At 37.3% G+C, this 72089-nt stretch overlaps 1 protein-coding gene and 2 long non-coding RNA genes across 4 annotated transcripts; all 3 read left to right on the forward strand.

Moving 5' to 3' along the window:
* The first annotated feature begins 10834 nt into the window (after positions 1 to 10834).
* On the forward strand, positions 10835 to 22248 carry LOC125776025 (uncharacterized). Of its 2 annotated transcripts, none has more exons than XR_007421459.1 (3): positions 10835 to 11109; positions 19202 to 19374; positions 22105 to 22248. It is a non-coding gene; the product is annotated as an uncharacterized LOC125776025 (long non-coding RNA). The 2 variants fall into 2 exon arrangements; XR_007421457.1 differs by having other exon boundaries at positions 19216 to 19374.
* Positions 22249 to 42183: 19935 nt separating this feature from the next.
* Positions 42184 to 52408, forward strand: LOC125776006 (uncharacterized). Its single transcript, XR_007421451.1, has 4 exons — positions 42184 to 42389; positions 42542 to 42745; positions 43594 to 43730; positions 52280 to 52408. It is a non-coding gene; the product is annotated as an uncharacterized LOC125776006 (long non-coding RNA).
* Positions 52409 to 68500: 16092 nt separating this feature from the next.
* LOC125777264 (uncharacterized) lies at positions 68501 to 69689 on the forward strand. The gene is made up of 4 exons (XM_049451648.1): positions 68501 to 68654; positions 68731 to 68924; positions 68982 to 69164; positions 69235 to 69689. The coding sequence occupies exons 1-4, from the start codon at positions 68615 to 68617 to the stop codon at positions 69517 to 69519; spliced, it is 702 nt and encodes a 233-aa protein (XP_049307605.1). The 5' UTR covers positions 68501 to 68614; the 3' UTR covers positions 69520 to 69689.
* The last annotated feature ends 2400 nt before the right edge of the window (positions 69690 to 72089 follow it).

Here is a 72089-nt window from a genome sequence, read left to right on the forward strand (position 1 = left end):
AGCCGCAGGGCGTTCAAGCGACGTCACGTGACTGGTAGAAAGGAAAACAGCAGTGCCTTTCAGTCTGCGTTTCCCGCTGAGCGTGCAAATATATTATTAATTATTATCATGCTGTGAGCACTGACTTACACACGTATGTATAGTATGCCGGCTTTAGCTTTTGTTGTAATTCAATTGGTATTTGTTTTGCAGTTTTAATTGCGAATACTTAATGCTTGAGTGATTGTTTTAAGCCGATTCAAAAAATTTCGTTGTATATATGTATGTACCTACAATAAATTAAGCAATATGGAAAATGTGAAAATTTGTCAATTAACATGTCATGGGAGAAATGCGAAATTTATGTTATACATTGTTGATACACAGTACAAATGTAGAGCAATTAAGTCGAATCGGCATATGTTTTAAAACATCAATTACAAGGACTGGGAAAGTGTAGTGGCATAGTGTGATACATAATAGGTAATTAAACTAAAGTAAAATAATAAATAAAGTATTAGGAATAAATTTAAAATCAAGTTAGGTGAGTTAAAAGTAAATTGAAATACATCGGAATATAACAGAAAAATATGGAATAAAACTTAATGTTTGTTTGTTAATCGTTTCAAGTGCGCGTTGAAATCTAATTTGCTTGAATATAAAAGTTTATTAAAGTGCAAAAAACCTTATAGATAGTGTTGAATTGTTATCCCATTTTTCGGACTTACGAGGGTTGCCTTTCATATTTCATAATTAGGGAAGAAAAAAAGATTAACCATCGTTTTCTTGTATTTCATGATATTCTTCACAAGGATCTATACTCTGATTGAGCTATCTCCAAAATATGAGTTCTTAAGCGGTTACATGGGTTTTCTTCGGTAAAAAACAGCATTTTTCAACAATTTTTTCATATAAAAAATTAAATATTTTATTAGAATTTTTTGTTGTTAGAAACGTACACTTTGGAAATAGATTTTAAACTCTGCCTTTGCGCGTCATTTCCGGTGAACCCTAGGAAAAAAGATGCGTCTGTATTGGCAGCATAACTCTTTACAGGATCATCTACATTGAAAAATACGTATTTTAGTTGAAACATTAACTTAGGACTTGGACGAAGAAAAAACAACTGAAAATTTAAATTTTGCAGACATTTTTACAATAAAATGAAAATACACGATATTTCATTTTCAAATAGTTGTAATCGAAAAAAAACATTAGTCCTGATTGTCAAAGACCTGTGTAAAATTTCATGAAGTCGGTTGAGCAGTTCTTGAGAAATCTTGCCAACCGACTTCAAAAACACTGTTTCGAGAAAAATGCTTTTAACGGCGCACTTAGCCTAGCTAGCCTCGAGTGCACAAGTTCTCAAGGGTGTATGTCTGAAACAATTACACGGATCAACTTGAAAATTTAGGACAATATTCTAGAGGTCTTTTAGAATTTTACAACAAAATAAAAAAATCGAGTTTTTGAAACCCATGTAACCCCTTACCACACCTCTCCTTTAGGTGTCAAAAAACGTTGACCTTCTAGTTTACTTTTAAGGTGCGGGATTAAAAAGGATTCATTCGGGGCCAAGTCAAGACTAAACGGAGGTTGAGTTGTGAAATCGATGTTTTGAGTGCTCTAAAATTCAGTTGCTTCTGTCGATGTGCGAGAACTCGTAATGCCATGGTGAAGAGTGATCCGCTGTCAACGATTTCATTTCCAGATTTCTTGAAAGACAACTGGCAAACAAATGATTAGGACTGACAAATTGAACCAATTTTTTACAGCCAATTTATGCAATACTGAATGTATTCTTGTTCCACTTACTTTTAGTAGTCTCGATCTCACGATTGGTTACACGACGATCTTGCGGTATCAGTTTGGGCACAGTATAAATAGTTTTCTGAAAAACAACTAATTGTAGATGACCTTCACGAAACTCGTCCGGAAGTGATCTACGACCCCGGTTGAATTCATCATACTATCGACAAACACTGCTTCTTGATGTGGAATCATCGGCAAAAATGCAAATAAGCTCATCGATGCTCTGTTGCTGTTTTAATCCATATTAAAGTTGTGAAAAATAATTATGCCAAAATATTTGCAATTTCATTCCATTTTTTGTACGAGATGAATATTACTGTAAATAACCCAAGCAGCTACTCTTATGTCAAAATGTTCTGACTCGTCAAAAGTTACCGATTTTACGATAAAGTTCACCAAAACGCGAAATATAAAGGGCAAAGGCAACATATATATTTTTATATGTGAAAAAAAAATGCAAAATAGGGGGTATAAGTAAAATTAGAGTTAATATATTACCAAAACAACTGTATTTAATTTAATTTTATAATTTTATTTATATGATAAACTTGTCAAATAGGTTAAAACGCGCTTAGGAAAAATTAATAAAAATTATCTTAAAAACTTCTTGACGAGCTTGCTCAACCTTTGAAAATAGTGTCCAGGGAATACAATTATATAGTGTGAATTATTTATTCTTTTGAAAAATCATTTAGAAATTCTTTTGGCGAATAATGCTGTTTATGACTAGATCCATTAAGGCTTGAAACTGCGGTTAGAACTCAATGAGCACTACTAGACAAAATTATGTAACAATTTGCTAAGACCAATATACCCAAAGGGTAGAGTAATATACTACTGTGGGAAAAAAGAGTAAGACTTTGTAATTTAAATTTCGCACGAAAAGCCATTCTTCGAAATATTTCAGAATGTTTGAAAAAACCTTCGGAGACGGCTATCAAAATCAACTGATGATCGTCACGTCAATAAAATAAAAGAATTGGTGCTTCAGAACCGACGATTAACAGTTACAGATCTTACTGGCATCATTGAAATACCGGAAGAATCAATGAAAACCATTTTGAAAGATCATTTGTGCCAAAGAAAAGTGAAAGCACAATTGGTTTCAAAATCACGAGCAGCTGCGTCGCGGTAGCGTCTTTGAAATATTGCTTTCCTACTACCAGGATGTTATGAAACGTATTATTACTGGCAATTAGTCTTGTATCTATATATACGACCCACAAACAGAGGATCAATCGGCCGAATATCGTGGCAAAGGTGAGCTGAAACCGAAATTTTGACAATTCGATTATCGAGAAACAAGGAGTACTATTTGAATGTTATGTGTCGTTTGCGCGAAGCTTTCCGTAAAAAAGGCCGGAATTATGGGCTGAGAACTCTTGGTATTTTGGACCACGATAATGCATCGTCGCATACTGCATTGATTCTTCGTGAGTTTTCGCCAAATTTTCACCCAATATCGTGTCGCAACTACCGTATTTGCCTCAGTCCGTGCGACTTCTTGCTTTTCAAAAAACAAACGACCGCTCCCGAGAAATCGAGTCAATTGAAAACATTATATAGAGGTAAATGAATACGCGCATCGAAGGGTATTCCGGAAATATACTCTAATAACTGTTTCGAGGATTGGAGAAAACGTTAGCACAAGTATGTAGGGACCAAGGGGAAATACTTTGAGGAGGACAATATAGATTTTGAAAAATAAATTAAGATTTTTAAAATTATGAACAAAGTCTTACTAGTTTTAGCTCATAGTAGTATGTGTTCAGAAATACATCGCAGTCCAAGTGCGATCTTTGTGATACACCCAAATAGATACTTGTTCTACTTGTAGTTCAAAATGTCGTGAACAAATTCAAGTACTTACGTTTTTCTATCTTTTAAGTCTCTTTGATATGTGAATATAAAATGTCAAGTGGTATCATGGTCATATTACTTAAATATTTTTTATGCCAAGATGCAGGTTTTCTAGATACATTTCACCAAATTCGCATTACAGTTTTAGTATTATTTTCTGGGCCATATGCAAACTCAGAACTGGATTGTGATATCAGTAATTGAATTGTTGACACCATACTGTGTGAAATATTACTCAAATGTGCTCGTAGGAGATTTACAGTTTTTTTGCAGCTGCTTAAAATTAAAATTGAGGACGTAAGTATGTGCAAAGATATGCACATTGTTAAGCAAGCTACGTATACAAGACTAGCATGTCCTTTGTTTGTCCTGCAAGGAAAAATTCACGAAAAAATAAAAAGATGAGTTGCGCTTAAGGTGAACAGGGGAAGCACATTTTGCACGTGGAATTGTAATAAATTTAATAAGCGCACAAATACATGTTCATACATGTCTATATTCTTGTGTGTGTGCGGACACAACGCACAGTGGCACCGCTCCATACATTTCTTGGAAAAAAATAGAAGGAGTGGTCGTACAACAATGAAACTTTGCAGACTTCTCTGGACTAAACTAAGAAATTTTGAAAAAATCTTGTAAAACCGCCCACTGCCACACCCACCTCCCATATAACTGCAATTGCCAAAATTTTTATTTTTGGACCTAGGGACTTGAAATTCGGGACACTTCTTAATTGATTTCTCCTGATGAAAAAAAATTAAACTTAAACGCAAAGTGACGTTATTTATACCTTTATCTTGATAAAAATCCAATATAATATGCAATGTTTTAAATGAATATGTAACAGGCGAAAAATTGTGTTAGTTTTTTATTTGTAATATTATGCAAGCACCATATCTTTAACAATGGGATCTAGTTCTAAGAAAATTTTGTTCGAATGACGCCTTAAGCTACTTATGTAAGCATCCGAAGTTATAAGAAGTCTGTTGAAGACATCAGTATTTGTGGAAATTCGATCACACTTTCTCGAAAACATCAATCGATACTTCCTGTTGTCTTTGTTTCTGGCTTCCTCGGCATCCTCTGAAAGCATTCCTATTCATTATACGGCAGCATCCATTATATCCTTACCATGCATTAGTACTTTGTGCACAGTAACAGGCATATAAAACCAACTATAATTTTGTACGAACAGTTTCGCAGTGTCCGACGTATATAATTTAAGTTTGTCACTATCAATTTTTTCACCACAATTATTTTAAGAATTATCTTGAATCGATCGATAAGGTCTTCATTGATGCCAGTAATATCCGCAACCATTTGTGGGCTTAAAAAAAAAAGCCTTGACGTGTTCCCGTCATTAGAAGTTCCTGTACCTTGTTGAACAAAATCAACTCGCAACCGCATTTTATCTTTAAAGGCCGCTTGTATTTTTAATTTATTTTGTATTTTAATTTCTTTTCTTTTTGGAAGGTTACAGCCCATTTCTGAAATGGTAAATAATAAGCTATATGGAGAATGCATTCCATAAACTTGATTCTAGCATGTAAGGATGAAATTCCCAGTTCACATGCCTCAGGTTTAATTGTTTTCATGGAAACTAACTCTAAGTGGTTCATTTCAGTAGGTTTCGCTCCATAAATGTAGCATACTGCTGCTGCAGTAGTATGTGTCACTATCTGAGCGGTTTTACTATCCAGCATTGTAAAAAGGAGCTTGTGTAATACATTAATTTCCTTGCCCTTTACATGAGAGCCTGAAAGTATACAACATTTTTTGTCATATTGACCATTTGTATGAAATATTGGAAGTGACTTTTGAAATTAAAATCGATGTTACTAAAAGGGACGGTAATTGGCGGTTGTTTTTTTTTTTTTTTAATTGAAGGTACAGACTCGGAACTTTCATTTGTTTATAGTAAGAGGGCTAAGCAAGGCAAAGCACATAAAGTTTTTTTCCATCAAAAAATGAAAAGTTGATATTTTTTAGTTTAATTTTTGAAAAATTATAAAAATTAGCATACTTTGCCAATTTCAATAAATTTTTTTTTATAAACAAGTAGGTGCTATATTTTCACTTAAAAATAAAAGAAAAGCCATAGTTGTAAACTTACACACAAAAAAAAATCTTTATTTGGACAATAATTTTATTCTGATTTTATTAAATAACTTTCCGTCGACTTCTGTTAGTTTTTTTAACTATAAAATTTCACTTTTTATAAAAAACCTTATTGAATTTTTCTTATCCAAATATTTCTTTACAAAACAAATTCATTAAAGTTTTGAAATAGAAAGGGGAAAAATCCTATTTTTTCCGCCGAAATGCCACTGTGCAACGCTCATATGTGTGAAAATGTGTGCATTTTATGTGATTTTGGTGAAAAATGCCTTGTATTCAATTGAGTTGCCGTTTCCATGCAAAGAAGCGCTTAAAAGCTGAAGAGAAAGCATACCTTGATCTGCCTATGTACATCGCAATTGCAAAGCTCTTCAGTTCCATATACGGAGATTTGTTGTTTGGCAACCTGCTGTGCCAGGCTTTGTGGGTAGCGTGGCAGTTAGGCAATTTTAAAATGTGGCGGGCAAGCCTCGAATGGTTGAATGCCTTTTATGTGTCTCTGTGTTCTGTTTTACGGTCTGAGTTGATGTGTTTACACACAGAGGCTTTCTGTGCCAGGCAAATATCGAGAAGAACCCAGCAAAAAGTAAAAACACATTATATACTATAACTGGGCCACGCTACGTTGTAACCAACACTAGAAGTGTTCCAAATATGTATATGGAAAAATAAAGTTATATTAACATTACGTTGCTCTTGGACCCGACTTCAGTAAAAATTAAGATATTGATATAAAATTTGGTATGCGGGTTCCCTAGTACAAAAAAAATACGAGTTCGTACGTGGGCTTAATGGGACTATAAGTAAAATTGAGTTATAAATCTCGAACATAACACAGTAGCAGTAGCAAAAGGCATCTGTGGGTAAACACTTTTAAACAAATGAGCTTGGTCCCGCCCTTTGATATGTTTAAACTTCATATCTTCTAAACCAATAAAGCTACAACAATCAAATTTGCTCAAAATATTACGAAAACTTTTACCGACAATGTGAAAATTGGAGTATAACCTCGTTCACGCCCCATATAACTGTACTGTTTAAAACTAATAAATAAATACGCCAGAGACATTCAAATTTTCCTCCGAGATGGTATGAGACGCCTTTTTGGAAGCCGGTGTGAAAGTAGGATGATGACCAGAGCACCACCCACTTTTTGGTGAATTCCCATATCTCAGGACCCGACAGACCAATTTCGATAAAATTTAGTATGTAGTTTTCCTCTCATATTCCTATCCTCTCGTTGCGAAAATGAGCGAAATCGGACAACAACCACGCCTACTTCCCATACAGCATTTCAAATTCCACTTTATTCTTTCACTTTCAAGTTAAATGGGATTAAAGCTGACGAAGTGGGGGTCTCTAAAAATTTCCACGTGGCCATACCCATCAACCCTCCTAGTTATCTGAAACCAAAAAGAAAAAATGATTATTAATCTAGAATAATGTCGCATTGGCCGGAACTACGGAAAAGTGGGAAAAAAATGTTTCACAAAATGGCGACTGCCTGAAAAAAAAAAAGTTTTTTTCGATTACTTTTTCTGACTATTTCGAATTTTTTAAAAATAACAAAAATAAAAATTTCGGGATGTGGCTAGTTCCAACCATAGACAAGCCTATAAAGAAGACTCTATAAAAATTTCAGGTAAATCGGTCCAGTAGAACCTGAGAAATCGTGGGTATCGTTCCGAAGAAGTCAGTTTTGAGAAAAACGCGTTTACAGTTTCGCGTTCCGGCCGAACCAGTTTTAATGCCGGGTCAGAAAAATGCCTATATCTCCGAAAATAATTTGAATTTTGAAAAATCCGCTTGTACATACATATATTCTTGAATAGTTAAACTTTGAAAATATAAAAAAAAATTTTGATTCTTTTAAATTTCTAGACTAGAATACGCCCTTAAGGGTACGCGATATTGGCAAAAATAGATAATATCGCGTCGATATTACCCCAACTCCCATGTACCACAAATAGTGATTTTTATTTGCCTAACGCTGACCGTCAGCAATTCCTTAATTGCTTTATTTGACTTGCTGATTATTTAGTGAAATTCGGCAGGCATAGAATAGCCCGTAATTCCATGAAAATGACTTCTTACTGCTCTCTCATGGTGACGAATAAATATTAGCATAGTGGATTTTTGAGATGATCAAATTTGCACAGATAAGTTTCCCATGTATAAGAAAAAAACGGCGGCAAGAGATTCTGTTAAGTCAATAACAATAAAAGTTGGCCGGGTTATAAGCTATCGACTGATCAAAGTCAAACTTTTGTGAGGAATCTTTCTTTTCTTATACATATATATACATATAGTTTCTTATTCCTCTTGGTATCGTAGTATTTTCTAATAAATCTGCATTCATGTAATTGACTGCGTCCAAAATAAACAGTTCAGTCGTCTTGCCCCAGTATTCTAACTTAACTCACTTTTCAAGAAGCTATTCTTCTTTCTTCGCCACTACCAATATAGTGCAGTTAAGTACTGTATAATCTGAAAAATAAATTTCCAAAAAGTAAATGAATTTAGCTGTTACAGGGTTTTCCAATACGAGTGATGTCTTAAACAAAAATTGTTAAAAAAAAAATGTTTTTTATATAGTGTGATGCACAACTGATACAATTAAGTTCTGAATACAAGTTTAATATCATTCATATGGTACCCACGACGTTTTTGCAGGAACAAACGATTAAATCAAGTCAAGGTGCTAACAACTTTTGGAGATCATTCAATTCTTGATATAATCGAATCTCCAAACTTATCTTGTCATAATTCGGTTGTTAAATGTGCTAAGTAACGCTGACACGTAACCTCGTCTGGTTGGAGTTAGATGTTGTCGAGATCAACTTCTTTCGATTGCTACCGTAAATATTGGGTAGCCGAAAAAGTATTTTGGTATTTCTAATCAAACTTAAACTTATTTCTTTTTATATAAAATTTAATTAATAAATAAACAAATATGTACTATTTTGGTCGACCAAGTGCACTGATACAGCATCGTCTCCGTAAACTTCACAAAATTTGTTCGTGACTTGCGTGGCATTCTTCCCTTTTTCATATAAAACTTTCAAAACATAGCGATATTTAATTCTTTTTCGCCTTTCCAACACTATCTGGTATGACACAATGTGATTGGTGGCATTGTATCTATACGAATACAACAACACCTATTGTCAAAATACGAAAGACTTTTTCGACTACCTGTAGTTAGTTATGATCGATCTACAAGAATACCACTCTACATTGACAGTAACTGTGTCACCAGCTTCACTTCGAAGGAGTATAGATCGATGATTCCACCAGACCACAAACCACACCAAACTGGATTTTCTTCGCACGAGAATCGACAGATTTGGTTATTTACCGCACCATTCAGATGAAAGTGTGTCTCACAAGAGACTCCTAAATCGTTATAATTTTTAATTTGGTTTCAGTTCTTAAGTGAGAATAATTTTATAGAGACGCAAGCTTCTGTTCAAAATTCTCCAGGTTATGGTTTAAGACAGTCCCAATTCTTGAGAACGTCTTCGAATCGACAAATTGCAGCCTTTCGCAACACTTCCCGGAACGGCTCAATATTATCATTACTTCGAGCGCTTCTTTGTCCTGTTGGCACTTTAACATTATGTAAAGAAAATGTACGCTTGAAATGTTCAACAATTCGAGGTACAGCGAGCACAGGTGGGAGATTATTACGACCATAAATTGGCAAAGATGCACGAAAAACAGTTGGTGAACGATTACTGTGATAATAAAATTGAATCATTTGTAAACGGTGTGTGTATATGGCTGGGTTTCACGTAAAAAAACAGTACCAATGAAAAACTAAACGACAGCCTTGCTGTTGTTAACTCGGCTATAACCGCGTAAGCGGTGTCTACGCCAGTAAAGAAGAAGTGTGTATATGTATTTATTATGATATGTATTTACTAAATACAATGAAAAAAACAACTACAGATCATGACATATTATAAGTGGCCAAAATGGTACCGAAAATAATATCACATCTGTTGGATAACCCGGTAAGTATCATTTGTAAACGGTGTGTATATGTTTCCAAGATGAAATTATGAACATTACTGAATACAGTGAAAAAACAACTACAGATCATGACATATTATAAGTGGCCAAATTGACACCGAAAATAATAACACCCCTGTTGGATAACCCGGTAGATTGAGTCGTTTTTTTTGCATTACTAAATGAAAATAATTCAAAAAGTTGGGTGTAAAGTTCACGTTATTTTTATTTCCTGAATATGGTTCAGTAAATTTGGGTACCCAAAAGGTAATGCTCCGACATTACCCTGCAAAGTCAAATACATAAATTGTTTCGAGTGACGAGTTGAGTCAATTTAGCCATCTCAGTTTATATATATGCAAAACTATTCCCTGAGGGTCTTGGGATATTGATCTGAAATTCCGGTATGCAGTGTTTTTAATAATAAATTATCAAGGTTCAAAATATTTGATTTCATTTGGAGTATGATAACTCAAACTTGTTGAGTTTTGTGGAATTAGCTAATAACCTCAAAAGATTATCATATTTTGGCCTTATGCACGAATTTTATTTCAAATGTTTTGCGATAACTTCCACATAATTGCTATATACCACTCAAATAATGAAAAATGCACATACGTGTGCTTTGCAATACTAACACACATGTGACACCTTTGGTTTTACAAGCCTTACATTATTTTTCTTTTAATGCATTAGTGAAGACATGAAGGATTATAACTGGTGTTAAATACATTTGACATTAGGAAGGAAGTTTACTGGTCGCTTGAGTGAATTGGGAGAGAGACCTGTCGTGTATCTTTAGTTCAGAAGAATCTTGCATCGTAATGTATAGCCTTTAGCTTTGTCGCAATCACGCTTTTAGATATATTTACATATGTACATATGTATGTGTGTTGGGAGTATAATTATGCAGGTGTGTCTGTATTTGATTGAATAAATTTTTAGCTCATCTAAAATGGTGGTTCGCTATCCACAACTCCTTATATATTGACATCATACTTAAATAGTTACTCTTTTTTTTCCAGCCTTACGCGTTTAACTAACAATTCGTGTCTTCCCTGGATCCACCAAAAGCTGTAAATTTGCTATTGAAAAATACATTGCTTTTTTGTCGTCTCACTTATTTATGTATGTCTTCCGAACCGATGGATAATAAGCGTGAGATTGGGAAAATGAGTAAACGGCGAAAACCTTCATTTAATTATGCAGCGACCAAACGTTGGAGTAAAACGCCTCGCCAGCTGCCACTTACCAGCTCAAAAACGACTGATATTATCGTGTTGCTCATGATAGCCTTTCTGGTCGTCATCGCTACAACCAGTACAGGTGAGTGGAATAAAAGCAAATACATTCATTTTTGTTTATGTGTGCATTTTAAACCATAAGTAGACCTATGTTTACATCCATGCGTAAATACACAACATATTGTACACGTGTACGCATGTGAAAAAAGAGCAGGAATGCAATTAACATTGCAGTTGATAATTGAAATTTATGTATTTGTGGTTGCATCAGCACACAATTCGGTATTTAACTTGTGGTATGCAGCTACGTGAACAAACATTAGGATGATGCTCAATCGGGAAATTTACTCTATTCAAGTTTTCTATGCAATTGGTTTTCGAAAGTGCTTCCTATAAGTTTATGATTCGTCTAGAAAGGCTCCTGACTTAGCAAACTCGTATGTTATTTATTAGCCGAAAATTTTCCTGTGACCGGGAACCAAAATTATGGACAAGTCGAGTTCTCTTACCAATGAGCTTAAAGTCTTTCTCGCTTTGTTTAAAAAGCTGAAGTTGATCTTTGGTGACAACAAGGGTATCCTCCCGTAGTTATTCACTAGGACTCCACAAGTCTTCTCAATGCCTAATATTTCCGCTTGAAAGATACTAGGTGAGTTTGGTAGACAGAAAGGTAGAGATATTAATATCTTCGGAGTATACCACCGTCCCTATACCGCAGTTCATTTTGGGCCCGTCGGTAGTGATTGAGGTAGTATTCTTTTCCCATACTTAACTTCCTCTCCATTTACGTCCAGCCACTACTCACTATTCACTAGTAATTATTGAGGTCCAACTTTGGAAGGATATGGTCTAATTTAATTGGGTTATTATCGTGCTGATTCAGAATTTTGCTATGTCAAAACTCTTCCTGTTCCAGCCATCAATATCCCTCATTTTTGTAGCAAAACGTATAGCCCCTTTCCGTTTGTAAATGGCGAAGGGCAGTTGGAGTAGGAGCTCTTTTAATGCATAATTTGGACTTGATTAAACGCCCCGTTATACCCTTCATAGGCTATCTTTTGAATTAATTTTCCTGATTTTATATTGTTTATTTAATGCTGACCCCCAAAATAATTCTAGATATCAAGTGCAGCCAGGTCTTTCTCCACCAAATCTATCCAACGGAGTACTGAAACGAAAACTTTCAAAGCTTCCTTTTTCTTTCTTTCATCCTGAAAACATGACCTAGCCAGCGCGGACGACCTTTATCTCGTACAGTTCATCGTTCTATCGACTGCGGTATTCGTCGTTGCCAATGCGCAAAGGACCATAACTCACACATTCTGGCTCATCAGTGCCACGCACCATATAGCAGGATAAGGAACTTATAGAGTTTTTTTTTTTCATCAAGAGAGGACTTCACTTTTTAATTGCCTACTCAGTCCAAAATAGCAACTGTCAAAGGTGACGTGTGAGCCAAGTCGCCAATGCGACGACTGTTTGTTTGATGACAGGAGATATTCCGCCTTATCCTCCTTCACAACCAGACACATCCGCTTCGCTTCATTATCCAGTCTAGAGAAAATAGAACTCTAACGGTGCGGGTGTTTGAAGCCTTTGAGGAGATTGTACTTCCTTTATTTAGCCATGCAGCTTGTCTTATTTTTAATAGCAAGAGATTAAAGAAGTCACGCGATAGTTCAGAGAGGTCCTTCCCGATCCCCATGATGCTTTTGGTGTTGCTACACAGTCGTATTAGTTTTGCGGTGATACCATGTTCGGAGATAGAGAGATGGTGTGTGCCGATCTTCTTTTCATCGGTCTTTTGCAAAATTTATCCCATGGTGAAAATTTAGTCGCTAGTTGATTTTCCAGGTCTAAAGCCACACTGATGGAGTCGATTCAGATGATGCTAAACTTCAACCTTTCACACGCTAAGCTTGAGTATATGTATCTCTTTTGCGGATAAGGCAAAGCAAACTGCTACTTTTTTGTTCTTCAGGCGGGTTATTGCTACCTCACCATAGTCCGGCAATGAAACATCTATTCCATCGTCATAGATGGTGAAATAAACATCAACTCGAACCATTATTAAGAGATGGGGCTTATGGGCTTAAACGCGTTATCGTGTGTTCTTCCGTCTGGTTTTTATGGAAACAGCACTTTGACTCTTTTCCACCTTCCCTTCGCCTGATAGGCGAATACTGGCCTTGTACAAGTAGATCGTTCAAGTGTTAGAACCATATGTTCCTTTATGTTCTGCAGCATTATGAAAGTAATCACATCTGGACCTTCCGCTTTAACTGGTAAGAACCTTTGTTGACTATGAGACCAAACTGCTTTACTGTACTTGCAGCCTGTTCTTGTTGAACACGCATTGCCAAGAATTGCTGACTACCAGAGAAGTGCGTGTTCATTAAAATCTCAAGTGACTCTCTAGCAGAGAAGAATAAGCAATGCCCTCTGTATTTTACAAATCCAATGTCTTGCGTTTGCGTCTACCATTGTTTCTTGAGTTTGTCAGGTGGCGCGTCCCCGTCGTGACTACTGCGGTATCTGCTGTGCTGTAATTAGAACAAAGAAATGCATTTATATCTTTATTGATAAGAATTGGTTTAGCTTCGTCCGGTTTGTAAAAAAAAATTTAGTTATTGGTGCTGTTCAGAATTTTAACGGTGTTATCTATCGTCCAAGGCTCTCGCATGATGCTAAGGTCGATGAAATCTTCATTCAAGGGAATCACAAGGTCCTTTTCGGATGTCCTTAGCGGATATGTGCTTAAATTTGATGTCTTCTGAGATGTCAAGATTAGAAATGCTTCCCCTCAAGTACTCCAAAGAGGTCTGCAGTTAGATTATAGAATACGTAACTAACAGCAAGACTCGGCCATCTGACCTTGATCTCCATCCAACTTTCTTGAATAGTGTGCGGCGAGGAAGGCGATTAATCGTGCTGAAATGTATTGCTATTGCGTTCAGGTGCACTACCCACCGCTTTAGCTTTTTTGACAGAATTTCCAACTATTTGTTGTGGAGGCAGTTCCTCTTCTGACCTTCCCTAGTTTGTACGTACACATACGAAAGTCGCAATGTATTTAAACAACAGTTTAAATAATTGGATAATCGATCTTATTTCATTAATGCGCATTTTTGTAGGCTGAGTGTAATACCACATGTTTTTTTATTTAAAATATTGTGTTTTAACGCCAATTCAGACTTACAGTTATTTATGTATGTAAAGTTTATTTCATGTTAAGACGAAAAATTAAAATTTTTTATAGGACTAGAAGTTAGTTAATAGCTTAATTTACAAAACTGCCATTACATAAAACAAAGACCTGGCATCAGGTGAATCAATGGTCCGTGAATACAACTCTTTCGACATTGTGAGCAATAAGAGCGACTGAAGCATATATTATAAAAGCCGATATCAGAAGACCATCATATCCCCGATTTTGGATTGGAGCGATTTTAGGCACCTAGGCCTTTAGGCTATTGTGAAATTACCGGAACTAGAATCCGTTGCTCTACAATGCCCTCGCTTAACTATCTTCTTGCTCTTAATGAAGTTATTTAATACAAAAAAATTGTCTGTGTAACCTTCGAGATACCGACAAGAAACCTTAACAATTGTGATTCTTTTGCTATACAAAGGTTTGCATGCACATAGATAGTGTTCTATAGTCTCCCTATTCTTGAGTGCTTTTACAATAGTCATTGTATGTGCCTCTAGTTCGCTGGCATCTCTGCCAATTAGACAGTGACTTGTTAGCACTCCTACTAGAGTATAATGGCATTCTTTGTGAAATTCCGTGAAACTTGCGCTACATACAAATCGATCGATCATCTCAACGCCGTGAATGATCCAGTGGAATTTCTAAATTCTTAGGAGAGGCTTGGTATGCCACCGCATCATTTGCGTCTCAAAGTTGGATCTGTCGTTATTATGCTTCGCAGTCTTCATGCCGAAACTGTGTAATGGAAACCGACTGATTGTGACGCACCTATCGAATACAAGAATGGTTGATTCTACGAATTCCTTTGAGTTCTAACGATTTACCTCTTCAGTTCGAACGTATTCTGTTTCCAGTGAAAATTGTATTTAAGATGACAATAAGCAGTACACAAGGATGGTCGCATAGTGTGTAGCATAAATTTGGAAATGCTATGTTTTTCACACGGCCAGATATACTTGGCGTGCTCACGAGTTGGAAAACCATCTTTTCTATACACCGAAACAGAAACCAAAAAATGTTGTTTATTAAGCTGTGTTACATTGAAAAAAAAAATGAAATGCTAAATTCAACTTTTTTTTCATTTCAAAACACATAATTTCACGCAGGACAACGGCTGCGGGGTCAGCTAGGATACTATATGTATATGCATACAATATATTTTGTAGGGTCTTCATCATCGCATTTTCTCTGAGTGTTACAAACTTCGCAGTATTCTTAATAAACCCGCTTCAGGGTATAACTATTGTTGTGTCGTCTTTTATTCAATGTTTATTTCGTCACGAAGTTTGAGTTCTGAACAGATAGCCACAATATTTCCCTCTCTACATATGGTACTCTTGAATTGTTAAGGAGTGTGCAAGCCAGATGTTGTCTGATTAGCACGGTTTTGTATAAGAAATTTAAGGACAAGAATTTCTCGGAATCGAACATCTACCCAACTAAAATATTTCTTTTTTCATGTTCATAGACTTTTAGATGTATGTACACTCCAAATATATTGGAACATTAAAGTTTCTTACAACAGTATTACTACTTCCCCAGTACTAACTACATACATCAGTATCAATCAAGTAAAACCACAAACACATAACTGAATCTGTGAATCTGAATCCCACACTAGCACATTACTGCCTCCTTGGTATCAACATAAGTGTAAAAAACTCAATGGGCTGTGCAACTTTGCCATTACCGTCAGCGCTGTCACACTCATCACTCACGCTGTTTCTCGTCTTTTTGTACCTTATTCCCATCAGCAACATCGTCTTCATCAGCAGTATCATCGTTGATGTCAATGTAATCTCCAAACCCCTTTGCTTGAAACAAACCGGTTAAGAAGTAGGGGACAAAGGAGTCTAAAAATTATGGTATTAATGCAGCGGGAAATCCCAGGAAGTCGGCTGAGCAGAGCTTTTACCGTTTCATTTGCCACAACCACAGTGATAATTATATCTTCTTGGTTTCAGTTTAATTTCGCTTCCATCTCTACAAGCAAAAACACATTTGTGCCTTAATTTTTTTTTGTTTTCCGACTTTTGCCTGCATGCAGAAAAAGGGGAAGAGAGAGAATTGTTAGTTCCCGTCTGGCTCTTGTTGTTATGCTCATTTAACATATCAGATAGGGTAAAATCTTTTTATTGATATGCTTCAAGCAAAGGTTATTCATATAAACTCAAGAGTAAGGCTAAGGCATTTTGGCGACTGTATAGCGATATTTTTCAGAACGGGTAAATGCTAAATTCATAAGAAAATTATACGATAAAAGCTTTGGCGATATTTAGCAAAGATCGGACTGTATAATTTTGCCTACCTTCCTGTAGAGGCAAAGATGTCTGATCTAGTTCGGTTTTACTGAATCATATTTAGATACGACGATCAATAAGATTGTAGCAATAAGTTATATATCTGAATAAGATTTCATGCAATGTATAGGTTAAATAGTAAATACTGCTCACAAGCACTGAGATTAACAAAAATGAGCTTCTTTAACCGGAATTGCTTTCCTAGATATATAGATGAATTTCGTAAAAACTATATTTGCAAAGTAAAGGATTGTACATCATCATGACTTTACTAGATTAATAACAAAACCGAGAAAGAAATTATCATCAAAAATACTTGTAGTTATTCATGCTAGCGACTAAAATCAGTATCAATATAATTTTTCATATCAAGTCTCCGCTATTCTAATGCCCAAAGCATCGAAGCTCCTTCGTTGAGTATATCTTTTAAAGAGCGACATGTCAAGGGATTTATAGCAATAATAGAAGGAAGCTTAATATGAGTATTCGAACAAGAATTTTCGTATTTCTAATCAAATTTTAACTTATTATACTCTTGCAACCAGTTGCTACAGAGTATCATAGTTTTTGTTCACCTAACGGTTGTACGTATCAACTAAAACTAATCGAGACAGATATAAGGTTAAATATATAGAAATGATCAGGGTGACGAGAAAAGTTGAAATCCGGTTGTCTATCTGTCCATCCGTCCGTACAAGCTGTAACTTGAATAAAAATTGAGATATCTCGATGAAACTTGCTACGTGGATTTTTTAGCACAAAAAAAAAATCGAGTTCGTAAATGGGTATAATCGGACCTCTGCCACGCCCACAAATCGCCATTAATAGAAAACTTATAAAGTGCCATCGCAGTATCAAGGGGCACCCGTGAATAAAAAAAATTTGAAAAAATGGGCGTGGCCCCGCCCCTGATATGTTTAATGTCCATATCTCCCAACCACCACGAATATTGCAATCCTTCAAAACAACGCGATTTAGGAGCCGATGGATTTCCCGGCACGTTAATTTATCCTCATTTTCAAGTCCGAATAGGTAAATGATAAATAAGAATGATACACACATTTTAAATTACTGGAAACTTTGTTATGATGTAAATAAAGATTTGTATACTAAATTATTATTAAATTACATAAATGTATTTTCTGTCGTCTCTCTACGATAGAAACGCTCCTTATTTTTTTATCCTTTAAAACTGAATCAGGACAGAATACTTTACAGATTAAATATGTTACAAACAATGTTTAGATTGTTTCGTAGCCGACCCTTTCAAGTCGAAATCAGCAGATTATAAATGCAATAACAGTATCTAATGTCGGCACTCGCTCGAGCTTTGCGCCGCCTTATTCAGTATTTTCGTGCAACACATCTTTACGATACTTTATATAGTTTCTGTGCAACATCCTGCATGTGTTGCAAGTAGCACTGTTGCAGAACGTTGAGGCTTTATTGAGTTTGTTCCCTGCAAATTCCTGTTTGCTCGTGCGACTTTTATGCCATTAGTTTAAACGGAGTTGGAGTTACAAATAGAAGGGTGTAATTATTTGAATGTGTATGTGACTAGACCTGTAACTTGCACTGCAATCGCAAGAAATATTTGTAAAAGATGCACTTGAACCCATTGCGGTTTATTACATAGCATGTGTCTTCAACAAATGTGGGCGATGAATATTTATAACGGGTGTCTTTTTAGACATTTTTTTCACTTATTCGATACTTTGGTCTCTAGCACAGACGACGCTTTTGCTGCCGTGAAGCAAAGTTTCAAAGAAAACCCGAGATAGTCCATCCGCGGTCAATAATTAGAACAGTCATCCAATTGCCGGCTTACAAAGTCCAACCCTTGCCAGGTTTAAAAACGATCGATCATTTCGAATGAGTCTATCCGCGCGTAAGCTGTGCCCAACCATTTTATGAAACATTTTATTTATTTTTAAAATGTAATGGCAAATCCATATCGTACGCGTTTTATTACTTCTTTAAAAACCACATGTCTAACTTTACCCTTTATCAATTTGTTCTCACCAACCCCTGTCACTCTCACACCTTTGCCGTTAACAAACACTTATCCGGGCATTTTTTCAATCCAACAAACAAGTAAGCAAAGCAACGACGATGGAGAGCAAAGACAAACCCATACCAATTCCGGCAACTGTATGCTTGGGCTTTCTGAAAGGTCTTTCTGGAACAAAAGCGGCAACGGCAGCACCCACATAACTGTTAAGAATGTAAAGAACTCTGCGGAAGTTTGTTGATGGTAAGATAGATTTTCTAAAGAGTGAAGACAAACAGCCTGAGCGGCGCTGCTGCTAGGAGTGGGTAGAAAAAATGTGTAAAAAGAAAAATTATTTGTGAAAGAAAAAACGAAAGATCATATCTAGGTGGCTTAGGCATGATTGCAGTCTGGTTTCTAAGCATTGCTGTAGCTGTCCGGCTTAAAGTACTTCTTTGCTTATCTACTGTTAGCTTCAGCAATCATCGCATTTAACGTTAATTTCTAGGACACACAAATAAAATTTTTTAACGCTAAGAGTTGTAGCTGTAAATTGACATCTTATAACTGTAAATCCACATATCAACAAAACGAAAAATTAACAAATTACCCGGTTAATATTTATTTACTTCTTCTTCGCTTTGTATACTTTTTATGTTTGTTCTTTCAGATGCTTCCAACTAGTTTAATACTCAAGGACTTAATTTCTCGCATGAGCCGCCATCGCGCATCGAATTTACCAACAAAGCTGGCAGCATTGCCGATTGCATAACGCATGATAATCCACCGCCAAATGTCGAATGACTGGACAAGGACAATAATCCGATCATCTCGATATCAAGGGTAAGATTTAATCTGTCTAAAACTTAGATAGCGGTTAGGCGAGCAAAACCTGTAAGCGAACCTTTCATTATTTTTTAACTCTCATACCTTTTCTTGGTTTCTATTTCCGTTATAACAGTTTTCTTTATATGCTTCTTCCAAAGTTGCAGAAGGTCTGAAATACGAACAATTATTCCATCCTTGAGTTATTTGACTATGCATTTTTTTGTTATTATGACGGCTTGTATTTCGATTGCATCCCATATAGTCTGGATCACTGCAATGCGTAACCTTCTCCTATCGGTTCTTTCTTTGCTCAGACACACACAAGAGTTTTCTGTGTAGAACAAAGGCATTGGAAAAGAGCTTTTTCCCAGATGGATCGAAGTTAAGACGGCGGGTAGGATGTTAAATGTTCTGTTGGAAGCTCGCCATTAAGTGAACTTTCAGACTATCAACTACTGTGGCGTCTTTCATGCGGAGTCAACTGTCTTCAAGGTAGTAGATGATGTGTAGCTCCGAAGTGCAGCTTTCTTCAGAAAGTTGTGCATTCACTCCAGAAGCCAACTTTGAGCTCACGGACTGTGCCCTCAAAAGTAGTCAAGATGTACTATATATGAACTTGTTAGTATTAGCAGCAAGTTTCTTGGATATTCGACTTGTATGCGATAAGCTTTCTAGGCAGGGCAGCCTTCAACCAATTTCATTCGATTGGACCTATTAACCTTCAGTGAACTTGGGCCAAGCGCTGATCGACATATTTCTGGCTCGGATTTGCTCTTAGCAAAGGCAATCTCGTGTTCTGAACAAAGGTGTTCTGAATGGTCTCTGTCCAATAATTTCGCATGCGGCACGGCAATATATTCGAAATATACTATTCGCAAAGCGCTTGGTCTTAAGTAATAGTAGTTAAAGTTATTTTACGTTCTCTTCAATGGATCTTGGTCATGCACAACTTGCTAAAAAAAAATTAAGGATCGTGGCTGCCGATTTTTTGCCTATGCAGACGATATAGCACTCATGGACAATGGAATGGTATCATAACTAATTGGGTATCTGGAAATGTCCTCGCTGTTAACCCAAATAAACCTCCAATACCACGGCGGCGATACTAGCCTTGTAATAAGACTAGTAGGGGTTTCAGGCCACAGTGAAGCCGCAAGCCATTGTTAAGCTTACGGACTGGTGAGGAAAGGCTTGCTCATTCCTCTAAAATGATAGCGGGTCGGGGTTCTTCTCTTCTCGTTCGTGTTACTACTGATAATCTGGATTTCCCGGCAACTTGCTCAGGGCTGTGCTACCATCGGTTTAAGCGCAATCGCAAGATTCTTTTGACCCAATATCGATCCTTCTAGTTGTGGACTTCTAGCTCGTCGATGTCCTAGTGTCGTTTATTCCATTAAGGTCTTATCTGACGCAATCTGCACAAGCTCTACAACGTAAAAATATCTCAACACTTTCTGGTTGATTGTGCCGCGATTGCCCTTGGCATAACTACTTAAAAACTCACACTGTCTGATATCCCAATGAGCTAATTATTTAGAATTGAAGTTTAACGTCTGAGCAAATGGCCATGAGACGCTCTACTGACTTATAAATCAGAAATTTGTTTTTATGGCTTCTCAAACGGCTTCATATAGTAGTCTATCCGGATTACCAATGGAACCTTACCTAACCTGAGTTATATACTTATATATCTATGATTTAGCTCACTCATAAGAATTCTAGCGATTTCAAGAATTTTTGTGAAAAATGTAAATCTAGAACAAAACATTGAGGGATTGCTTTGATGGCGCAAGCACTAATGCTAAACCGGATACATGAGTCACAGCCCGAGCGCAGCCTGGTACCTATTGTAACCGTGCAAAAAGCGAAACAATTGCGACTAAAATAAAATTTCAAATACAAAGCAGTAGCAACACAATGACAGTAAAAGCAACAATCACTTATGGGCGACTTGAAGGAAGCGCTCGGAGTTCAGGCGGGCGGCCAGAGTCAGTTTCGAACAAATTCAATCAATAACCACTTGAACCAAACTTCCGCCATTGGCGTCTAGCCTGAGTTATTTAGATATGGCTCCGAATATATGTACAGACTGTGGGCGGGTGAAATAGAGCGAGTGTCTTTAAATATAACAATGAGACAGGCTGGCGCAGTCGACAAGTAGACAAAAGTGTTGTTGGTCAGGGAGATTAACGGGCGGTCAGCCAATGAAGCAGCTTGGCATTTTATTTCGCACAACAACTACTCTAGAAACGTTGATGCCACAACAAGCATCGAGGGAAGTCAATGTGCCATTGCTGCTGTTTTTGCTACTGGCATTTAGCAATGCGCTCAGCAGTGACGGGTCTTGGGTGTTGTCGGCTATGCGGGAGCCCTTGAAACTACCCCCTAGAGGTAGGTATATGTGTGTTCGTATATTTTAGTTTTATGAATGTTTTTGCTCTCTTACTGGGACCCATCTCACCCCTTTGTTGTACTTATCATTAATTCCTGCCATGAATTTCCGAATATTTGTATTTTCGGCTATTGCCAGGTTATTTGTCGCAAATTTTTACAGGTTAAGTAAAAAGGGGCTGTGCTTTGAAGTGCCGTAACAACGCGCTCTGCACTGCTTGCAAAAGAAACACATTATTACACGTCCACTTCACAATTTTAGGATTGAAAGCCTTGCATTTGATATATATTTCCATTACACTAAATTGCTTTCTCCCTCTACTTCCTGCTAATACATTTACCTCTTTCTTTCAGGTCCGTCATATGCTCGCTAACGGTTCACTCTATTTCCCCTCCTTCGAGCGGAAGAGTTTCGTCAAGATGTTCATTGGTCCGTGTATCATTGTATGGCCGGCATTGCAGTGGGTACAATTGTTTCTCGTGACGTTCTGATCAAAGCAGGTAAGTACAGCGATAAATTGGAATTAGAAATGTGATAATCACAATGGTTCACTTTGTTTGTTTATGCAATGATTCGCAAAATTTTAATATGTATTCTCAAGTTATTTGCTTCATTCTTTTAGAGGGTGTCATATTTACTAAGATAATTGGACTATTCATCATAAGAAGAGCGAGTTCCTGAGCGTGCTTCACAAAAACCGTCTCATGTTGACAGCAATTTGAGTCAGTCAATAGGTTATATCGATGAGAAATGAAACTATGGGGACTATGATATGAAGCTCTCAAAGGAAGAACGCGCCGTAACCTCCCTTGATCTTTGATTCTTACGATAAAAAACTCACAACGCCATTTTTCCGAACACATCGCTCAGTCCGCATATTTCTCTTAGAGGTTTGTTCGCAAAGAATAAATCACCAGAAGTAGGTTCCGTGTCCACTCTTCTTGAAGCTATTTTAAAGTCCTCATGTCGACCATAGAGTTATGTTTCCAGAGATAAAACCATCAGAAGTAAATTCCGCGTCCATTCTTCCCAGAGCTAGTTTAAATTCCAAGCTTAAAAGCTGAATGGAAGAGAAGTTTAGCAGGGATACTGTCTCCATCTATATTGACGGGTCTTTATCAAACTGCGAAATGAGGACGGGGATATATTCCGTGTGTTCTTATAATTCGTTCCCTATCCATCTACCAAATTCAGCTAGCATCTTTTAAGCGGAACTACAGGCAAATGAAAGACCTGTGGAGATCTACCGAATAACTACGGGAGGAAACAGAAGCATACCATATTCACTAGGGTGATTCAAAAAAAAAAATTTTTCCTTTGGTACTCGGAAAAATCGGTTCCTAGACACCTCTAAGAAAGCCTCTCCAAGCATGAGTTCTTAATTGTAACTGGAAGGTCCTCCTACATACAGTTTTCTACTTTTTCTTATTATCAGATAGAAAAATTTATATCTCGCTTCGAACTACTGAAAAAATATCCTGTTCCTTAGATTTTGTAGGAAATTGAATGCTCTAAAAAGAAATCCTATGATTTTGTCGTAAACCCAACCGTTTAAAAGATATTAACAGTTAAAGTTTGATTATTTTTGGGAAATTTTTTTATTTCTTATGAATTTTATAACTCAATGAAAAAAATCATTATGAATGATGAAACTCATAGGTTTTTGGAGAGGCTTTCTTATAGGTGTCTAAACGCTTAACTTAATCGAAAAATCATAAGAGACCATTTTTATAGAGCAGTAAACTTCCTACAAAATCTAAGGAACAAGATATTTTTTCAAGTAGACGGAAGCGAGATACTCATATAAATTTTTCTATCTGATAATAAGAAAAAATAGAAAACTGAATGTAGGAGGATGCATGCCCAACGATTGGAATTTAAGTGTGCTATGCCCAATCCATAAAATAGGAGACCCCACAATCTGCGCCAACTACCGTGGGATAAGCCTCCTCAACATCACATATAAGGTTCTATTGAGCGTATTGTGTGAAAAATTAAACCCCACCGTCAACAAACTGATTGGACCTTATCAGTGTGTCCTCAGGCAGGGAAAATCAACAACTCACCAGATATTCACCATGCACCAAATCTTGGAAAAGACCCGTGAAAAGTGAATCGACACACACTACCTCTTCGTCGATTTCAAAGCCGACTTTTACAGCACGAAAAGGAGTTGCCTTCATGCCTTGATGTCTGAGTTTGGTATCCCCGCAAAACTAATACGGCTGTGTAAACTGACGCTGAGCAACACCAAAAGCTCCGTCAGGATCGGGAAGGACCTCTCCAAGCCTTTCGATACCAAACGAGCTTTCAAACAAGGCGATTTCCTGTCGTGCGACTTTTTCAACCTGCTTCTGGAGAAAATAGTTCGAGCTGCAGAACTAAATAGAGAAGGTGTCATCTTCTATAAGAGTGTACAACTGCTGGCGTATGCCGATGATATTGAGATCATCGGCCTCAACACCCTCACCGTTAGTTCTGCTTTCTCCAGAGTGAACAAGGAAGCAAAACAAATGGGTCTGGCAGTGAACGAAGGCAAAATGAGATATCTCCTGTCATCAACAAAACAGTCGTCGCACTCGCGACTTGGCATTCACGTCACTATTGACAATCATAACTTTGAAGCTGTAGATAATTTCGTCTATTTTGGAACTAGCGTAAACTCGACCAACAATATCAGTGTAGAAATCCAACGCAGGATATCTCTTGCCAACAGATGCTACTTTGGATTGAGTGGCAATTGAGAAGTAAAGTCTTTTCTCGACGTACAAAAATCAAGCTCTACAAGTCACTCATTATTCCCGTCCTGGTATATGGTGCAGAGGCTTGGACTATGACAACACCTGCTGAGTCTACGTTGCGAGTTTTCGAGAGAAAAGTTCTGCGAAAGATTTATGGTCCTTTGTGCGTTCGCCACGGCGAATATCGCATTCGATGGAACGATGAGCAGTACGAGACATTGACATAGTTCAGCGAATTAAAAGACAGCGGCTACGCTGGCTAGGTCATGTTGTCCGGATGGACGAAAACACTCCAGCTCTGAAAGTACTCGACGCAGTACCCGACGGTTAAAGCAGCACTCCGTTGGAAGGACCAAGTGGAGAAGGACCTGGCTTCGCTTGGAATATCCAATTGGCGCCACGTAGGTAGACTGAAATGTCTGCAAGCCACTGCGTATACGCAAATTGCCCAAAAACTGGCAGAGGTAACGCTATGGGCTGATAACGGTAAATGTCAAACCGAAAATTGAGCCAGCGTAAGTAGGAAAAACAAAAAAGTTATTCCCGGACGAAAGCGAGTTGCGTCAAAGTGAAGCCTAACAACCCACAGAAACACACGCTGGGAGGCTTTCATGCAACGCCTCAATCAGTCGATGAGTGAAAAAGAAAATTACAAAGCTGACAGCTTCAAAATTTCTCATACAGTCTATAAACACACACATACGTACATACTATTGTTTTCTGTAATACATTTTGCTGTTGTTGGTGTGTGGAAGCTACACTTCTCTCCGTGTTTTTTAATTTCACACAACGCCAACTTCAACTGCAGTATCTTTTACCTTTTACAGGGTTTTACAACAAAATTGAAATGATTTCTTAAAAAGAACCAAAAATTCAAATGTTTTTTTTGTTTTTAGTGTTAAGCACAATCAATACAAATATGTTCTTAACTTAACATCACTCTAATCAACTCCACGACTTCTTTTGCAAAAACGAATTCAATCATCCTAATTTTAGAAGATTTTTTCCATTAAATCAAGTCGTATGTCATGGACAGTACGTTCAGTAGTGAAGAGAGTCTGTTTAATGCTAAAGGAATAATCGCATATCCAAACATTTCTCGCAACAATATGTCATGAACAGCACGTTCAGTAGTGAAGAGAGTCTGTTTAATGCTAAAGGAATAATCGCATATCCAAACATTTCTCGCAACAATTCGATTGTTGCCTATTCTGTGTGACACTTTACCTAAGCTTGGTAGAAGCAGATGTTGTCAAAATCAACTTCTTCTAATTCCGAACCTTTAACTCTGCTCATGTTCTACACCAGCGCCCACAAACATGGCGTCGGGCCTACCCTTCTCTAGTCGGTTTATATGTATGTACTATACATAATGCATCTAAGAAATGGTTGGCACTCATTATTGGGAAGTTCACATTCATTATTGGCCGGGAAAATACAACGTTTCCTTTCATCATACAACAGCCGCGATTTATTCTAAATGCGGTTAAAACAAACAATGGGTTCGCTTCGTCAGAATCGGTACTAAAGTTCTGTTGCGGTAGTTAGACTATAGAACTTATGAACTTATCGGATTCCACTCGTATATATGGTATTGCCAGAGCTAGTAAGTAAAGCTTTTTGCTCGCTTATCCGCTTGTATGCTGAAAACAGACCCGATGAATGTGAAGCGATGATGGTGGGCAAGTGTGCGGGAGTTGACAGTAGGCGTACATATATTAGGCGTTGTCGGTGCGTCCTTTCATTTCATATTGCGTTACGGATTTCCATTTTTTTAAGCTTTTTTGCAAATTTTTGTAGTTTCTATGTGTACATCGTGCGGTTTTTATTGCTGCACTGCTGCAGTTGACGAGCCAACAATTCAAATTACCAGCGAGAAATGTGTGTTTGCCTCCCATGTCGTTTGGTCGTCCGGTTGGCCGCCTCGAAACGTGCAAGGTTGCAATTAGGTTCTGCGCTGTTTGTATTTGTACATCCTCACATTTACACACACATATCTATATATGTATACTCAATGTATGTATATATACATACATATACACACTTGCAATTACGTGGGAGTTGTTGTGTTTGGAGAGTGCATTGCTGCAGCGTTTGTTATTTCTGACTATAGTCCGAATACGGCAACTGACTACCGCCAAAATTGATGCTGCTGCATTACCCCAAAGTTTTCCAAAGCTGTATATAGTCCAAATTATGTAAGAATCCAGTAAATATAGCTCAAATGGAAAGTTCCAAAGTTGTGGATGGCTAAAATAAAGAAAAGCGAGAAACTTCAGAATAACAAAAATAAGGGTTTTGATCAGTTTTATTAAATGAAATTGTTGATTCAAATTTCAACAAGACTTCTTATAAAATTGTAAGTCCTTTGAAGAACTCGAACCCGATCGTTCAGTTTGTATGGCAGGTGTTTTTCCGGAGATTGTACCATTGCCTTAGACAATAAGCCATGATGAAAATTATATTTTGTCAAAAATTTTCAATTTACGGTATATGCTGTAATGGTGCGATTCGGAGGATCCGTCAAATAAGAAGTTTCTTGAGGCGACGTATGAATTGATATCTCAAAAACTGAAGGACTTTCATCTTCTTTACTGGCGTAAACACTGCTTACGTGGTTACAGGCGACTTAACAAAAGCGCCGCAGTCGTTTCTTGTTTTCGCTATTTGGCGTCAATTTGAGATAACAAGTGCTGGCTCAAACCCAGCGCAAAACCTCCCTAGAATAGTATAAAGTTTTCTACACATTTATGTAGCGAGTCGCTCGCAGCCGCATTTTTGGTAAACAGACGCTGTAATAAAAATTCAGCAAACCCTTAAACCGATTATAGCTAAGTGGCTCCATTGAAGCTTCTTTCCTTTCAGCCGTGATCCCAGGCTCCACACGAGTTAGTTACCACATCTTATACAAGAGTAGAAATTAAGTATAGCCATACGACTTTAACTGCTTACTCAGAAGCAAGACTATACCCCATCAACATTATATTTTCCATTAGCAACAGATCTTCCACCATATGCAAGAAGACTAACAGTAAGGTAATTGGTGTAGAATTTACGATATGGTCATTCAGAGATACATTTTCCTGCTCGTATCTCACAGAGAGATTGAATTAGTTTTCAAGGGCATCGTTTAATAATAATCCTATTCAAAACTAAGTTATAAGATTCGATTTCTAAGAGTATTCTGGTTTAACCATCTCTGTGCAACAACTTACATTGCAACTTTTACCTACTTACACTTGGATGTGCGTTTATTTTCAGCAGCATGCGCAACAAAACACACATTAGCATGATTATAGTATGAGAATGCAAGCACTTGTCAGTTTGGCATTTGGCATTGGCACAATTTTCACAAAATGTTGCAGAACTGCCACAGTAAGAATCACGTTCATATCCTTGCTGAAATAGAACCATTTCGTAGAAAAAACGAAGAAAAATAAAAAGATAATAAAGAAAAAGTAATAAAGGCACTTATGTATGTGGTATTTAGTATTTTGTGAGATGAAACCGCAAGAGGAGCAATTTACCAGAGCTGCAGGAGTGGTTGTTAACTGTAAACCCTTGTACCCGCCGCCGAGTTGAAGGTTTATTTCAAGCATTCTAAAACGGCTGAAGTGGCTTAGACATTAGTAGTTTCAGCATTGTAATGTTTACTTACTCAAGCAGTTGCACTTTGTAGATCAGTGTTAGTTACACATATACACAGGAATGTGAGCGTGTGCAAAAAGGTTAACAGGGCTCAAAATGTTAGGCAGAATAGTCTTTAACAAATAAGTATTGCCGAATGTGATTAACTTACTTATTTCTTTTAAGGGGTTAGGGGTAGTCAGAGGCACGAAAAAATGAGAGTTTTCATTATTTTTTTTCTTGCTAATAAATCATGTTATTTTACAAAAGTAGTAATGTAGCATTATTATAGAATGTGTTGACTTAAAGTCACGAAAATTTCAAAAAAAAAAAAATTTTAATTTCCGAAGTTATAGTTGTTTGTGTGGACCCTGTTCCAAAAAAAGGTACTTGCGGTGACAAACATAAGTCTTTGGGGATTCATCTAAAATCAATCGGCCAAAAAAATTAGTTTTATAAATAGATAATCCCGGGCCTGATCGAAGGATTTTATTTTCATTTTTTTCAAATTAACAAAATGGCGGCCTCAGAAACTTTTTTTCTAAATTTTTACGAAAAAATCGACAATTAATTGGTCTTAAAAAATCGAAATTTTCGAAAAAAAATCCTTCGATCGGGCCGGAGTTTATTATGTATTCTAAAAGCTGTATAAATTTCATTAAATCCGCTGAACGGTTTTCGAGTTACAGTTGTCACCGGTTCAAAAAACATAACTAGTTTTGAGAAAAACGCATTTAAAGTTTGCCTTTTTGCTTAGAAGTGCCCGAGCTCTCTTTGTTATTGGTCGAATAACTCAAAAACTAATTATCGGATCAACGTGACATTTTCAAGGAATATTTTTAAGATATTACAATTAACGAAAATGCAAAAAAACAAAATTATTTTTTGAAAATTCTAACTACCCCTTAATACATGCATTTAGAGTGTCAGAAGGTCTCAGTGGACTATTTGAGGCACGTAGTATAATATTTTTGGGTAAATTACGGAACTGGTTTTATAAGTGAAGGATCAGTTTTTTCATACATTCCGAAAAGGAAAGACTGACTGACTTAAATTTGTCACAAAGTGTATAAAAACAAAAAAAACGTCAGAGATCCTATAAAAAAAAATATATATACATATATATGTATATGTCCGTCTGTATATACCTGAACTTGTCCCTCCGTTTTTGAGATATCGATCTGAAATTTTGGACACGTCCTTTTGTCCCTAAGAAACTGGTTATTTGTCCAAACCGCTGATATCGGACCACTAAAGTTTATAGCAGTCATACAAACTGATCGATCAAATGCATATGCTGCATCATTATGCAAATATTTTCTTTTATTCCAAAGTACATAATCTACAGTTTATTATTTTTCCTCGCAATTTTTACAAATGGGCTTCACATTTTGCGCATACGCACTTTTTACGTTTTGGACTGATTTTGTTTATCTTATTATCTTTACAATACCTTATCTGGCATGTTTTTAGTTCACGAGAACCTGTACTTGTATTTCTAACGGGTGATTTTTTTGAGGTTAGGATTTTCATGCATTAGTATTTGACAGATCACGTGGGATTTCAGACATGGTGTCAAAGAGAAAGATGCTCAGTATGCTTTGACATTTCATCATGAATAGACTTACTAACGAGCAACGCTTGCAAATCATTGAATTTTATTACCAAAATCAGTGTTCGGTTCGAAATGTGTTTCGCGCTTTTTTATCGACAAATTTTGTTCAGCGATGAGGCTCATTTCTGGTTGAATGGCTACGTAAATAAGCAAAATTGCCGCATTTGGGGTGAAGAGCAACCAGAAGCCGTTCAAGAACTGCCCATGCATCCCGAAAAATGCACTGTTTGGTGTGGTTTGTACGCTGGTGGAATCATTGGACCGTATTTTTTCAAAGATGCTGTTGGACGCAACGTTACGGTGAATGGCGATCGCTATCGTTCGATGCTAACAAACTTTTTGTTGCCAAAAATGGAAGAACTGAACTTGGTTGACATGTGGTTTCAACAAGATGGCGCTACATGCCACACAGCTCGCGATTCTATGGCCATTTTGAGGGAAAACTTCGGACAACAATTCATCTCAAGAAATGGACCCGTAAGTTGGCCACCAAGATCATGCGATTTAACGCCTTTAGACTATTTTTTGTGGGGCTACGTCAAGTCTAAAGTCTACAGAAATAAGCCAGCAACTATTCCAGCTTTGGAAGACAACATTTCCGAAGAAATTCGGGCTATTCCGGCCGAAATGCTCGAAAAAGTTGCCCAAAATTGGACTTTCCGAATGGACCACCTAAGACGCAGCCGCGGTCAACATTTAAATGAAATTATCTTCAAAAAGTAAATGTCATGAACCAATCTAACGTTTCAAATAAAGAACCGATGACATTTTGCAAATTTTATGCGTTTTTTTTTTTAAAAATTTATAAAGCTCATAAAAAATAACCCTTTACTTGTTGATTTTCTTTGTCGAGCTCTTGTTGGTATTCCATGGCATATTGTGACAATTGGAATTTGAAATTCCTATATTGTAATTACTTCTCCCGTAGTTTCTTTATACTTATAATGCATTTATGCCGGCTAAATCCAGGATATTGAAAAATACTTGCAAAGACATTTCCAAGATTTAGATTTTACCAAATAATTTCTGGCCATTTGGCCGGGCACATTTACGCCAAATTTGGTGTTATTATACAATTGAATTGTCTCCGGTATTCGGCTGTCATTTTCTTCAACTTGTACGGAGTTATGCATTGAACTTAGAATTAGAACTTTTTTTGACTTGAGCGATTGATTTTGGTTAAAAAAAAAGTGGCATGCCATCGTTTTTCAGTTTTGCCAATCTTGGTAGCTCTTTTCTATTTTCTCTAATCGACTCAACAATCCTAGTTTTTGTTGCTAAAGGTAGACTTGTAAAAAAGTTGCCAGTGGTTACATTTTTGCCATATCCTTCATACGGTTCTGCTAATTTCATAGTAACAAACAAGAGGAACTGAGGGTTCTCTACTTTCATCTTCTCCCAAATACGGAAAGCCGTATATTACATATTCGTATATGTTATAATTTTTATACCAAATTTATCCGGTTTATTTATTGATTGTATTGTATTTATCGTCAATTGTACTATATGGTCCCGTTTTATTACAATTTTGACTGTTGGCAATAAACGCGTACCAAACTTCGGTAATCATAGCAAATGTCGTTGATTTCTTTCGACAAATTGAATAAATCTCATAATCTCTGTAAAGTCATGTCTTCATATAACGGGTGATTTTTTTGAGGTTAGGATTTTCATGCATTAGTATTTGACAGATCACGTGGGATTTCAGACATGGTGTCAAAGAGAAAGATGCTCAGTATGCTTTGACATTTCATCATGAATAGACTTACTAACGAGCAACGCTTGCAAATCATTGAATTTTATTACCAAAATCAGTGTTCGGTTCGAAATGTGTTTTATCGACAAATTTTGTTCAGCGATGAGGCTCATTTCTGGTTGAATGGCTACGTAAATAAGCAAAATTGCCGCATTTGGGGTGAAGAGCAACCAGAAGCCGTTCAAGAACTGCCCATGCATCCCGAAAAATGCACTGTTTGGTGTGGTTTGTACGCTGGTGGAATCATTGGACCGTATTTTTTCAAAGATGCTGTTGGACGCAACGTTACGGTGAATGGCGATCGCTATCGTTCGATGCTAACAAACTTTTTGTTGCCAAAAATGGAAGAACTGAACTTGGTTGACATGTGGTTTCAACAAGATGGCGCTACATGCCACACAGCTCGCGATTCTATGGCCATTTTGAGGGAAAACTTCGGACAACAATTCATCTCAAGAAATGGACCCGTAAGTTGGCCACCAAGATCATGCGATTTAACGCCTTTAGACTATTTTTTGTGGGGCTACGTCAAGTCTAAAGTCTACAGAAATAAGCCAGCAACTATTCCAGCTTTGGAAGACAACATTTCCGAAGAAATTCGGGCTATTCCGGCCGAAATGCTCGAAAAAGTTGCCCAAAATTGGACTTTCCGAATGGACCACCTAAGACGCAGCCGCGGTCAACATTTAAATGAAATTATCATCAAAAAGTAAATGTCATGAACCAATCTAACGTTTCAAATAAAGAACCGATGAGATTTTGCAAATTTTATGCGTTTTTTTTTTTTAAAAAGTTATCAAGCTCTTAAAAAATCACCCTATAGTATTTAAGAAAAAATGCATATAACTTTGCAATAGACAGTTCCCATTTATATCTTAATACTCTAAATGCCTCTGCCTCTGTGCACTTTCTTATAATATATTCTTATCAATTGTCACAGAAAATGCTATCTCAGCTTCGCCTTTCATAATATTACGGTTACTGTACCCAGCCTGATGTTTCCCTAAAAATATTATGACCAGGTGCTCTTCCCGTATTGGACCCTATTTTTTGTTTACCTCATTCTCACTATCGGAAGTAACTAAAAATTTCCTTCTTTTTCGCCGTCTACGTACGCTCGAAATACTCTCTTCGTTCTCATCGGTGTTCGAGTCGGTTTCAAGTGTATTATAATTTTTCGAATTATTATTTTCCATATCCAAGATTTCCTGATTATCTTCAGAACATTCTGCATCAATATCATTTATTCTTTTTAATAAAACATTCGTACTCTTCAAACGTTTTGACATTTTGGTTTGATTAATATTAACATTTTGGGAAAATATTAATAAAAATGGAAAAAAATTAATAAAAGATAAAATATGAAACTTACTGCGACGGATTATTAGTCTAGTCTAGTCCGTATCGGCTATCAATCAAGCAAATAAACCCCGCTAAACAGATAATCGAGTGAGAACTGTAAACACTTGGAAGTGCCGTAAACCATTTCCTGGAAGGCACTTTTCAGATAAAATCATGCCATAGCAATTGATTAAACAAGTTTATGGCGATGATTGCCTTCCCGTAGCAAAGTGTACGAGTGGTTTCAACGTTTTCAAAGTGGCCGTGAGGACATACCTGATGATCAACATTTGGGCAAATCAAAATCCGTGATCACCGGAAATTCCACCGCAACTGTGCGTGAATTCATCAAAAATCAACCGAAGTGATAATGATAATCATTTGCATCCGGGAAGTTCTTTTACCACTAATACAAGTATTGTAATTTCGAATGGTATTTTCGATTGCAAATCAACATTGCAACAATCCCAAAAAAGTTATGTGAATATATGCTTTTAAAGGTTGAAGTGAAATATTTATCAAGGGACCGATTATATTTCCAATACTATCACTACATTTCAAGAAACTTTTTTCCAATTGTGACTGAGCTGTATCTTGATATTTCTCGCGTAAGTTTTCGCAGTCATTCAGTTTCAATAACTTTCATAGAGGAATAAACGAATTGAACTGAGTTACAGCAACCAAATGTATGGACTTAAACTCAACGGTATAGTGTTCCAATGAGTTCCCAACCACAAATTTTGGAGATACATGATAATTCCTTAACATCGCTATTCAGATAAATGTTCACCCATTCAGGTGCAAAATTGATTTGTTGTTGTTTAAACCGCTGAAAGTATTACGCAAATGAGCTTGAAGAATGTCGTAGGAACGGTGCGCATACTCGTATTACACTTCATTTTAAATTGATTCCAACCCATCTACATAAAACCTTTTTGTAATTATTACTAAATTTGTCAGCACTTTGTAAATGTTTATTTTGATTTTCGCGTTTGCCTTTATCGAACTTTGAGAAATAATGAATGTGGCCCGAATTAGGAGTTTACGAATACATGCACACAAATGTATGTATGTTTCGGTACGTTTTTTCAGTAATGTGCTAATAGATTGTATGTGCTGTTGTTGTAATTTGAGTAATTAATGCATTTGCAATGTTTTTATTTTATTTCCCTTTTATTTGCAGTTGTAAATCAACGCTATGAACCGGAAATCCAGGAGGTTTTATTGGTAGCAATGTATTAATTAAATGTAATATTCTGTCGTTTGTTAAGGAGTATGTAATGGTAACATCATGGCTGCAGGAATCGAATTTCAATATATATCCATCGCTAGAAGAAGGTGAGTAAACATTATAGATTTAACAAATTAAAAGTGCAGAGAAGTCACGATAAAAGCGTCATACTTACTTAACGAAAATGATAATGCGGTTCGTGACGGATTAACGAGTTCGCGACGTCAATGTAAAGAACCGTTAATTATAAGATATCTTAAAAATCCGAAAAAAAATATCTTTTTGAGAAATACCCAAATTCCGTTCTATTTTTTCCGTTCAAGTGTTATATTATAGAATAATATATATTAAAACTAGCTGACCCGGCGAACTTCGCCCCGCCCAATTTTTATTTTTTTTTGGAAGTCATAGACTCGTATAACTTTACCACAAATAATATAAACTTCAAACAACAACGCATTTTCATTTAATGTTTGTAGCGCCATCTACTGTAACATACCGCACTCAATACCGCTCTTAGCGCCACCAACTGGTGGATAGCTCTTTGCTAATAATAAACAAATAATTTGCAATAAATAAATAATGCGACTATAAGGAGAGTTATAAACTATCCTATCTTTCAAGTTGGACCAAACTGCACACAGTGTTAAAAATTTCATTAAAATCGGTTCAGTAGTTTAAGAGTCCATCGCAAACAAACAATGTGACACGTGATTTTTATATATTAAGATATCACTTTATACTTAACCCCAACGAATTAAAGGCGCCTAACGGATGTGACGTACTTCCCTTGCGGATACATAATTTCGATGAGTTTGATCTGTTTTGAGCATTCAAGAATAATACAAGGTCTGTCGCAAAAGAAACATAACTTTTTAAATATAACTGTTTCTGGTGGCGTCACCTATTGGTGGGTATATGAAATAAAAAGTTTGATCTCTTGTTGACATTTCGTAAAAATTTTAAGACAATTGGTTAACTACAATCGGTGTTATCGATCAAAAAGTGACAGCAGCTTTTGGTCATCGGTCGTAAAATGCATATGAATGCATATAAAGACAATGCTGATTTGTTTCTACGATACCTTGGTGTTATGAAGCGTCTTTTGTCACGCAATCGTCGTGCTCGACCACAATACCGTGTGGCAGGGTCCTGGCGCCTGTTGCACGATAATGCGTCGTGTCATCGTTCGACGCTTGTCACTGATTTTTTGACAAAAATTCCGTATTAACCATTAATCACTCACCCTACTCACCTGATCTGGCACCCTGTAATTTTTACCTATTTGGAAAACTTCATTTGCCCATGAAAGGACACTGGTTTCTGGACATTTCAGCTATCCAAAAGGCGACGACCGATATTCTCAAGAGCATTCCGAAAAATGACCTTAAACACTCATTTGAAATGCTAATTGACCGGGCTAAACGCTGTATGGAAGCACAAGGAAACTACTTTGAATAAAAAAATATAACTTTTGCAAAATATTAATTTTTTGTGGTTTTTTTTCAACAGTCCTGTTTCTTTTGCGACAGACCTTGTATGTTGGCTGTTGCATGTACCACGTTAGGACAGTTTAAATCCCGACAAGTAATTTGAATTATTTTTCAGAGGAGTTGATAACCTGTTCAAATTTTTAATATTTAATTTATCCTTCGTTTCCGTCTTCATTCGTCTTTCGCTTAAACAAGCCAAAAGTTGTATACAAAGTAGCGACTGCTTTCTATTTTGGTCTCTGATGGAATGAACTCTCCTTTACCTACTACCTTTATTTTATTCTGATGGTCAGACATTTCACCAAAACTGTTGATAAGTTTGAGTGTTAATAGAAAAGAAAATATTTTTTATCAGGTAAATTGTTTGTCTCTGTCCGAAATCGTATTTTATGGTGCGTAAAAACTTCTATCGATCGAGTCAGCTGAGTAACTAGCGCTCTGTTGGTCAAATGGTCAACCATTTCGTTTACCTCAATAACGTTGCTATCTTGATAAGCACACTCTAGGTTGAAAAGAATTTTTATCAAGCCAATCTAAACAAATAATATGACTCGTTAGTGAAAATAATCTCTATTCATGACCGTATTTTTTGCATTCGCTTACTAAAATTAATTAATTAGCAATCATCAGCCACGCAACTATTTGCTTTTCATTAGTTTCGTGTAAAACGCCGAACAAAGTGCGGCATTCAAACCATAACCAGCCAACAGCCGGTTTCCGCCTCCGCGCTACACTTTCAGACTTCCGTCTATAGCGCTACGAGCTTTCAGAGTTCGAAGTTTGATTGTGAAACAACCCCACCGACCAAGGGCTTACTCGGCCATCGACCATCCTCCATCGAGTCAACTCAATGCAAATATCCTTGTTGAAAACTTTAGCTATTTAAATACCTAGTCACATATGCGTGACCTGAGTTATTAGGAATGCAGACGTGAATGAGCGTATGCAGTTGTAGTTAAGTATCTAGCGGAAAATGTTAGACAACGAATCAACAAATGAAAGCAGCACTAAAATAAAACAAACGAATACATTATTGCACACCATACTTCCTCTGAACCGTAACCTTTTTGCCAATTCGTTTTATCGCTTCTTTGTAAACATTTTCTCACATTCGTTACTCTATATTTTTAGATGGGAAAAATCATATGCTACCGACCGGCGAACTTCTGGTGTACAACATCACTCGCACCGATGCGCACAAAGTTTATCGCTGCCCATCAGAAGCTGACGCAGGACTCAGTTGTGAGCAGCAATATGGGCAAAATTCAATTGACTGGTAAGTTGACTACTGTAACAACAACACTAAGGACAAATAGTGGCTATGTAGCATCGCAAAAGCCAAACACGCTTGACCTAACCTCACGGCATTTAGTTTGTTGATAGCGAAGCATGTATATTTTACTTTCATGATTTTGGCTTTAACTTCGGTCACAATTATCAGAAGTTTTCCGAGCTTTTTTCAGCAGAAGTCTTTGCCATAAGTCGGTGCTTAGAAATAAACCTCCATCGCAACTATCGCAGTGAGCGGATTACCATACTTAGCAATCGTCAAGCGGCACTAAGAGCGATCTCCTCCTATGAGTTCAAATCGCTACTGGTAGGAGTGCAAAGAACGGTAACCAGGTGCATCTCATCTGGGTGCCCGGTCACAGAGGTATAGACGGTAACGAACTGGCTGATGAGCAGGTCCGCAGCTCCCACCACCATGGTAGGAATCCAACCCTTCGCTAGAGTACCATAAAGGAGCTGCTCCGCAAGGAAAAAGGAGTAGGCAGAGAAAGGCATTGGCAACAAATGCATGGCAGACGACATGCCAAGCTGCTAATGGGGGGTACAACCACAGCAGGTTTAAATTTGAAATTCACCTCCCTAGGGACAAACTCAGGCTACTGGTCACATTTTACACCAGCCACTGTAAGCTGAATAGGCGTTTACAAAACATGGGTCTATCCTTTTGCGTAAACTGCCGACTCTGCGATAGTGAGCCTGAAACACCAGAACACCTGCTAATCGACTGCATAGCAATTTGTAGAAGCAGGATTAAGACCCTTGGATCCATGTTTCCGATTAGGGATCACATCGCCTCACTAACACCCAGCAGAATATTGAACTTTATCAATATGCTGGGACTATGTGAGTCCTTGTGATTTAGGAGGGGCACAATAAACCTAAGGTCACGGTGCATTCCTCTTTATTAATCTAATCTAATCTAGCCAAAGAATATCCTAATGTGCGAAGGCGAAATATCCTGCCTCCAATGAAAAGGTAACAACAGCCTTGCATGAGAGAACCCCCTTTCGATGACGACCATGGCAAACACATTAAGGATAGGCACCGGCATTTAATACAACGGACATATGTATATAGGAGCGCAAATTTGTTGTGGGATTTTTGGAGGGAGAAAGGCTCCGTCATCGAGCCCCGGCATTCACTCCAGTGGACGAGTGCTCAACCACAAACCACATCAGAGCGAAAGTCTTCAAAATATAGCTGACTTGCGTCCACGCCCTAAAGAAAGAGGAGGACAATGTGACCAAAGATGTCTTCTATAACGCTTCGAGCGCACCTATGAGAGTTACCCCCGCCACCATGTTAAAATCGTGCTTAGCCACTTTAACGCCAGGGTGGGCAAAAAATGTATCTTTGGCACAACAGTCGGTAAATTAAGCCGCCACGTAAATTCATCAAACTACCTGACTGTCTCCGACTCAAAAAGCCACCAACCAGATCGATCATGTTGTGATAGACGGAAGACACGCCTTCATTGATTCAGACGCGCGAGGCGCAAATGCGAAAACAAAAGAAGAAAACACTCTAGCTCTGAAATTATTCGACGCAGTACCCTCCGGGGAAATCACAGGGTTATAAAAACCAAGTGGAAAGGGACCTAACTTCGCTTGAAATTTATAGTTGGCGACAAGCAGTTGTAAACCCGGCTATAACCGCGTAAATGGTACTAAATCCAAGAAGAGGAAAAGGATAGTTGGGGCTAACGTCATTTGCAAACAGAATGATTTCGTACAAGATGCCAAATTTAGGCACGGCATGGAATAGACAGATTTGTCAATGCTTTAAATTGATAAAAAGTTGTTGGGTGTCTATTCTTTTATTAAGTTTTAACCCGGTTATTAATATAAAGACCGTAAATACATTTTTGAAATCAATTTTTTTTTAATTTCCGCCATTTTTTTGACGTTGAAAAACTTTCGTCGGGCTCTGGTTCTTCAAATCCCATTTGACTGGGATATTTCGAGTCTTTTTGGTTTGCATATTTGTAAAATTAGTCTGTGAAGAAAACCAAGGTGAAGAATAAACAATATTCCCTTTGGGAATGGAACCTGACTATTGAAAGCACCTGAATAACATGTTACGAATTTTCCTCCGCAAACCGCTGCGAATGCGTTGCTAATGACTTGCACAACTCTCTACCGAGATGACCACATACTTCACCAATCGCGTGTGGGCTTTTAATGTTGCGGTGTGTTAATTACATCGTCGAATTAATTACCGATAGCTGCGAAGCTTAATGGTGGACGCTAACTAGACGTGAAGCTTGCAATAAGTATACGCTTGAGGCCCTTGAAAAGCAAACAAACAAATAAACAAGAACTATTTAATGTGTGGAATGCACATGCATACTTTATGTAATTTCCATTAAATTTTGTTTAATTTGCATTGAGCTTTTGCAGTTATTGTATACTTGATATGCCGTTATAATATATTTGTAAAATTTTTTAACACTCTCACTCTTTTTTATTATCTTTTTCTACCCCACAGAGATGTGTGAACTCGTTCCGCCCATTATGAACGAGAAGGCCACAAGCATGATGACCCGTTTGGGCGATCCCCTTGTGGTACCATGCGTGGCATACGCCAACCCGAAGCCGGTCTAACGGTAATTATTACATATTTTCCTTTAGCGTTTGTTATTTGAATTCTATCTACAATGCTTAATGTGATTTCGATAAGCTCAATTTATGATATGCCCTTACATAAAAGCGTTAGAAACTCAGTGATTTAGCCTTTCAATTCAAACTGTTCGATCTCATAAAAGAATAATCAGTTTCATTATTGATATTGATACCTCCGAAATAAGCTAATTATTCGGGGTCAGTTGGCATTGACTTCCCCAATATACCCTTTCACACGATTTCAATTTTGGAACGTATCTCCTTTCATGAATATCAATAAAATTCAAATATTTTTTTAATGTCAGTCCTCAATCAACTAGCACATATTCATCCAAAAGTTACGGCTAATGGAACTCCAACTGCGAACATAACAAATAGCGAAGATTAGATTAGATAGTTAATTCCATATATGGTGGCGGTAACACACTAAGAGATCACTGATATTGTTGCCTCGTTTTGGCAAAGGACATTCGAGAAAAAAGTGTTGAGATGATAAAATTAAAAAAAAAAATTAGTTTTACCGCATTGGACAGTGTTCACTTAGAACTTCAACAATTACTAAAACGTGGACTTTGCTATTGAGAAATGAGAGACTAATGAAATAACAATTAAATTAAAATAGAAAAAATTTAAACGAATGTGGAGAATTAAGAGTTTAACATGAAAATGGATGCAGAAAATATGAGTGTGGCCTCATCAGCACTACCTCAAATACCGCCACCTCCGCTCACTTACGCCAGTATATGTATATGACGAAAGATTTGCTAGGAAATGTCGTGCATATTTGCATGCAAGCTTGTCGGCGCACCAAGTCAAGCTAAGACAAAACAAACCGACCAGCAACAGCAGGAGCTGGCGATGAGTATGGGCAACCATGTCAGGAGCAAGCAGGGAAATAATTTAACACACATGACTGCTACAATTGTCCCATTGCACGTTGGAACCGTGGAAACCGACTGTGCCAGGCAAAAGACAAAGTGAAAATGTAAAAAGCAGAAAATTAAGGAGCAGAAACCCTAAAGCCAGAACGATATAAACAAACCAAAAACGAAAGAAAAAGAAAAAGCGACCCAAGCAAAGGGAAAAATAAAACGAGTGAGTATGTGTGGCATAGAACCGGAAAGAAACTCAGGCCGCAGTAGAAATACTCAAGCGAGCCTATTGCTCTGGGAAAAATGAGTGCTACGTTACATTGTGGCTGTTAGGCGCACGCACCTTTTTGTATGCTACATTTATTTGTTTGTGCTAAATATGTGTTGAGACAATTTTTGCCTTTTCCACACGCACACTCTTATATGCCCACTACAGTTGATACGCTCGACTACATTGACATGAAGTATTTTAATATGACATGGCAAGTAGGAGGCCGGCAAAAACATATGTCTATAATAGCGACCAACACAAACAGTGACATTACCGAACGAAATGGGATCACTTCATACCGAATAGTGGTCAGATATAGATACGTGAAATATCTGCTTATGTATGTATATCGTATAAGGAAGGAGTCCAATTTGATATAATTGTTTCAGGGGAAGTAGGCTCCCATGTTACCTATTTTAATTTTATAAAAGATTTGACCAGAATGACTTTGGTTAATATACCTTTAGTGGTTTTTGGTATACTATATGTACTTTCAACCTTTTAGGAATACGTTTCTTTAAAATATTTAAATTAACTTTAGACGCGGACGTACAGACTTTCAACCGGAAACCACGAAATTATTTTCGAAAAAAGCGTCGCGTTAACTTGAGGCCTGCCAGGGTTGTGACGAGAAGGGGGCGGTTGCGACAGTAGGCCGTCAAACATTTGTGATGAGTGTCACCTCATCATACTCAGGCGCCAGAATGCCGCCGCCACCAGCCCAGGGTTCTACCAAATGCAAATTAAAAGTTTCTCATACTCAAGAACCAGTTCAAAGCCAAAGGTCGTCCAGGAGTGTCAAGGCCGTTAAGGGCGCAGGCCATTTATCGTTACCCAGGATGCACCAGCTTTGATGCGACCTCCTCTATGTCCCAAACATCGTGAGGCGATGCCGCAAAAACTACATCAAATCGGGTCAAAACTCAAAGTTATGTTGGCAGTTTTCTTCGATTATCGAGGTATGATGCACTTTGAATTCCTTCCGACTGTCAACAAGACATAATATTTGAGGTTTGCCGGTAGCTATTCGTAAAAATAGGCCGCAATTATGGACCGACAACTTTAGATTTTCGCACCACGATAAAGCACCGTCGCACATTGCATTGATTCTTCTGAATTGTAGTTATTCAGCAAACTCAAACGACCGCTCCAGGAAACCACTTTGTGTCAATTGAAGACAGTAAACCTGAACTGACCTTTGACAAATGTTTAGAGCATTAGAAAAAATGTTAGCACAAGTATATTGGGCCCAAGAGGGATAACTTTGAACAGGACGACATAGATTTTAAAGAAGTATTTAAGAATTTTAAATTTTTGAAGAAAGTCTTCCTATTTTTTGGTCATAACAGTACCAAAACGCTTTCAAAATATGTCTGGAGACTTTACAAATAATTTAGGGTTACACAAATTGCTTTGGTAGCAGATTGCCTACTCACTTAACGGCTCATTAAGCTAAGTAATTACTCAGAAACTAAAACAACTAGCGAAGGTCTTCACGAATGCAAAACTTCGCTAACAAATAAATATTCTCAAGAAATCGAGCCAAGAGTTTAGGGAAGAAAAGAAAAAGCATTTTCTGGCAACTGGACGTGCAAAAATCAAGGAAGGCACGCTAATTATAACTGCAGTCGATCGGTCTGACAGTGGAGCCTTCTTCTGCACTGCCACCAACTCGGAAGGCAGTGAAACTTTGGAAGTATAAATTGCCGTTACATCACCGCTCACTGCCAGCATCCAACCCACCGTGCAAACAGTGAATCTGGACAAAACCGCAAACTTGGTGAGTTCCATAGCCAGAAGGCGAAAATTTAATTGAATATTCGTGAAATTTATTTGAAACATACAAAGACTCACTTAAACTTAAACTCACAATAAGCCTAATGATTGGCGTTTTTGTGTAGCTCTAATCGTAGATATGTGTTCTTTTCTTAGATTTGCAGCATTTCGGGCTTCCCAAAACAGAGTGTTCTTTGGCTCTGGATGATCAGCCACTGCGTTCTGGCGCACGCGTCCGTCTACTCTCCACAGAGCACATACGCATTACGTCCATTACGAAGGAGGACAAGGGAATGTATCAGTGCATTGTGAAAAATTATTTGGAGTCGGTCTAAGCCACAGCGGAATTGCTACTAGGAGGTAAGTGAATTGCTAATTATTCCAATTACTTGATTTTATTTCATATGTGTAATTAAATTTTTTTTTTTAATTGTGAGTGCAGTATTCAAAAGGGGTGGTTCAAAAAAATAATTAAAGGATAAATAGGATAACATTTTAGTACCTTAGCACCAGCATATTTCTTCTAGAAGGTATCGATGGGGTAGTAGTAAGCTTTTTGTTATTGTGAGTTGTACTTGGTGAAAAAGAATTTCAGCGCCTCTATTCTGGACCGACTACTTGGTTTAAATTAGCACGAAGTAGCCATAAAAAAGGTTGCAGAACCAGATATTCCCAAAGGAATTAAGGATTTATGTTCTTCTTTCAGCTGACTTAAAAGGAGTTCCTGAAGTTGTTGGTTTTACGAAAATACACATGTCTCCTACATTACGCCGTTCTCCATGATTCTGCTTCTACATTTCTGCTTTCCTATTACCTCACGTAGTTTATTAATTCAAAATTGTCTTTCAACCGAAAAACTTCCTCGAAGTCTGTTTAGCTAGTATAGCAGAAAATGTTTGAGGAGATTTCGCGTTCCTTGGAAAAAACTTCGGTGCTCACTCTACATTATATTTCCAGTACACTAATATTTTTTAAAGTAATATTATTTACGTCTAAGATCCTTTCATAAATAATAGCTAATCGCCCTTGAAACCAATAATGGAAATCCTACCTCCTTCTTCATAATGAGTTTAAGTTCTGGACAAATCCGTCTTCTTAAATTAAGAACGTGGATCTAATACGTGTTTCAGATTCTGATAGATGATGCGTGTTTTGTTAATAATATTCTCGATGATACTTACTTAACTGATAACATAATTTCTTTGCAGAGGTGGCACCGCAACTAATCTACAAATTCATCGAACAGACCATTCAACCCGGACCGTCAGTTTCACTGAAGTGTAGTGCCAGTGGCAATCCAACACCGAAAATTGTCTGACACTTGGATGGATTTCCGCTACCAAATGTGAGTATGGTAACCCTACTCCTATATTTAACCTATATCATTATGTATAACTAATAAATTTATTATTAACGTACCATGAATGGCAAATGTTGACTCAACTTAAGAAAAATGTACCCAGTTAATTTCCTTTTCAGTTATTACCAGTAGATATGACTTTAGAGGTGCCCTAAAGTTGATTGCATTTAACCCCACAATTAAATATGCCGTGGTACATCCTCACAACTTGAGAAAAGAGAGCTTTTAAAATATAACCCGGTATCGTTAGCTTTGCGCAACAACAGTTCATTAACAAGATTAAAACAGGAAAAGTAGAGAGAAACATTACTAACTCGATTGCTCACCTGACAATTAGGTTGCTCCACCGAAGACGAGGTGTCTGCACAACGTCTTCGTATTTCAAATTCAATTTTTCCATTTGCAGGAATTGCATATATGAATTCATACATATGTAGTTATGTATATAATGGGTGTTTTTAGACGTTTACTCAAGTCAGACGCGGAGGTCACTTGTCAAAATCATTTCTTAAAACTAAAGCTAAAATAAAAGCAAAACCAGATGTCTAAAAAAATACCCTTTAGTTATAGAATGTATAAAGAAGTATATGTGCATAGTGAAGCATTAACGCGTGATTGCTGTCATCAGTAACTTCGAATATGACATATTGAAGAGGACTGTTGCAACAACACACTAGCACTTGCATACAGACACAATTTATATGTAGTGAAGTGAGCTTTTTTCTCCCCGTAATGGGCAAGAATTATGTTAAAAGCATTAGAAATCCCTCTTGGTATGTTCCACACACTTGTGTTGATGTATCAGCATAGAAATGCATGAAATATTTTATTTTCAATTTCATTGTATCATCTCAAAAGACGGTGTTTTGACTGAATCTTCTAAGAGAACAATGAAATGCAAGACATCTAAGCTATATATCTCAGTACTGGTAGATGTCCTGCAGAGCTACCGCATTCGTTACTACAAAATGAAAACTCTGAAGCTCAAAACTCTGGTACTGTTGAACGATTATGGGTTTCTTAATCCGTCACCTTTTTATTTTTTATACCCTGAGCGGGGTATTTAAAGTTTGTCACGAGGTTTGTATCACCCAGTAAAAAGATATCTTCACGAAATTTGACATGACCTATTGTCTAAAACAATTCTGCAATTTTCGAAGAAATTGTTTAAACCACATCACTATAACAATATTTGTATACTCTTTTAGGCTATAAGAATTGCACCTAAGTATGGTACTGTGGGAAAAAACTAATACTTTTTAATTTAAATTCCCCATGAAAACCCACTCGTCGAAATATTTTTTTTTTCTAGGTTGGTATGACTGTTAGTGACATCTGTGCCAAATATCACATCACAATAATCATTAGCGTTTAGTATACGCTTGCCTTTCTTAAGTACATAAAAGTGCATTCGGCGCTAAGAAGAAGTTCCATTAAACTTTGTAATCAAATTTCTAATGTCGAAGCGTTTAGAATGTTGGAAAAGACATTCGGTGACGATTCTTTGTCGCGGAAAAATATTTTCTATTAGTAAAAGTGATTCAAAAACGGTCGAGAACGCGACGGCAGCGACTGATCAATATGTCAATAAAACAAAGGAATTGGTGCTTAGGAATTGAGGATTAACAGTCATGGATTCTGCTGGCATCATTACAATATAAGAACGATTTTGTAAAAACGTCTGTGAAATAATGCTTTCAGACTACCAGGATGTCATAAAACGTATTATTAAATTTCAAATTTGCAAAACTTCAGTATTTACTTTTCTGGAGATCACACATCATCTTTAGTATTGGCCATCCATGCGATAGTGACAGTTTTGTCCCTTCTTTTTTATACTCTTTCAATATTTTTTTCTTCAGAGAATAATAATTTTATTCACATATCGGTTGAACGTATCACATAGAACTAAACGACAAATGAACATGACGACAAGAAGCATTGAAATCCGGATGACTGTCTGTCTGTCCGTCCGTCTGTGCAAGCTGTAACTGACTAAAAATTAAAACATCTTGTTAAAGGTTGGTATACATATTCTTGGTAAAAATTACGGCGGATTTCGCAGATTGGCATAATCGGACGACTGCTATGCCCCCAAGCGCCGTTAAAGGAAATCTTATAAAGTGCCATAACTTACCACAAAAGCAAGATATTGAACTGTAATTTAGCACAGAGAATTGCAGAAGCAGGGGACACCTAAGGTCTGAAATTTTTTTAAAAGTGGGCATGGCTCCGCCCTCTAACAGGTTTAATAAACATATCTGCAAGACCACCAGAGCTACAAAGCTAAATTCAAGACAATTCTTATAAGAACAATTACTGACAGTGTGAAAATAGGTGAAATCGGATGATAACACCGCATACTCCCCAAAAAACCGTGCCGCTAGAAATTACTAAAAGCGCGATAAATCAATAAACTAAACACGCCAGAGTTGTTAAAATTTACGCCCAAGATGGTATGAGAGGGCTTTATACGAGCCGGTGTAAAAATTTGACGACAAGCGGGGCGCCGCCTACTATTTGGTGAAGTCACATATCTCGGGCCTCGATGGACCGAATTCAATGAAATTCGATACTTATCCCTTTAATACAGTTCAAAATGGGCTACCTTCCTCTCCCACCTACTAATAATAAATGTAGTATAATTGTTTTTTTACTTTTTGACGAATATGTCGATCAGTGTAAGAGTTATATGTATATGTATATATTGGATTCTGACCCTCTGCTTGACGTTTTGCTCCTGCCTTCGTAAGAACCAAGTTGCAAAGTATAAAATGTTCGATTTCACCCGAACCTAGCCTGTCCTTACTTGTTAATGCTATAGTGCCTGTTATTGCTGTTGATAGTTTCGTTGTTGCTGTAGTTGCTGGTGACTGCTAAACCGAACGACGAACACGTATTTTGCATAAATCGCATTTAGATGTTATACACGAGAGGATACGCAAATTAAAGTCAGCGTCAGAGTTCTGCGCATTTGAAGTCTCCAATGCATCTACCTTAGAATGTACGCCCCACAACCTTCTAGTCTGTTGGACTATTAAGACATATGTATGCTTCTCTTGCCTGCTGCAATTGTTACACTGTTATGTTGCTTTGGTGCTTTACGTCCATTCTCTTTTGGTATTCGTTGCGGCAGCAAAAGTGGTTGACAGCTTGAAAACTACAACTGGAAAGTTCAATCAATCTTGCTGTTGTTGTGGTCGCAGTTGATGGTTTCTTTGTGCGTTCCGGTATATGTATGCCATCAACACAACGCAAAAAAATTGAAACCCTAACTTTGGCTTTAAAAAATGCGCTCTATTACTTTGAGAATAAAAATTAAATTAAATATTCAAGAATTTAAATTCTTGCAAAATATTGTCAGGAAGTATCAACTTTGTTTAATATTGAACTTGTGCCGATTTCATTGATAGCGATTGTGAGTATATGAAGGTTATGTTGATGTAAAATCTGGAACAGAAAACAAGAATTTTCCAAAATGGATACCTCAGTCAGACTTTCTTATAATAAAACGCTGTAAACGGTTCAGGTCAGATTATTATATAGAAATCACATATACATATAAATAGGCAAGTAAATGTATCGGAAATAAAATCTCGTCTTCTTCTCTTCAAATTAACAAGTGAACGCATACTCGTGCTGTACTCACAAGTATCAGTTGATAGTCAAAACCGAAACAGTTTCCGAAGAAAGAAATCAGATGGAGTATCACAGTGTATTGACAACGGTATATGTCTAGGTCCAACAGGGTATATCAGAATAAGAAAGTAAAACATAGTCCTCTCCTGCATACAAGAAAGTTAGAAAAAACATGAACTTTGGCAAAATCACTTAGGCTGCTTACAAATGAATTATACCGCAAAATCTATTTATCGCTCAGTTCACTCTTCCAATCCTTTTAGCCTTTCCAAGAAGCAGTTCCTAACTTCGCACCTTGCTCTCTGGTGACTTCTGAAACTTAAGAAGCTAACTAAATTGCAGTTGAAAAATGACTGTAAAGTGGTTTAATGAATTAAATTATTATAAAAGCGACATCGTTATGAAATGTTTCGAAAGCTAAATTTAGAAATTTAGATTAAATTTCGAGGTTCCCTACTTTTTAACGAAAAAAACATAAACTTCAAATTTAGTGGAAAATATCCTTTGATATTTATTTTTTGATGACCATCTCTTTCAAATATTGCCGCGTCTAGGTCTCAGATGGCCCATCCGTTGAGTCCAATTTTCGATGACTCGTTCGATCATTTCGACTGGTAACGGACGAATGACACGTGTGATGTTTTGCTTCAAGGCCGGAAGCCTTTACATATTCCCATGGGAAAAAGTGTAATGGTGTAAGTAATAAGACTGAGTCGACTTAAAAAAAAAACTAATGAACCAGTCATTACAATTCTTTAAAAACTTTCAAAATAGACTTCTTTTGCGTCGATGAAGCGCTGCCCACACGATTTTCCAGCATTACGGCGTCACGGAAGGAATTCTCCGGAATAGCCTTGAGAGCCGAGGTGCATGCTGCTTGGATTCCCTCTGTCGCCTCAAAGACAAGGAACCAATAAAGTCCGGGGCTCGCAGCTGGGCTGTAAGGCGGCTATCGAATCGTTGGGATGCCGGTCTTGGTTAGGTAGCTGTTCACAAGAAAGGCGATGTGAGTCGGGGCGTTGTCGTGGTGCGACTTCCAATCGGCTACGGTTGGTTTTTCGACAGCTCTTAATTAATTTATACTCAGTTATAGTTGACAAATATTGGAAAGTTGATAAAATTGGCAGTGGTGTGTTTCGATTTGCTGCTGCCCATATTGGGTGGCTGCAAATTAGGAAATTTCACCAGACTGAGTTCAATTTGTATTAATTAATTAATTTATTTTATTTATTTTAGAAATTAGGGAAACAACGCTACAATTTTCGAAAAAGTTCCTCAGAGGGGACCCCTATAGAATACTGCTATTCCATCTGATCAGTATAAATTAAAGCTAAAGATCAATTAATATACTCTTATAACACAGTACAACAGCTAATCTGGGAAATTCCAAGTCAGGGTGATAGTACTAGGTCAGTATAGTAAAACCCTCAAAGGGTTTGGGCGTTCGTATGTGTCAGTTTTTTATGACCTTTTAAATTTTTTCCTTATCTTGATGTTTTTTCGCTTAGTTGTAACATTTTGGCAAAAACGTAGTTTAACATAACTCGCGAACCACTTGTCCGATTTTGATGAAACAAATTAGAAAAATTAAGAATTACAATTTCTATTTTTTTTTTTGAATGCAATGCTACTAGTCCCGAACAACCACCATCGAAAAAGTCTAGGCAATATTTATTAAAATAAATAAATAAAATAAAAATAAAAAATTGTAAAAATTTTTACTTTATTTTTTTAGTAGTTTATGGCCAGAAGTCTGGAGTTGTTAGGGAAAAATTTATTTGTTATTTTTATTTAATTTTTTTTCATATAACTTTACTTTTAAAACCTACTAAAAGCGTGATAAATAATAATAAATATGTATAATAGAATAAAACTAATGACTTGGGAGTATGCCATTTTATGACCAAAAACTGTCCAAATCGAACCAAAACTGTTCAAACCCTTAGGTGCTGAATATGGAAACATAGTGCTTACAGTTGACTCTTTACCGAAAATAGCAGTTAATGTATGAGATATTTAATTGAAATTTGGAGAGAATCCTTTCCTGATAATAGTATCTCTATTAGGGTGCACCAAGAAAAATTTTGAATTTTTTTTTCCCAACTCTTACCCCCTCAAATGTTAGTGATTGACAAACAAAACATCCTCCCTCAATCAGGCGCTGTAGCTTAAGTGTAAAGGGGGTGGCTATCTATTTTTTTTTTTTTTTTTTAGGTTTCCCATACATTTTACATTGGAATTTTCGTTTTTTCATTCAAACTAAAATTTCACCACAGCAAATTTTCAATTCTCAAAATAACCTTTACATATTCAGAAAGTTCGCTTTTCGAACTTTAAAAGATTCCCGCGCACAAAATTAATTATTCTCAGAAGCTTTTTTTTTATTGGAAAAATTTCCAATTTTAAATCACTATTGTTAAATCGCCTAATTGAAATAATCAAAGTGTTTTGGTTGTTGTCGTTGCTTAAATTTTCCCTTTATTGGCCAGCATACGCAATTTTTCTGCTTTCACTGTGCACACACAAAGATAAACACGCACACATACAGACAACACTATATTTTCGAATAACATTGCATTCGCTTTGATATATCACGCAGGAGAGGAATTGATGAAATGTGAATATGCAATGATAAATGTTAATAAAGACTTTTTACGCATACTCACACACATTCACGCAACTATGATATTCATAAATAAAAAACAACAAACAAAAACTTTCTGAGCAAATAAATTAAGTTCAAAAGCTCACAACAATATGAAGCTATAAAAACACCACAATTTTACTGCACATCAAAATACAATAAAATTCCTATCGTCAGCTAATGACGATTGTTTAAATGCAAGCTTCTTTTAATTACATATGCACAAACACATTTGAACTTGATGAACAAATGCATACCTTCGATATTGCTGCTTTGCATTCATATCGAATTCCGGTCGAAGTTATCATTTCTTACATCAGCTGCACTCACAGCTTTATGGTTTGATTCCGAAAACCCTAAATATGCAAAAACAAAAACAGACTTCTTCACATAATCGTTTCATTCAATCCAAGTTTAATTGCCTTTGGTTCTTTGATCGCTAACACTCACATGTAACTTCGTTTTTGACCAGGTTTGTTGGATAAGTTTCTTCCTTAATTTTTTTTTAGGTTAAAGTCACTAAAATAATAATAAAAACAAAAATAATATCATGAGAGAAAAGATGATTCCTATGCGGTTTTTTTAAATAGTTCATCGTTTGGTAAACGAAATTCGGGGTTTTCATTCCTGAAAACACTAGTACACACAGTTCCAGATAGGAACTCAAATCGTGAAACCACCTGATATAGCAATCCTCTGCATTTTATTAAATATTCCGACAAAACTTAATTTTTGTTCCATCTGTACATCAGATCATAAATATTACTTACGGTTCCGGTAGTTGTTGCTGTAGACCCGCTATTTAATACTTGTTTAAGTGGTATGGTGCGATTTAGGAGGAAACTTGCTGTTGCGACGGAATTGAACCAATGAAAAGGGTCTGTAATGAGCTAGATTTGTTGAAATAGGTGGAGTTATACTGTTCCTCTCCTCTGGTGGCTTCTTCCTAACCACATCTTCCTCGGAGGTTTGATGGCAAAAACAAGAGGAAAGAGAGCTAGAGCTTGGTTCAAATACGCTTTGTTTCAAATGAACTGGTAACGTTGCAAGATAGGCAGTCTGCAATCTCTCCGCTGCGGTATGGTACTCCTCGTCGTACCAGCTGTTCTTTTGCATTTTCCGAAAACCAATGGTTTCGGTTGCAGCTGTACGTAAGGAGCTTGAAATACCGTCCCACAGTTCCCTTATAACGTTGATGATGAATGCTCTAGATGGCATCTTTGTTCGCATCGTCCTTCCCTTCCGACAGGGCGTGACAGCAAATCAGCGATATGTTGAAAAACTTAGCTTTAATGTGGATTGTGTCTAGACGTTCATCCACCGGTGTGAATGACAGTACTCGGCGACAGAGTCACTCTCCCACCACGAATCCCACACCGAATTTGGGCTTCTTTATATGGTCACTGTAGTAAATGCCACAAGGACCTACTCGCCTCAGTCCTTGTTCCGTCCTTACTCTAACGAGGATATCAACCAGCAGGGCAGCGGCACCTTCATGCATGCCCTCAAATCATAATCCTTAATTCTTTTGTCATGGTCTCTCATCCGAGGCTGTTGCAAATTCATCGTTGGGGTGTGTTTTATGTTGCTAGCCTAGCGCGCAACCCTGTGGAGGGGATGTTTCGTTTTCTCACTTTAGCTCGCCCTCAAACGGATGTTTTTAGGCTACCCAGAGGATACTTGGTTTAGTATCGGAAGTCGTGAGCTGCTTGAGCCATATGTAAAATAATCGTTTCAGGCCACTTCCAAGTGAATGGCCATCAGAGAACTTTCCTTTTAAATAACAGTCGTTTATGACGACGGTCTACCGACGACTTGTTATTTCTAAAACTTGGATAATTCAAAAATATTAAAATTATTTTACTAATGAAGTCAGCAAAGAATTTCTGGGACTTAATTATTGACTACTGTTTCTATGGGGAATACCCAAATATTCTTCAGTATGTTGTAAGTAAATAGCTTCAGATCTAAGTATTTAGATTTAGAATTCGATGAATGACATAGTCGCAGTAGAGATACCTGCATATGTTAATGTACGTACTCATAAGATCATGTGGTAAGAAATATATTAGATATATCTTAAATTTAAACAAAAACGCTTAAAGTGAAGCCAAAATTCAAGCAAAACTTTTCATATTTAATGTAAACTACGTTACTAGTTACTTTTTCTTCTTTTTTTAATGTTGTAGCAACCCAAATTTTTGTATGTCTTATTTGTCTAATATCTGAACTTTTTCTCTATCTTTTACAGTTATGGAATGAAAACTATTTTTCACGACTATTTACGTCGGTAAAATGTGAACAGTTATATTCGCTATGGTTTTATCCACAGGCCGCTAACCGACTCAGGGAACGTGGTGTACGGATGAATTTTGAAGACAAACTTAACGAAGGCGGCGACAATTTCATCATCATGGCGCCCATGAACCAAAACACTGGAGATGTGGAATTTTAACAGTGGCAATAAGGTTGGTGTGCGAAATTCGCAAATGTTTTATGCTGAAATAGAAACCTTTGGCTTTGAATAGGAAGCTAACAACTGAGTTCAGCTCTCTCCCAATGGACTGCTCTCTCTAAGTTATTTGTTGTAGTTCTTCTTTGCATAGGAAGAATACCAAGGGTTGTTCGGAATAAACAAAATAAATATACTTAAATGCAAATGTAAATTATTAGTAGTTTTAATTTTTTACACGGTAAGTCAGTTGGATCTACACTAAAGATCCTAAGGTACTTCAAAGTCGGATGCATCGGGGAAAGAGAAATGGAAAGTTATTTTGATTAACATCACAATAAACAAATGTTATCAAATTTTCTTAAGGGAAATAATAAGCAAGGAATGTATTCAAAACCAGTTAATTCTTATAAATGGATATACTGAGTTTAAAAACCTTACTGGACTTATAAATTCACCAACAACCTTTAAAAGAAAGAAAAACATTATTTTGGATTGCATGACTTATGATGGGTTTTAATTTTCTTTAAAAAAGATTCGTTGGTTTAAAACGATGTGGCTGTTGCTTCTAGGATGACACTGCATTAACACAAAGATTGGATAGACAGAGTTGTTAGATTGAGCAAAACAAATATTAAGAACACAATAGGGCTTTGCGTATAAGTTTGGATGAATTACAAAAGAAGCATACAAATTTGTTGTCAAAATAGTACTATATTCAATAATTTAAGAAAGAATATCACTTTATTTTAGGAATGTTGTTAAAACTGAACTTAATGGCCTAGCAGCAGTAAAATATAAACTGAAAGGTCGAAATTTTATCAAATTTTCTTCAAAGAAATAATAGCGATAGAATGATCACAATTAATTCTTATAGCAATATATACTATTGAGTGCAATATATACTATTGAGTCATCATTACATTCGTCGAAATATTTTTTTTTTTAGGTTGATATGAATATCAGTGGCATCTGTGCGAAATGTCATATCAAAATAATCATTATTGTGATTCATATCATCCTAGAAATAAAATATTTCGACGAACGGGTTTACGATTATCTTTCTGAAGCACATAAAGTGCACTCAGCAAACATTGCTGAACCCGAAACGTTCATAATGTTGGAAAAGGCCTTTGGTGATAATTATATGTCGTGAGCAAATGATTTTAATTGATACAAATTATTTAAAACCGGTCGAGAACGCGTTAATGACGAACCACGTCCAAGACGGCCATCAACATCAACTGCTCGTCAACACGTCCATAACGTAAAGGAATTGGTGTTTAAGATTCGACGATTAACAGTCAGTGAAAACCAGCATTGCGTTAACATGAAACGTATTATCACCGGCGGTGAATCTTGGATGTATGCTTACGGCCTAATATCGTGACAAAGGTGAGCCGAAGCCGAAAAAACTAATTCAAAGCAGGCCAGAAATTATGCCTATGTTGACAGTTTTCATAGGTTTTCGAGGTGTAGTGCACTCCGAATTAATTCCTAAACGCCAAACTGTCAACAAGAAATACTATTTGAGTGTTATGCGTCGTTTGTTCGAAAAAGGCCGGAATTATGTACCGAAAATCTTGGTATTTTGCACCAAGATAATGCACCGTCGCATACTGCTTCTTCTTCGCGAGTTTTCGCTACATTTTTGCATAATATCGTACCGCAACCACCGTATTCGCCTGATTAAGCTCCGAGTGAGTACGGGCTATTCGCCAAGCTCAAATATCCGGAGAACCCGTTTTGAGTCAATTCAAGACATTAAGGGGATATTTCAAAAATATAATATGACATATCAAAGGTACAGAAGTATTTCAAAAATTTCTCCAGAAATTTTGATATAAAAATATAAACGATAAACAAAAATAAAACAGCATCGATAGAAATAAGGACGGACAAGATAAAATATTTTTCGCACGTCGGCATTTTGATTTGTCGGTATTTGGAACTTCGGTATTTTTAAGTGTATCCCATATAAATTTCATGTTTGAACGAAGAAACATATGTAAGGGAGATTTTTTTGAGGTTAGGATTTTCATGCATTAGTATTTGACAGATCACGTGGGATTTCAGACATGGTGTCAAAGAGAAAGATGCTCAGTATGCTTTGACATTTCATCATGAATAGACTTACTAAAGAGCAACGCTTGCAAATCATTGAATTTTATTACCAAAATCAGTGTTCGGTTCGAAATGTGTTTATCGACAAATTTTGTTCAGCGATGAGGCTCATTTCTGGTTGAATGGCTACGTAAATAAGCAAAATTGCCGCATTTGGGGTGAAGAGCAACCAGAAGCCGTTCAAGAACTGCCCATGCATCCCGAAAAATGCACTGTTTGGTGTGGTTTGTACGCTGGTGGAATCATTGGACCGTATTTTTTCAAATATGCTGTTGGACGCAACGTTACGGTGAATGGCGATCGCTATCGTTCGATGCTAACAAACTTTTTGTTGCCAAAAATGGAAGAACTGAACTTGGTTGACATGTGGTTTCAACAAGATGGCGCTACATGCCACACAGCTCGCGATTCTATGGCCATTTTGAGGGAAAACTTCGGACAACAAATTCATCTCAAGAAATGGACCCGTAAGTTGGCCACCAAGATCATGCGATTTAACGCCTTTAGACTATTTTTTGTGGGGCTACGTCAAGTCTAAAGTCTACAGAAATAAGCCAGCAACTATTCCACAGCTTTGGAAGACAACATTTCCGAAGAAATTCGGGCTATTCCGGCCGAAATGCTCGAAAAAGTTGCCCAAAATTGGACTTTCCGAATGGACCACCTAAGACGCAGCCGCGGTCAACATTTAAATGAAATTATCTTCAAAAAGTAAATGTCATGAACCAATCTAACGTTTCAAATAAAGAACCGATGAGATTTTGCAAATTTTTATGCGTTTTTTTTTTAAAAAAAAGTTATCAAGCTCTTAAAAAATCACCCTTTATATGTATGTATATCTCATCATCACATCAATAACTAGAGATTATTATTTTAAAGATGTTTACACAATTCGAACTAAATCGGTACATAACTTTTCGAGAAACCCGGGTTCAAAAATGGTGGTTAACGAAAAACACATTTAAAAACGGCGCGCTTAGCCTAGTTGGCCTCGGGCGCACAAGTTCTCAAGGCTGTATCTTCAAACTGTTACTTAAATAAACTTGAAAACTAAGAACAATATTCTAGAGGTGGTGTAGAGTACTCTTCTTCTTCTTTACAGGCGTAGACACCGCTTACGCGATGCCGAGTCAACAACAGCGCGCCAGTCGATTCTTCTCTTCGCTACGTGGCGCCAATTGGATATTCCAAGCGAGGCCAGGTCCTTCTCCACTTGGTCCTTCCACCAGAGTGGAGGTCTTCCTCTTCCTCTGCTTTCCGCGGCGGGTACTGCGTCGAATACTTTCAGAGCTGGAGTGTTTTCATCCATCCGGACAACATGACCTAGCCAGCGTAGCCGCTGTCTTTTAATTCGCTGAACTATGTCAATGTCGTCGTATATCTCGTACAGCTCATCGTTCCATCGAATGCGATATTCGCCGGGGCCAATGCGCAAAGGACCATAAATCTTCCGCAGAACTTTTCTCTCGAAAACTCGCAACGCCGACTCATCGGTTGTTGTCATCGTCCAAGCCTCTGCACCATATAGCAGGACGGGAATTATGAGCGACTTATAGAGTTTGGCTTTTGTTCGTCGAGAGAGGACTTTACTTTTCAATTGCCTACTCAGTCCGAAGTAACACCTGTTGGCAAGAGTAATCCTGCGTTGGATTTCCAGGCTGACATTGTTGGTGGTGTTTACGCTGGTTCCAAGATAGACGAAATTATCTACAACTTCAAAGTTATGACTGTCAACAGTGACGTGAGAGCCAAGTCGCGAGTGCGACGACTGTTTGTTTGATGACAGGAGATATTTCGTCTTGCCCTCGTTCACTGCCAGACCCATTTGCGTTGCTTCCTTGTTCAGTCTGGAGAAAGCAGAACTAACGGCGCGGGTGTTGAGGCCGATGATATCAATATCATCGGCATACGCCAGCAGCTGTACACTCTTATAAAAGATTGTACCTGCTCGATTAAGTTCTGCAGCTCGAACTATTTTCTCCAGCAGCAGATTGAAAAAGTCGCACGATAGGGAGTCGCCTTGTCTGAAACCTCGTTTGGTATCGAACGGCTCGGAGAGGTTCTTCCCGATCCTGACGGAGCTTTTGGTGTCGCTCAACGTCAGTTTACACAGCCGTATCAGTTTTGCGGGGATACCAAATTCAGACATCGCGGCATAAAGGCAGCTCCTTTTCGTGCTGTCGAAAGCAGCTTTGAAATCGACGAATAGGTGGTGAGTGTCGATTCTCCTTTCACGGGTCTTTTCCAAGATTTGGCGCATGGTGAATATCTGGTCGGTTGTTGATTTGCCAGGTCTGAAGCCACACTGATAAGGTCCAATCAGTTTGTTGACGGTGGGCTTTAATCTTTCACACAATACGCTCGATAGAACCTTATATGCGATGTTGAGGAGGCTTATCCCACGGTAGTTGGCGCAGATTGTTTCCTTTTTTGTGGATTTGACAGAGCACACTTCATTTCCAATCGTTGGGTATGCTTCCCTCCGACCATATTTTACAAAGAAGCTGATGCATGCTCCTCATCAGCTCTTCGCCGCCGTGTTTGAATAGCTCGGCCGGCAATCCGTCGGCCCCTGCCGCTTTGTTATTCTTCAGGCGAGCAACTGCTATTCGAACTTCTTCATGGCCGGGTAATGGAACGTCTGCTCCATCGTCATCGATTGGGGAATCGGGTTCGCCTTCTCCTGATGTTATATTTTCACTGCCATTCAGCAGGTTGGAGAAGTGTTCCCTCCATAATCTAAGTATGCTCTGGGCATCGGTGGCTAGATCACCTTTGGGGGTTCTACAGGAGTATGCTCCGGTCTTGAAACCTTCTGTAAGTCGCCGCATTTTTTCGTAGAATTTTCGAGCATTACCCCTGTCGGCCAGCTTATCAAGCTGTTCGTACTCACGCATTTCGGCCTCTTTCTTCTTCTGTCTGCAAATGCGTCTCGCTTCCCTCTTCAACTCTCGGTATCTATCCCATCCGGCACGTGTTGTGGTCGATCGTAACGTTGCGAGGTAGACAGCCTGTTTTCTCTCCGCTGCGACACGGCACTCCTCGTCGTACCAGCTGTTCTTTTGCACTTTCCGAAAACCAATGGTTTCGATTGCAGCTGTACGTAAGGAGTTTGAAATGCCGTCCCACAGTTCCCTTATACCGAGTTGTTGACGAGTGCTCTCAGAGAGCAGGAGTGCAAGCCGAGTAGAAAATCTTTCGGCTGTCTGTTGTGATTGCAGCTTCTCGACGTCGAACCTTCCTTGTGTTTGTTGGCGTGCGTTTTTGCTGCACAGAGGCGGGTGCGAATTTTGGCTGCAACAATATAGTGGTCCGAGTCGATGTTAGGACCTCGGAGCGCACGCACATCTAAAACACTGGAGACGTGTCTTCCGTCTATCACAACATGATCGATCTGGTTGGTGGTTTTTCGATCCGGAGACAGCCAGGTAGCTTGATGTATCTTCTTATGCTGGAATCTAGTACTACAGATAATCATATTTCGGGCCCCGGCGAAGTCGATCAGCCTCAACCCATTTGGGGATGTTTCCTCGTGGAGGCTGAATTTACCGACCGTAGTGCCAAAGATACGTTCTTTGCCCACCCTGGCATTGAAGTCGCCAAGCACGATTTTGACATCGTGGCGGGGGCATCTCTCATAAGTGCGCTCCAAGCACTCATAAAAGGCATCTTTGGTCACATCGTCCTTCTCTTCCGTCGGGGCGTGGGCGCAAATCAGCGATATGTTGAAGAACCTCGCTTTGATGCGGATTGTGGCTAGACGTTCATTCTCCGGAGTGAATGATAGTACTCGGCGACGGAGTCTCTCTCCCACCACGAATCCAACACAAAACTTGCGCTCCTTTATATGGCCACTGTAGTAAATGTCACAAGGACCTACTCGTTTCTGTCCTTGTCCCGTCCATCGCATTTCTTGGACGGCGGTGATGTCAGCCTTTATCTTTACGAGGACATCTACCAGCTGGGCAGCGGCACCTTCCCAATTAAGGGACCGGACATTCCAGGTGCATGCCCTCAAATCATAGTCCTTATTTCGTTTGCCACGGTCGTCATCAAAAGGGGGGTCTCTCATCCGAGGCTGTTTGTTGTTTTTTCACTGGGGGTGTTTTTTTACGTGGCGGGTCCCAAACACAGCGCACAACCCTATGCAGGGGTTTGTTTCGCCTCCTCACTTTAGCTCGCCTTCAAACGGATGTTCTTAGGTTACCCAGAGGATACTTGGTCAAAGACCGGAAGTCTTGAGCTGCTTGAGTCATATGTAAAAGAATCGTTTCTGGCCACTCCCAAGTGAATGGCGATCAGAGAACTTTCCTTACTTGCGAGAACTTCTACACATGACTCCATCCTCCAAGAGTTCAATAAGACAAAAATCGATTTTTTGAAATTATCAAACCCTTCTAACCTCTTCACCGTGAACCGTTATGCGCATTGAAGGCAATTCGGGAAATTGACAACTGTTTCGAGTATTGGAAAACACGTTTTCATATGTCTATGAAGACAAGTGGAATTACTTTGAAGGGACTACATAAATTTTGAAGATTAAAATAATAGTTTTAAAATTATGAACAAAGTCTTACTATTTCTTGTTCATAGTAGTATTCATATGAAAATATTCATATCGAAATCTCAAAAGCATGGACATTCTTCTTTAATAATTAATAATAATTTGTACCAAAAATCTTAGAACGAATAAGAAAATTAATCGCATGACTACAAACTCTGTCATTTCCTATCACAAATTGCTGTTCCAGCAACAGTAGAAACAAATGCAAAATAACACGAACAATCATTTCTGCACAAAGCAGTGCAAAAAATAGTTTGCTTTTCCATTTAACGCTTTTCTTTAAATGCGAACAATTCATTAGTATTTTTTGCCTTGATGTTGGTTTCCGGCCGACTTGGTGGATGGTTATAGGGTTACGCGCGTGCCCTCAATCAAGAGCAGAGTATAAAAAAGTAAAAGCAAAAACAAAAACGATGATAAAACCATGCAGCAACAATATGAGTGGCCCCGATTTACAACAATGCAGACAAAAACTGCACCCACAACAGTGACTCAATCCACATTCAGTTCAATCGTAGTCGCCGAAAATTAAAATTTTAATTAAATTTTTAACCGGTAGGTATGCGAGTATTTAGGCATGAAACCAAAATAAATTCCTTGGTATAAAATTAACGTAACAACATTTTCGAAAATTTACAGTGGCGTGAAGGAAACATGAAATAAAATTTAACACGAGTGAAATTTTTTTTTTATTTTTTCTTAAAACTGGTTCATAACGGGTGATTTTTTTGAGGTTAGGATTTTCATGCATTAGTATTTGACAGATCACGTGGGATTTCAGACATGGTGTCAAAGAGAAAGATGCTCAGTATGCTTTGACATTTCCATCATGAATAGACTTTAGCTAACGAAGCAACGCTTGCAATCATTGAATTGTATTACCAAGAATCAGTGTTCCCCCCCGGTTCGAAATGTGAAATAATCCCGCCTTTTTTATTATCGACAAATTTTGTTGTCAGCGATGAGGCTCATTTCTGGTTGAATGGCTTACGTAAATAAGCAAAATTGCCGCATTTGGGGTGAAGAGCAACCAGAAAGCCCGTTCAAGAACTGCCCATGCATCCCGAAAAAATGCACTGTGTTTGGTGTTGGTTTTACGCTGGTGGAATCATGGACCGTATTTTTTCAAAGATGCTGTTGGACGCAACGTTACGGTGAATGGCGATCGCTATCGTTCGATGCTAACAAACTTTTTGTTGCCAAAAATGGAAGAACTGAACTTGGTTGACATGTGGTTTCAACAAGATGGCGCTCTCATGCCACACAGCTCGCGATTCTATGGCCATTTTGAGGGAAAAAAACTTCGGGACAACAATTCATCTCAAGAAATGGACCCGTAAGTTTGGCCACCAAGATCATGCGATTTAAACGCCTTTAGACTATTTTTTTGTGGGCTACGTCAAGTCCTAAAGTTCATACAGAAATAAGCCAGCAACTATTCCCAGCTTTGGAAGACAACATTTCCGAAGAAATTCGGGCTATTCCGGCCGAAATGCTCGAAAAAGTTGCCCAAAATTGGACTTTCCGAATGGACCACCTAAGACGCAGCCGCGGTCAACATTTAAATGAAATTATCTTCAAAAAGTAAATGTCATGAACCAATCTAACGTTTCAAATAAAGAACCGATGAGATTTTGCAAATTTTATGCGTTTTTTTTTATTAGTTTTTATTTTTTAAAAGTTATCAAGCTCTTAAAAAATCACCCTTTATATGAAGGCAGAACCTGAAAATGTTGTGCATATGTAATATTATGTATGGAATTTAAAGTAGTGAATCGTAATCAAAAGGATACTCAATTTCGAATTTTTTGATGATACGTGATATACAAGTTCATTTGAAGATTCTCCACATAACAGTTTCTTAACAGAATTTTTCAAGAACGCAACAGACGATTGAGCTTCAGCCATCTGTACCCTTAAACAGCTTTTAGACGGAGATGCTTTTGGTCCTAATTATTGGAAAATACTCTTTTTTTGTTACTCATTACGTTCACACTACGAACACGTGCCCAACTTGAGTTAGACAATTTTTTACATTTTCTTTCACATCACATTCTCAAGTTTTTGTACGCTCCATGCAAATGGTTGATTACTTAATTTTTATTTTTATTCATACAAAAATTCTTAAGCATACAAAAAATTGATAACAAAATTAGATTTCCGAACATAATGTAAATTTTCTTTTAAAATCGAGAGCTATTGCAACTACGGAAGGAATTTTAATATGAAAACTAGAGTCGGTTATCAAGCAGGAGAAGGTTATGTGAAAAACCGATTAAGAGGTGGAAAGTTTCTCAGTGAAGTTGGAGTTTTTAGTTTGACAAAAATCGACAATACTAGTTAAAAATATGCAATTTTTCCCACCGGTAAATTCGCAATAGCATAACGAGTATAATTTGTCAATCGTTGCATGATTCCTTCCCCTAAAATTTCGCACTCATTATTGCTTCCGGCGCGTGTATAAAATACAATACACTTGTTATTGCACTAGCCGAAATGCGAGCATAAAAGCATAATAGAATGTGGAAGTGCGAAATGTCCGGAACCTATTCATGCACAGACGATCAAAACTAGTGAAAGCATGTGCCATTTTGAATAAGCCATAATTAGCACTGTTAAAACTACGAATGTCAAGTGCTGATAATTGAAGTTAACCATCCCATAGCAGGAACTATACCGATACATTAAAACAAACCAAACCACAGTAGGGTTGCTGAGTGTGCTAAATATTGTTTTTAAAAACTCTTGGAAGCCTAACGTTTTTTAAACCTACATGGCTTTGTAGTGGCGATCTACAGTTTTTTTGTAGGAAGCTACAGTACTATAAATAAAATCCACTAGTTTTGTTAAACATCCAGCTTTTTAATGATACCACATAAAGTCCTGAAACCTGAGAGACAGGCGTTTATGCCTTCTCTTGTTTTGTCGCACATCCTCTTGCATATTTATTTATGTATATATGCTTTAAATAGTCGTTGATTGTGTTTCTGCTCCACATTAAATCGTAATAAGATATTTAATACTTTAAGAACATAATAAAAACTTTTCGTACTTATGTATATGTGAGCATGGATGAGCTCTGAAAGTATTCGACGCAGTATCCGCCGGGCGAAGAAGAGGAGGAGGAAAACCTCCACTCCGTTGGAAGGACCAGGTGGAGAAGGACCTGGCTTCACTTGGAATCTCCAATTTGGCACCACCTTTTGAAAAAAAAAGAAACGACTGGCGCACTGTAGTTAACTCGGCTATAATCGCGTTAGCGGTGTATACGCCAGTAAAAAAATAAAAAAATCGGTACGATATAAAGAACAAGATGACTTCACGACAGTAGGCGAATATCTAAATATTCTCTTTTTGACCTCTTTGGGAATTTCTTGGCCGACATCTATCATTTGTGATACCGATATTTTATAAGGAATGAACCTATCTATATTCGTCAAATGAGGGACAGAGGTATGTATGGACCAATGTGCGTCATGTTTGTAACTGAAACTAGAGTGAAAGTTTCTTTCCGATGTGATTTGTTATAAAAATGTGGGAACAGAAGTTAATATATAGACAGTATATAGAGATGAAATCATCCTAAAAAAAAGATGATTATGACCACTCTTTTTTTATATTATTTAAATATTTACAAATTCAATTGCCTTTAGAACAAGGGAACATTTTTTGTACTTCTGTACCATTCTGAGCCTGGATGAGTGAAAAAACAAGGCGCATTCCAAAGTAATCAGGACTTTAAAAAACAGAACAAATGTTTTTTTCGGCAAATTCTTTTTTTTTTATACCAAATAGTCTCCTTCTGCTTCAATACGGCTTTTTACAAGGTCCAAAAGCATGTCAAACGAGTGTTTTAGCTTGTTGGTCGGTAGGGCCGCCAGTATGCCGGTGGAAGCCTTTTGAATGACCTCTGCGTCTGCATAACGCTTTCTTTTCATGGACAAATGCATTTTTCCGAAAAGGAAGAAGTCGGTGCCATACGAGTATCAGGTGAATACGGGGAGTGGGTAATGGTTAAAGTGTAATTTTTGGTCAAATAATCGGTCACAAGCGATGAGACGGCGCATTATCGTGCAACAAACGCCAACTTCCATCTTCGCGTTATCCGGCCGAACACGTCGAATACGGCGTAGCAAACACTTAAAAACTCCAAGGTAGAATACCGCATTAACTCTTTGGACGGGCGGAACAAATTCTTTGCGGACAATATATATATATGATATACATATAATAATATCTTAATATGTAAAAATCCAGTGTCCGTGTGTATGTTCCGAATGAACTCAAAAACTGATAATCATGAAAGTTGGCATATACATGTATTTTGGTCCAACTTAGATGATAGGATAGTTATTATTCAAATTAATCGTTTCCATAATTATTAATTAACATTTTGTTTTACTTTTATTTTACAGTTACATAAATACAGCCAAAATCAGAGAACAGTGAAATTCATTCACATTCAAAATTCAATTACTTTTTTTAGTAAAATGCCACCCAAAAAATCTAACCTTAACGCCCGTAGCAAAAAGACTCGACGTGCACGTGTTGAAAGAGCTCATGAATCAGTCGAACAAAGAGCAGAAAGAAATGTAGCTCAAAGAATTCGTACAGCTGAAATTTGTGCACGAGAATCACGAGAACAGCGTGATAATCGTCGACAAAAAAATGCATTGAGAGCCAGGGTGGCACGTCAACAACACATAGATTCATTTAGAGAACAAAACCGAGAAAATCATCTGACCAACCGCGCAGTAACACGTGGATCAATTGTTCGTCTTGCATTTAATTACGAACCAAACATCAATTACTCTGCTGATTCTAAAGTCACTATTGGTGCGATGGACAAAATATGCAATTATTGTCAGGCGTTAAAATTTCGCAATGAAACATCCGGCATGTGTTGCGCATCAGGAAAAGTTGTATTGCCACCACACCCTACTCCACCTGAACCTTTAATTTCTTTCTGGCTATGAATCAAAATTATTTTTGCGTAAGACACGAAAGTTCAATTCTTGCTTCCAAAGACGTCGTTTGGAGCATCCAAAGTTTGTGATTTGTCATCTGATGGTCGTAATTTTGAAACAACATTCACAATTCAAGGCCAGGTATACCATAAAATTAGATCATTGAAGCCGATGCCAAATGAAGATCCAAAATTGCTTCAGATTTATTTTATGGGCAATTGTGAAGAACATGCCAGTATAATTACATCAAACAAGCAGAAAAAAGAGCAATTGTATTGTCGTTAGAATTATTTTCGGAGAGCAATAATCAATTGGTTCAATTGCTTAAAAGAGTGTCACCACAATGTGACAATTATCAAATTATCATCGAAGCGGACAAAGTGCCTGTGGGAGAGCATGTCGGCAGATTCAATGCACCAACCCTTGCTGAAGTTGCTATTATTATTGTCGGTGATCCAATTGACAACAGATTCATAAAACTTACACGCCGAGATAATTCAGTAAGTAGAATTTCAGATTTACACCGTTCGTACGATGCACTCCAGTATCCAGTGATATTCTGGCTATGGACAAGATGGATATCATATCAACATTAAACAGTGTGATCCAGTCAATGGTAATGAATTAAATAAAAAAGTTAGTTCAATGAACTATTATTCGTATCGATTAATGATTAGACACAATCAGGACAACTATATCTTTCGATATCGTCAATTACGCTGTGCGTCGATGGAAATTCACCGTATGGAGCGTTTAACATGACATCACCATGCATGGAAAATGGAAAATGTAAGAAAAATTTTCCTAAGAAATTCACAAATGATACCATATCTAATATTGATGGTTATCCATTGTATCGCCGCAGAAACGCTGATAATGGTGGTCATACATATAAAATGAGAACTTCAAATTGTAACCAATTGACAATCAATGGGTAGTACTACTCTCCAAACCATACAAGGCTCATATTAATGTTGAGCTTTACACTTCTGTCAAATGCATCAAGTATATTTGCAAGTACATTAATAAGGGCAGTGATTTGGCCTATTTTGAGTACAAAATATAGACGAAAATAATGAAATAGCACGCTACCAAATGGGTAGATACATTAGCAGCAATGAAGCTATTTATGAAGCTAGCTGCCCCATACAACATAGAGAACCTGCTATCCAACATCTTGCAGTGCATCTTGAAAATGGACAACGTGTGTATTTCACGGAAGAAAATATTCTCCAAAGAGCATGTGAACCACCAAAAACGACACCAAATGTTTCACTCTTTGTCAAAAAACTGATATGTATAGTCAATTCGCTTTCCATGCTATTTTATATGGAACACGTCAGCTAAAAAAATGGGAACCACGTAAAAAGGAAGAACGGCATCCTTCAATTACAGGCATATTTAAAGCTAAGACACTGGGACGACTTTATACTGTACATCCAAAACAACGTGAATTCTTTTTTCTGCGTTTATTGTTGGTACATGTTCCTGGACCAATCTCTTTTCAATTTTTACGAACAGTTAATGGCTAAGTGTTCAGTACATATGAAGATGCATGTCACGCGTTGCAACTTTTAGAAGATGACAGCCATTGGGATCTGACACTTGCTGATGCTGCTTTAACGTCCTCGCCGAGTAATATTCGTCAACTATTTGCCATTATTTTGACGATATGTTTTCCAACAAAGTCATCTACATTGTGGGAAAAATATAAGAACTGCATGACTGAAGATATACTCTACCAACATAAACAAATAAATCACTCTACAAACTTACACTTCAGACAAGATATGTATAACGAAGCATTAATAATGATTGAAGATTTATGTATTATAATCTCAAGTTCACCACTTAGTCATTATGGTATTCCATCTCCTGATCGCTCAGCAACAGACTTAGTAAATAGTGATTTGCAGCGAGAATAACAATTTAATAATCGTGACTAAATACATTTGTTACTAACAAGGAACCATTATTAAATAGAAACAATTTAAACAATAGTGACAGATTTTTCGGTGGTACTATTTTGTTACTATCTGGTGATTTCCGGCAAACGTTGCCAGTTATTCCTCGCTCTACTTTTGCAGATGCAGTTAATGCATGTCTAAAACAATCAATTTTATGCAGAAATGTTGAAACACTCAGACTGCCAAAAAACATGTGAGTACAAATCCAAAATGATCCAACAGCATAAGAATTTTCTAAACAATTACTGGATCTTGGAAACGGTGGAATAGAATTCCATCAAGATACTCAACATATTAGATTGCCAGATAATTTCTGCACTGTTGTTCAAACTAAAAATGAACTGATTGAGTGTCTTCCCAGATATACTAAGTAACTACTTAAATCATGACTGGTTTAGTAATCGTGCAATTTTAGCAGCGAAAAATGTTTATTATTACCAGGTGATTTAATGTCATTTAAGTCTAGCGATGCTACTGTAGAAGAAAACGAAACAGTGAATTTCCCAATTAAATTTTTAAATTCTTTAGACATATCAGGAATGCCAAAACACAATCTACGATTGAAAATTGGATCACCGAATATTCTACTGCGTAATTTAAAATCTCTTAAACTATGCAATGGCACACGATTGGTGATCAAAAGAATTACTGGAAACGTTCTTGAAGAAACTATTTTGACAGGAAAGTTTAAAGGAGAAATTGTTTTGTTACCACGATAATACCATCTGATTCTCCCATGCCATTTAAAAGACTTCAGTTTCCCATTCGTTTAGCTTTCGCCATGATTATAAATAAATCTTAAGGCCAAACAATGTCTATTTGCGGATTAGACTTGGAAAATCCATGTTTCTCCCATGGGCAATTATACGTGGCATGTTCACGAGTAGGAAGACCATCATGTTTAAAGTATTTATTAAATATGTCTTAAAAATGTTATGTTAATTTGTGTTAAATTTTGTCTTTCAAACCTTTCTTGAATCACTCAGCCACAGCAACGCGTGGCCGGGTCTGCTAGTATGAGTATAATTTTGTATGAATGCATGCATAATAATATATACAGCCAATTTGGACTTGCATATTTAATAATTTTATTTGATTTTTACATAATATACACTAATATACTAATAAATATTTTTGTCTTAGGTTTCTTACTAATAGAAATTGAATTTATCACAACAATATATAAATATAATGTATCGTCTATCATATTGTTACGATTTTACTGCTTGCTAGTTTAAGTACTTTGCTAGGTTCGTATCTCTGGATTGACGAACAAAACCAAAAACTGTTTAATTCAATTCAACAACTCTTTATTTTACAACTCGTCTACACTATAACAGTTTACTCTTAGCACTGATTGATTACGTTGGCGCTGCAACGGCTTATATAGCCACGCACTCCTCGCTGATGCCGACGTGTCCTTCTAGAATATTGCGTCTGGAAATTACAAGAACATAATGCTATACGGCGCCAAATGCAGCTAAGCAGACAGCCGCGGCGCCAGACTCAGCAATTGTTTAAGCAGACAGCTGCGGCGCCAGATGTCTATTGTTTCGACAAGCAGACAGCCGCGGCGCCAGATGTCTACAACAAGACAAATGCTATCCCATATACATACATCTATTGTTTATAATAAGGGATGCATATAGCAATACAAATACTACTTTTGTAACAATATTAATCTTATAATCTGCTCAAATGAATATATGTATGTATGTATGTATACGCATGTGCGCGTTCCGAACAAATAATGCACAAGCATACAAACATACATATGCGTACACATGTGAATATGTCACCAACAAAAAATTTACACATTGTTCTACTACAGCATAAGCATGGCAAGCTTTAAGTTCTCTGCTTTACTCTCATTCTCTCCCTCTCTTTCGCGTTAATTGTTCAACGCTATTCCCTCTCCACTGAAGCGTTAAACGTTTTACGCAACCTTTTCCGAAGACGCCTAAGAAGTTTCATTTCAAAAAAAAAATAAATAAAAATAAAATAAAGGTAAAATTCAAAGAAAATTTGAAAAAAGGAGATGAATAATTTATTATTTGGTTGCCGGCAAAACAAACGTAATGAAAGTCAATTCGCAGTCCAAAAAGATTATAACGGTATTTTGCTTGTCACGATTGTCTCATGTCTCTAATTGTCAAAATCGTAATTTAGTGACTCTGTTAGTCAGGATGTCTCATTTTGGTATTCTAGCAGATACAGTCTCAAAAATATTCACCAAATAGTGTGGTGAAAAGAAGGGCAGCAATCAGCTGTTTAGTATAGCTGATTAGAGATGAGTGCAAGTGCACAATCGTAATGTATGAAACGATTGCGTGCAATTAGTTTTTTTTTCATAAAATTTTAGCATTAATACTTCTTCTTAATAATTGCACAGCACAATTATTGAAAACTAATACTAAAATAGTTTATAATAAATGCTTAACATATGCATTTTATCTGAATCAGTTGTTAAGTAAATATGAAAATATTTAACAACACAATTATCGATTAACACATGTGTTCATCCTTATATTTGACAATAATGGAAAAGGAAGGTAAGTAATTGTAAACAACATAAATTTCATTATTTTATGATTATTATAGCATATTTATAATGTATATTTGTTACAGATCATAATAAAGTGTTGTGCACCTCGAAGGAGCAAATCGAGTGCTATCTCAACTTTGTGCGGGTTCACCCAGAGATAAAGTTGCATAAAAACGAACAATCGCGGCCAAAAAGGGTTGCGGAGCTTTGGGCGGAACTCTCCGTACAATTAAATGCCCTAAATGGGCCCACCCGGAACCCCAACAAATGGAGAGAGGTAATTTTTAACCATATATATTGGCATATGCATGTATTTATTTCCTTTGTTTTACAGAATCTGAGCCATTGGAAAAAACATATACGGTCACGTGCAAGGAGAGCCAAGGCAGACAAGCTGGTGACTGGTGGCGGTCCCAGCTCAACAATTGAGCTTTCTGAAACGGAGCAGAGAGCATTGGATACATTGGGGTCAATCGCGGTTGATGGATTGGCTGATGTACCAACCATTGGCACAGAGGCAAGAATAGCAAGAATGACCAATACGAGTGTGCAGAATTTATAATTGTTTTTTTCTTTTTCTAATTTAGGAAGAAGTAGTTTTCACAGCTGCACCATCACCCCTGAATACGACTTCGGATGAGTCCAATGACTGCACTCTGTCGTCGTCTCGTAGCAAAAAAATGACGACGGACGAGATGTTCAGAAATTATATAGATTTAATGAAAAGAAAAGCTGAGGAGGACAGAGCGTTCCGGATTCAAACTTTAGATTCCATTAACAAACACACGGAATCTATTAATAATTTAGCGGCAGCGATAGTGTCGCTTACTCAGACCATTGTAAAAAAGACAGAAGATTGTACAAAAAAGTAAAAAATGTGCTTTTTTATGTAGTACATATAAATTATTTATTTTGATGTTTTTTGTACAAAAAAGTGAAAGTGAAAAATATTCCTTTTTATGTATATGTCAATTATTTATTGTTATGTTTATATATTCTATAAATGAAATAAATGAAGTTTGAATTGAATTACATACTCTTATATATTGGTAGAATTTTAATTATCTAATGTGTTTATGCACCTTTGACGTGCTGCTCACAGATTGCTCCCACATTTTCAGAAGGTGGTCGATCTGGCAACATTTCGGTTTCATCTAGAAAAATGCCACGCTTTTGTAATATATTGTGAAATATTGTACAAGTATAAACAAATAATGCAGCTTCTTTTGAAATTCAAAGAAAGCGTGATTTTAAAACTCCAAATGCTCTTTCAATCGTGTTTCTTGCTCTTATGTGCCTAGTATTGAAATTTCGTTCATTTGGTGTTTCAGAGTTTGCCACCGGTGTAAGAAGCAATGGCTCCAATGGATATCCCGAATCACCCAAAAGCCATTTAAAAGCGTTTTTCTCGAAACTAATTTTTTTCCACACGGTACCGGCATTATCTCAAGTTCTATACAACCGATTTACTTGAAATTTTGTGTAAACCTTCTTTATATAATCCTTTATCCTTTATCTTTATATTTTTAATATTTAAAAAAAATCAGGAATTTCAAAAAAAAACGTAAAAAAATATTTTTATTTTCAGTCAGTCGCCATTTTTCAAAAAAAAATTTTTCGTTTTCCCTGAGGTAGGGACTATAACAGCATCCTTACTGATTAAGAATTTCTTTTGATTTTTTTTTTTCAGACCACCAGGAGAGTCACGATCAATGTCACTAGGATGCGCCTTTTTTACGTCTATTTTGGTTTTTTTTTTAATATAATTCAAAAAACTGCCCAAAATTTGATTTCTAGAGTAGAATACACCCTTAACATTCATAATCAAATGGTTTTGAATCATTTAAAAAAGGCTGGCTAAAAAAAAAAACTCGATGTTTGGCTATCACATGGATTCTCTGTGAAAATTTTAAGGACCGAATTAACATTGTCGCAGTTTTCGCCGAGAATCAGAAAAGTTTTAAACTGGTGGAATAATGTCTTTAGCGGAAAAATGACAAATAGTGGTCGACCAATATAAAAAAATAAGATTAAATTTGATTAGTAATACGAAAAGACTTTTTCGACTACCCAATATTTCTATAATACAACAGAGAAGGGCTAGATCTCTTCACAACCAATGTTTTTTTTAATGAAATACTGCATTAGTTCTTTCTTTAAGAAGTAAAACAGTAATTAATATACGATCAACAGGGATTTCATTTGACCGAATACCTCTTTTCGTTTGAGCAGTTGTATTAACAGCCCTATTACTTTAATTATCATTACCAGATCGAAATTTAAATACCTCCTTTTTTGATCCTGCAGGAGGGGGGAATCCTATTCTCGACCAGCATTTACTTTGGTTCTTTGGATACCCAGAATTTATATTTTAAATTCTACCAGGATTTGGAATAATTTCCTCGCGCAATTTAATTTAGGTTCGTCTGTTAGGCAGTCTTTCTCGTCATACAACGGTACTTATCACGCCACTGCTCTTCGCATATCATACGCCTTAACACTTTCATTTCCTCGCAAATTTCACAGCTCGTTTATTGTTGCGCTGCGCCTCGGGGTCATTATTGCGATTGGAATATTGTCATTACGGATGTTGTTACAGCGTTTGGATTGTAGCTTTAAGTAGGTAGGTATAGCCGCGGGAAAAATAAATATCATATGCCATATGTTTCTACTTCGACGAGGGATGCGCTGTTGGCACGAAAGAGGTTTAAGGTTTATAAATATGAGTGATTGCCACAAAAATGTTTGGCGGTTTTTGATTAAATGGGTACTCTATAGTTCATATGTTTCTTGTTATGCATACGAGTATTAAACATAAACATATTTTCATAAATATTTTCATCGACTATTTGCGAGCACGTTGTACATGTTGTAATATGTGAATAATTTCATTCCTAAATTAGATTTTTTTTTATATAAGTAAAGGGATAAAGATTATAAGGGAACTGTGGGATTTCAAGCTTCTTACTTACAGCTGCAACCGAAACCATTGGTTTTCGGAAAATTCAAAAGAACAGCTAGTACGACGAGTAGTGCCGTGCTGCAGCCGAAATGCGTGAGTATGAAGAGCTTGACAAGCTGGCCGACAGGCGTAATGCTTGAAAATCCTTCGAAAAAATCCGGCGGCTTACAGAAGGTTTCAAGACCGGAGCATACTCTTGTAGAACCCCTAACGGTGATCTAGTAACCGATGCCAAGGACATACTAAAATTATGGAGGAAACACTTTTCCAGCCTGCTAAATTGCAGTTAAAGTACAACGCTAGGAGAAAGCGAACCCGATTCCCCAATCGATGACGATGGAGCAGACGTCCAGCTCTGAACGTATTCGACGCAGTACCCGCCGAGGGAAGCAGAGGAAGAGGTCGATCTCCACTCCTTTGGAAGGACCAAGTGGAGAAGAACCATGTTTCGCTTGAAATATTATGTCTACATATATTGGG

This window comes from Bactrocera dorsalis, chromosome 1, assembly GCF_023373825.1.
Source record: "Bactrocera dorsalis isolate Fly_Bdor chromosome 1, ASM2337382v1, whole genome shotgun sequence".
Lineage (NCBI taxonomy): Eukaryota > Metazoa > Arthropoda > Insecta > Diptera > Tephritidae > Bactrocera > Bactrocera dorsalis.

Bases quoted from the DNA above. Each gene is read 5' to 3' on its own strand.
- LOC125777264 (XM_049451648.1), top strand. From the start codon at position 68,615: ATGTGTTCATCCTTATATTTGACAATAATGGAAAAGGAAG. The intron at 68,655-68,730 runs GTAAGTAATTGT...TATTTGTTACAG, and splicing joins GACAATAATGGAAAAGGAAG to ATCATAATAAAGTGTTGTGC. The intron at 69,165-69,234 runs GCAAGAATAGCA...TTTCTAATTTAG, and splicing joins TACCAACCATTGGCACAGAG to GAAGAAGTAGTTTTCACAGC.